This window comes from Magnolia sinica, chromosome 8 (assembly GCF_029962835.1).
Source record: "Magnolia sinica isolate HGM2019 chromosome 8, MsV1, whole genome shotgun sequence".
Classification (NCBI taxonomy): Eukaryota; Viridiplantae; Streptophyta; class Magnoliopsida; order Magnoliales; family Magnoliaceae; genus Magnolia; species Magnolia sinica.
Window position 1 is genome coordinate 2,941,476 of NC_080580.1, and position 72,089 is coordinate 3,013,564.

General features: G+C 39.4%; 2 protein-coding genes and 1 long non-coding RNA gene across 5 annotated transcripts in view; 2 read left to right on the forward strand and 1 right to left on the reverse strand.

Moving 5' to 3' along the window:
• Window positions 1–35,626: 35,626 nt before the first annotated feature.
• LOC131252597 (syntaxin-31) lies at window positions 35,627–52,063 on the reverse strand. Its single transcript, XM_058253216.1, has 6 exons — window positions 51,681–52,063; window positions 50,345–50,595; window positions 50,101–50,246; window positions 39,157–39,195; window positions 37,371–37,568; window positions 35,627–36,040 (listed from the first exon to the last, which is right to left on the reverse strand). Exons 1-6 carry the CDS (start codon window positions 51,907–51,909, stop codon window positions 35,881–35,883), a joined length of 1,023 nt encoding a protein of 340 aa, XP_058109199.1. The 5' UTR covers window positions 51,910–52,063; the 3' UTR covers window positions 35,627–35,880.
• Window positions 52,064–53,652: 1,589 nt separating this feature from the next.
• On the forward strand, window positions 53,653–54,956 carry LOC131253833 (uncharacterized). 3 transcript variants are annotated; one of them, XR_009175300.1, is made up of 4 exons: window positions 53,660–54,057; window positions 54,160–54,228; window positions 54,315–54,520; window positions 54,633–54,956. It is a non-coding gene; the product is annotated as an uncharacterized LOC131253833 (long non-coding RNA). The 3 variants fall into 3 exon arrangements; XR_009175298.1 differs by having other exon boundaries at window positions 53,653–54,057; window positions 54,160–54,520; XR_009175299.1 differs by having other exon boundaries at window positions 53,658–54,057; window positions 54,160–54,436.
• Window positions 54,957–66,308: 11,352 nt separating this feature from the next.
• The window catches only part of LOC131252598 (large ribosomal subunit protein uL10), a 9,721-nt gene continuing 3,940 nt past the window's right edge, over window positions 66,309–72,089 (forward strand). The window contains exons 1-2 of the mRNA XM_058253217.1: window positions 66,309–66,787; window positions 66,889–66,957. Of these exons, the coding sequence (XP_058109200.1) occupies window positions 66,524–66,787; window positions 66,889–66,957 (333 nt within the window). The 5' untranslated portion in view covers window positions 66,309–66,523. The remainder of the gene's footprint in view (window positions 66,788–66,888; window positions 66,958–72,089) is intronic.

Sequence of the window (72,089 nt, forward strand, 5' to 3'; positions counted from 1 at the left end):
AGCTTGATCCAAAACTTTTATGGCCCCCAATGGTCAAAGTTCATTCAACACAGTTTCCTGTAATGTGGTCCAATTGAGATTGGTATATATCTCAGTTTTGTTCTATTACTATAAAATGATCTGAAAAAAATATATGGACGGCATGGATGAAACACATAGATCATAGTGGGGTCCACAGAGCACCGACTATCAGCCATTGGCTGGTGGCAGGGGGAGTAGCCAATCCGTTTCCCATAAGACTGTCCACATTCATCACACTCATTTGGTTATCTAATCAATGAGCAAGTGGGGCCCACTAAATGCAAGGTTGAAATTTCACAAGTGATACGTGGCAATGCAGAGATAGGTGTGGGGCCCACCAAAATGTCCCTTTATTTTATAAAATCTCTTTCTCCTAATCTTTCCATGAAACACCTTATTTAGTGGGAAGGGTAATGATTAATGGCCGGATTTTGACAGCCGACGGCACTTCGGAAAAATTCGGAATATGTTCCTCCCTCCGTCTACAAGGTGGGCCCCACTTTCCCCTTTCTCGGATAAGCGCAAGATAAAGCATCTTCATCTCATCAATGGGGATGGACTACTCTGATAGTTCACCACCATTTTGATGATGCTCGTGACTCTATTACAACCGTTAACATGGCAATCCAGACCCTATGACTCACTGAATCAATGGTGGACGTTGCGTTACCCCAAAATTGCATTTGTAAGATGATCGTAACTATCTGATTTTGGAGTTGGAATTTTGGGCACTTGCTATTAATTTTACTCGTCCATTTGTTAGCTATTAATTGTAGGGGTTGGAATTGCTTGAGATGGATAGTTTTTAGAGATCTGGGCCATCCATAATTTGGCCCACACTTTCAGTGGTCTGGATTTCTCTACACGATTTCCATGTGTGAGCATGATGATATAAGAGTCTACTGCTCATCAACATGAAAAAAAGAAAAAGAAAAAGAGGAAATAAATAAATAAATAAAAGAGGAAAAGGTATATACTCAGCAATTTGCTACCATTTTAAAATGGCTGTGAATGTGCCGCCTCACATATGCACTCGTACAATAAAAAGGGTGAAGAACGGCCATTTTGAAAATGGTGGTGACTGGTCCTCTTCACATATGGCACTCATACATGAAATAGAAAAATAAAAAAAGAAAAAGAAAAAGGAAAAGGGCCAGACTCGTTAGTTTGCCACAATTTAAAATGGTGGTGATTGATCCTGCACGCATATAGCTTTCAGCATGGCTATCCGGACCATTCAAATTGTGGAAAACATTGTAAATAGTTCGTAGATACAAAATGACAGTGATCATGCAATCTTGACTGTTCAATCGAACACTAATGAATGGATGGTTAGAATTAAAACAGTAGGTAATCCAAAAAAAAAAAGAAATTTACAGGCACGATTTCCCTGTATTTTTGGATTATGCACCATCCACACTGGATCTACGATTTGGATGGTTTAGATTGTTGTACGTCTATACCACATGTGTGGTTGGAAGGTCACCATCGTTTTCATAACAGTGGCTAACTATTAGTGGAAACTGCCTCCGGGAAAACATATGAAAATTGACGCGTGCGTCAAATATTTTAATACCCTGACGCCGGCTGGCAGGGTTTTCTTTTGACGCCGTTCGGAATCTTCTTTAGGGTGGGCCCCACATCACACTGAGACGGGAAATACCTTTTGGATGGGGGTGAGAGTGCATTTGATACTCGATGCCCCCACTCACCAACGTCTCTCAAACATCACACCCTCTCTCTCTCTCTCTAAAAAAAAAGAAAAAAAAGAAGGCTACAGATAGCCTTTCTAACCAGTGGACCAATCCACACGTGTATGTTGCACGTGCTACTTCACTTGCATGTTACAATTTTGTGTAGTCAATGATACTCCCAAAAACCTGATTGGGCCCACCCACGTATCTATTGGGCCTTCCCCATTTGAGAAAAAAAAAAAACATTCTTACTCTGGCAGAGTGTGATGGATAATACGCAGGCACTAAGAAAACAAGTAATTTAAGTTAAAACTGTTCAAATCATGGGGTTCAGTTTAGAAGTGTCATGAAATCAAAATAACAATTATCTAATTATCGGACTGGTGAAAGTGCAATTTCTAGGTGCTAGTGTATCAAGCGTCTTACACTACCAGAGTATCAAATAACTCAGAGAACAGTCTGCATCTTTTCATATAAAAGATGTAATGGATTGGTCGGCGCAAATTTTTTTGGGTATGGTATAGATGGTGGGACCTACCAAATTAACGGTCTTGATTATGGTGACTGCATGCGTATGGAGGCCGAGGATAGGTGTCTAATGAGTGGTTTGATGAGGAGGGATAATGGTATGATTTCGTCTTTTGAATAGGAAAAGATGAAAGTGTATGTGCACTCCGATGAAATGATCTCCTAATTAAGTTAATGATAGCTTATAAATACAAAAGTATTTAGATTAATATTATAAAAAAAGACTAGTAATCTTTTTGTTAAGGAGGATTAATTGATACTCTGGTTGTGTGAGATGCTCGATACACAGGCACTCAGGAAACTGCAAATTCGGCATATGTTGATTCAAATCAACCATCCAAATCTTGTGGGTTCTTGTAGATAGGTTGTAACCTCAAAATTAAATCAAATGAACAACTTCAACCTGTGATTTTTGTGGAAATTTGGTTAGACCGTGGTTTGTGGAAATTTGGTTAACAAATTGCTTGTTATGTTTTCAACTTAGGGCCTACATTTTGGACAGTTTAATCTAAATTTCTTGCATTGCATGTGTACAATTCCTAGTTGTTGTAAATAATATCTCACCTCTTCCACTTTATCAAACTTATCTTTTACTTGGTTTTCTATCCAGCTAAATATCATGGAGATAGGAATAATATTATTATTTATTGACGGTCTAAGTCTAACCGGTTGGACTAAAAGTTTTGGTCCACCCAATGCATATTTGCCAACCTATTAAGTGCATGCAACATCTAACCCTTCCCATAGGTTAGCCCCACCACAAGGATCACCTGGTGCAAAAATGCATCCCATCTATTGCTTAGGGAAGCCACATTATAAGAAAGGATATCTAGCCATTGATACATATAAAAATATAATTGTTGCGCACTCATATGTGCATGATTTTTACAAGGGTGAGCCCAATCTGTTAAATAGGTTTTGTCTCATGAACTTGAAAGGTTGGATGCTATCCATTATGTGGGCTTTACTTACTGTCCAACTTATTAACCTTGAGAACACCCCAGATCTCCACCTCCTTTCAACACTTGAGGTCTTGGTATCAATCCCCAGCGGGGGTGGCTAACATGGAGTGTGTGTACTAAACTTATTAGCCTTGAGATCTTCTCTAACAGGGGTTTTAACTCATCGCTTATTAGTAGATAAATTGCATTTCAATATTATGTTCATGGGTTCATATGCTCATGTCCGCTTGGGTAGGCACATGTATGTAAATACATAAATAAATAAAGAAAGATAAATTCTCTACTATTATTGCAACATGAAGGCACCTAAATTGTAATAGTCTTAATTTACAAAGCTTACATCGCAAGGGTCCAATGGTTGCTTGAGAAATAGTTGATTAATTGTTTTCTAACTCTCATTAAGGACCTATTAAATTGCATGGAATGTAAAAATAAATAAATAAAAATAAAATTATTTTCCATTCAAGTCTTGTGTGTTTCACATACTCATGTGTCACACATGCTACCATCCATCTTCTCTTGTGCCTCACGTGTATTGTGCCGTATGTATCACCATTCATTCTCGTACCCTCACACATGCTAACATACAACATGTACTCATTCCACCCTACATGTGCAAATGTGCCATAGATGTACCTTTGCTCACCTTCAGTCACTCCAAATATCCCACATGTGACAATGGTGCAAATGTGTACGGGCATTGCCATCTAGTTTCAAGTGCCCACATGTTAATTGTGTAGCAAGCCTTTTAAAGCATGTGCTACGTACAACTTCACATGTGTTACAATTCAACCTCAAATGCTAAACCTGCCACATTTGCAGCATATAATATTATCTATTTTCAAGCATCCCACATATGCCATTCATCACAAGCTATTAACAATTTAGAATTTTTATTTTTTATTTTTTTTAAAGTTTTGTCAAACAATAATTTATTTTTAAAAAATAAATAAATTAAACTTTTATAAAATCTTAATGAAAAATAAATGAGGAACATAATATTTACTTTCTCAAAATAAGGTCTCCTCAAAACATCATATCCACTTTATGCTTTCCATGAATCCAAACATACCCTAACGTCAGAACAGTGCCCATTATGAGTTGTTTGTTCTATTAAGGGTATCTTTTGAAATCCTTGAAAATGATGTAAATATATTCGGGACAATGCTAGGGTTCTCTGTAAAACCTAGTAAAGTGACATCCAATCTTGCAACACAGCTCACCTTCTCTTGATTCCTCAAAGCTATTCCATTTTGTCACAACAATTACTAATATCACACCATCAAACTCCTATTTTAGATCCTCCCAACAGTTGTACTAGCTAGTTGTGAAGATCGTTGACAAATTTCAAATAGTTTCAGATAGAGGCATGGCCTAAGCTGTTAGTGGATTGACCTCACTTTCATGGGTGTTTGTGAAAGTTACAATGAGAATATGGAACATTTCTCGTTCATTAGAAGCCACCGGCTTATTCATCTCTTTCTTGGATTTTATGAAATTGAGTATCATGCAACTTGGCAAATTTTTATGGCCCTACCTTGATGTATATGTTTCATATCTACACCATTCATTCATTTTGTTAGATAATTTTAGAGCAAGAGCCCAAAAAATGTGGTAGATCTAAAGCTCAAGTGATCCACAATGGGAATAATAATGTCCACTGTGAACCCATTATTTTATGTGGTGTGGTCCACTTGAGCGCCTCATTTTTTGAAAAATAAAAATAAAAATGAATGAGTAGAGTGGATATAACATATATATCATGTTGGGGCTCACAAGTTTTGACTTGGTAGGAGCTTTGAAATTTACAAGGTTTCCAAAGTAAAAAATTCCACCCCTAATTAGCTGTTTTTGTTAATTATCAAACTGGCCCTCTTAGAATTGTAAGTGATATTGCTCCTGGTTGCATTTGGACTACTTAGAAAGTCCAATCCAATGATCTAGTCTGTTCATTAGACACCGTGGTTGTTATGAATTGCTTATTATTCTAACCGAAATTGTAGCCATCTCCTTAAGTAGAAGATGGTTATAATAAATAAGGCCAAATCAAAGATGGATTGGATGGATCTAATGGATGGTACATATTGATGTATTAAACTATTCAAGTTGAGCCGATACAACTAAAATCATTAAGGTGTCGTTCGGATGGTAGTAAATGGAGTAAGTAATAAATGAATTACTAACAAATCATTTACTACTTGTGTTAGGATGTTTTAATTTGCTAGTGAATCATTTATTACTTGTAAATAATTTATTAGAAAAATCCCCTTCTTATTTACCGGTAAAAAGGCAAGTTTTCATTTACTAATAAGTGAGAAGGTGGCAACAACTTTTTATTTTATTTTATTTTAATTATTAATAAAAGCTTATAAATCAGATTTCATTTACCATTTTTAGACCATCTAAACACAGTAAATTATTTACTACTAAATCATTTACAACTTAAAGTCAAACAAACAAGCTGTAAAACTTATAAATAGTTCTAGAGCATTCCCTTTTCTTTAAGCACACCTATTTTTACTACAAAACTTCTTGAGAACTCTCACTCTACCAAACAATAAATTGACCTTTTAAATGAAGAAGCCGTGAAAACGAAATGTCTAAAATTCCATTCTCCTTTATTTTTCTTTAAAAAGTAGTCATGGGGCCCACATGGTATTTATACCATCGAACACATCCAAATGGTCCATACTACCTTGATGACCATGTGAACCAATAATTAGGCTGATCTAATCATTGATTGAGACATGAATTTGAGGTGTATATTGTTTTTTTACTGTGTGGCCCACCTGATGGTTTACCCGGCCAGATTTTTTGTACATCTGATCAGCATGATGGCATACACCTGTTGGACAGTTTGGATGATATCCTCATACCTTATGCCCATAATGTCATGTATACACGAGTCGGTGGTTGGGATTGTTCAAACGGTCTAGACGGTAATCCGTCCGGGCAGGGCTCTGTGGATCCCACTGTGATGTAGGTGTTTTATCTATGTTGTTCGTAGTTTTTTTTTTTTCAGATCATTTTAATATGTGATCCAAAAAATGAGGTAGGTAAAGGTCTTAAGTGGACCACAAAGTAGGGATTAAACGTCCACCATTAAAAACTTCTTGAGAGCTGGAGAAGTTTTGGATCAAGCTGATATTTGTGTTTTCACTTCATCCAACTCTACATGACCTCATGAATAGGTTGGATGGTAAAAAAACATCACGGTGGCCCGTAGAAAGGTTTCAACTGTGGGTGTCATTATGAATGCATCTTTCTTTGGTGTGGTCCCTTGGTGATGTGGACCTGCTTCATTTTTATAATCATGCCTTAAAATAATATGAGAAAAGCAATGAACAGAATGGATAAAACATATACATCACGGTAGGGTAGGGTCCGTAACTTAGACAGCGGGTTCCATTATTTAGTACATTTAATTTAGATGCCGATACGGTCCATGACTGTGGGGTCCACTGTCAGCTTATTTTATGGTATGAGTCTAAATATGAGGTAGATTCAAATATCGGGTAAAGCACACCACAAAAAATAGTGGTGATTAAACTCCCACTATTAAAAACTTCTTAATTAGGGGCCACATAAGTTTTGGTTCAAGCTTGCATTTGTACTTTTTGCCTCATGTCCCAGGTTAGATGGTAGTTTCAACTGTGGATTTCATTATGCCCACCATTTAGTGGGGTGTGGTCCACCTGACCTTTGGATCTGCTTTATTTTTTAGCTCATGCCTTGAAATGAGCTGTCAAAGCTGATGGACAACGTGTATAAAGACACAAACATCATGGTGGGCCCCGCAGTCACGGACCAAATTCTCAGTTTAATTTGAGTTATATATGTCACATGTACCATTTTTACATTCCAACATATCAAGCCTCGTTAGCAGCTAAAGTATAAAATAACTTCCCTATCTTCAAGCTCGCCTATCAAGCCAGTAAGCTGCCAGAGTATAAAATAACCATCCTATCTTCAAGTAGACGTTATAGGATGGTTGTTAGGTAATTAGAGGACGCAAGAGGCTGTTGATAGGCCTTCTTTCTTTCTTAAGAAAAGGAAACACATCATAGTATTCGTACAACCATTGCAAGTTGTAACATGCAACCGTCCAACTTGCGACTGTAGCTACGTAAATTACACCTTACCATTTTAAAAATCAATGAGAATGATGACATTGATTCTATATTACATTTACTTTACAAAGTATCCTAATCAAGGAATTCTATGATTGTGGGCCTCATATAAGTATATCATTCTAGGTTATTCATTTTTTTGTAATTGGGGTGATTTATTTTTATTTTTTTAATCCAGGCCGTTGATCTAATGGTATTTGTGTTGGATAGTCCATGCAACGGTTTGGATCGACGAAGACGTGCCTCACTTTTTCAAACTCGAGAAGGAGGATGTTACTGTTCATGTCCTCGGGCGGAGGAGGAAGGTCTTGCAATGCCTTTTTATCGCATCTCAAAGCTCAAAATATCGGCCGATAAGCATCATTCTCATTATTTGGTATTTTCGGATACCATCAGACCCGATACCAATACAAAAGCGATACTCATGTAGTCATCTGAGCCGAGCATGACGTAATGGTACCGAATTGATAAAAGGACTGGAAAGAAAAGAGAGATGTTATATAATACTCGGGCTGGGCTGAGTATGATGCTTGATACGCAGCACTAAAAAATTATATAGTTCGCATATATTGACTCAAATAAAACTATTTGGTTGTGCAGAACACTGTTCCAAAGATCAGATTGGTGGAACATTCCTAACCACTGATTCATGGACACTTGTTTGTGGCAAGATGACCGTTGGATTTTTTTACTTTTAACCGTCCAGTAAATTACCACCATCTGATGTTCAGATAATCAAATAAGCATAAATTTTTTAATTCATGGTACATTTATACTGGACCCCATGATTTGGACGGTTTAATTTGACTATTTGTATGCCACGTATGCAATTTTTAAGTGCCTGTGCTATCATACATCATTCTCTGTCAGAGTATGAAAGCTCTTCTTATAAAAAGGCCGATGGAGATGCTTTAGACGATCTCGCGTCCGGAGAGCCACCACCATCACCGGCTGCGGCGCCACCGTTTCTGTCATTTCCGAAAATACCCCTCCTTTCGTGGAGAAGTTGTAGAATACGTCGCCCGAGGATTTGCGTACTCGGGTTCGGGCGCGGATTATAAACTGACAATGTCAGTAGCCAAATCGTTACTGAAGTGACGTCACCAAGCTCTGTGGACCCACCATGATTCATGTGTATCCATACCGTCCAACCATTTGTAGAGATCGTTTTATGGCATGAGAAAAAGAATGAGATAGATCTAAAATTCAAGTGGACCCACTACAGAAAACCGTGGGATCAGTCACACTCACCGTTGAAACATTTATAAGGCCCACCATGATGTATTTTTTCGATCCAACCTATTCATAAGTTAAAATAGAGATAGATGAAGTGAAAAGAAAAACATAAGCTTGATCAGAAATTTCTGTGGCCCCTAATAAGTTTTGAACGGTGGATGTCACTTTTCCCACTATTTTCTATGGTGGGGTCCACTTAAAATTTAGATCTATCTCATAAATTTTCTCATGTCATAAAATGATCTCTCCAAATGGATGGACGGTATGGATGCAACACACGCATTATGGTGGGGTCCACAGAGCTTGGTGACGTCACTTCAGTAGCGATTTGGCTACTGACCGTATCAGTATCTAATCTACGACCGGAATGGAATTATGACAAGTTGGGACCATGGATTTGTAATCCAAATCATTAATTTCTTGTCTCCTGCTCCGGAGGGAGCGGATTAGGTATTGCCCTCATCGTGGGGCCCACCTTGATGTATGTGTTGTCAGTCCAAATCGATTTTCCAACTATTTCATAGCATGAGCCCAAAAATGAAACAGATCTAATTCTCAGTTGGACCATATCATAGGAAACAATGTTGATTGAACGGCTACAATTAAAACTTAGTAAGACCCACCTTAGACGTTTTAGGCAGGATGACTTTCCACGGTGTGGATTACCTCTTCTATTTTTTTTCATGTTTTTGGGCACCAATGAGAACACAAGAAAGGCAACATGATGGACGGATTGGATGTCATAAATACATCACGATGGGCCTCACATGTCCTTATTCTAGGTTAAGCTTAACCCACCACTCTTCTTAGTGGATCTGGGCCTTTTCTTCTGAGTCTTTTCTTCGCTGTATAGCTATTTTCAACTCCCACAGGTACGGCCGTGCTCCATAATGCAAGACCATTATTCAGCTAGACTCTGTACAAAATTCAGGAGCCAATTAGACCATATGAATGTGGACCGCCGTGTTTTTTTTTTTTTCCGACCATTCATTTGTGGACTATAGATCCAAATTCTAAAATGGTTTTATTGAACCATTCTTAGAAATGGTCCATCCACAGCATGAAACAACAAACCCATGGTTTGGATAGGTTCCAAACCATGGGTTTCACAAATCCAATATTTGTGGTGGAAGTTTGATGATAGAACATGATCCGACCCTTCTCTATCTGAGATAGAGACTATAGATAAGAGTGCAAAACTCTTCACCATCAGCCTTTAAAATTGAAAATTTGTGTGTGCAGTGCAAAACCTGAGTGTGGGAAGTTCAAACCCAATAGTTATGAACTGATTTGGGTCTAGATGGGGACACGTCTATACTATTTTAATCCAAATCAACAATCCCATCAACTTCAAAAGCATCTAGTGGGCCATTCGTGATGGCTCCTACATATGCTGTCCTGATCTATACTATTTTAATACCAATAAAAAATCCCATCAAACTTTAATAAGCATCTAGTGGGCCATTGATGATGGGTCCCACCTATGCTCGTATAAATTAAAATGTACACAGCCTATGATGTTGTTACATAAACCAGACAGGTCGTATATATAATCAACCAAACGCATAATGTCATTTTCTACCAATTAACTTGAATGGATGGGTCACCTACATACATGATGTCCTTACTCCTCTACGGCAAAACATACAGATTCGATACCATACAGATTGATGAATTTCATCACAGGATTTGATCAAATACGACATTTATGATGCAACCATTTTTTCTTGCCAGCATGTCTCATGTGTCAAATTAAAATGATCTAATTCGCCACAAAGGCAGTTCACGACATGATGGTGTAAGATTTTGCAAGGTGAGCCTTATTGATCAATGGTCTGAATTGTCTAAAGGGTTGGATAATATGATTGACAATAACAATGGATCCCACTTAGTTGTGATACATCTAATATCATATAAGGGATGGTCACACACAGCATTCAAGTTGAATTAGGATTGCCAAAATCGTATAGAGCCTTAGATAGAGAACTTTTGATGGCTTTCAAACTCTTCCACCTCTAAATTATATAAACAAGGCTAGTCCCCAAGCTTACATACAACTGACATACAACTGAAGATTCATTTTCATTTCAGTGCTTCTCTAAGTGTGTAAGGTATGGAATACTTGCAGCATCAAACCTATAGCACCTATAGCAATGACGTCCCAATCCCAATCAGGTATATCCATATTTGATGCGTAACATGGTCCTTTGCAATTCCACATTTAAATTTATAGATGGTAGATGAAAATAGGATGACCTTTTCAATGATCAGGTCAACATAAAAAATCATGGACGACACTAATGGTATAAATCATTGTCTTGTTGTGGCCCACTAGATGATGGATTGACCTAAATTTTCTATTAGTGGATGATCATCATCGTGCTGCTCACATTTTGTGCAAATTAAATATTCTAAATATGTGAATGATGGTGGGAAAAAAAATGATTCTATTAAGCTTTCAATAGAGTTGTCGTAGCTTACGGTACAACTATTGTATGTGATTATTTCTCTTTTAACCACTCAATGAATTAGTTAATGCATGGAAGTAACTTGAAAACTAGAAGTAGGCAAAATTCCTATGTAAGCACTCTTTCGTAAGCTAGGAGCGTTTGGTTGAGCAAAATTAAGCTAATTAATCATGAAATATCATGATATTTGTACAACTAAAAGCACTTTAGCAAAGTAGCTTTGAAAATGAGCAAAATTATAACTCTATTGAGGATGGAATTTCGGTTTGGGGCCCGTACCGCTACAAATGGAGCTGTTATTGGCTGAAATAATGGCCTATTGTTAATCGATGGACCGATCCGAATTGGGCCACACATACCATTTCGGCTGATGCTTCATGGACCGAAATTTAGAGATGAAAAGTGGGAATTTTGATTATTTAATAGGCTTTTGTTTTCAAAATGTATTTAAAGGTTCAAGAACCTAGTGTGAAATCAAATGCCGATTTGGTGTCCTACCAAACGCACCCATATGTGAGAAGGAAGCACAAGGGAAAATGACCACGGGAAATTGAAATTGTCAAGTACTCAATTTCTCACGAGAAAAATGAGAGGGAGAAATTGGATATGTATCGTGGTCACGTAAAAAACGCACCCATAACAAACGCTGACTACCGTCCGTTACACTTGAAAAATGAGAATCGATCACCTGCTTCTCGAGGCACGGGATTTTCGTAACACAAAATTGGCACACGTGTAGACGATCTGATCCGTACATCATGTGGATTAGGCCTTTGATTGATGGTTGGTATATTATTCTTTGAATATATTATTTTGAGAAACTAATAAATTTTATTTCTCTTACCAAATAGAAACCGTTGCCTGGTTTTTATCTTTTACTGTCCAATGCGTGCCACCAAATATAGGGCTGAAAGTGTCGAAAGCGTTCGATATTTTTAGCATGGCCCAATCTATTTGAAACAGGAAATGAACGGCTTCGATCATGTCTCCCACGTTTTCAGAATGACAAGGTAACATGATAAATGCCAAGAGAGGGGTCAATGTAACACGCATGGACTTTTCTATCTCGACGGTTTGCTGTTTCATGCCGTTACTCTTCACGTGCTTGTCTTGCGTCCGTCGGGACTGAGAATCCTATCATGTGTCGCTGCAGTGGAGCCCATATGCTGACATGATCCAATGGAAGGAAACCGTTCAATTTCTGGATTTCATTCATAAACAGACACTATGAGAGAATTCTACAGATGGGATGGCGTAGATGAACTTAGGACATTGAAAAGAATTTTCAGTGGCTCACATTCAGCTCCAAAAATCAAAGGCCAGGACCATTGTTGTTGGCTTATCTATGAGAGTGCCAAGAACATGGGCGGCTCAAATCTTTGGACCATCTCAGCATATTGGCTCCAATGGGACGACACCTGCTGGTTTGCAACCAATTCAGATTTCAGAGAGAGAGAGAGAGAGAGAGAGGTTGAGACGTTTTCTACAGTAATATGCGGATTAGCGTGGATGATGGCGATGTTAGATGCTTGGCTTTATGGGTACATAGTCACGTGAGTGAGATGACTCTCTCTCTCTCTCTCTCTCTCTCTCTCTCTCCCATTCTTTGCATTCGGTTTGGTTAATCACGTGTGACCTGTGCCACCTGTGCAGGTATATTAGAACTGATTGGGCAGATTGATTCAAATAGAACAACTTGACCCCAGGCCCTAAGAACGAGCTAATGTTATTTAGACTTGAGAAGACCGGTCATCTATTTAACTTCTCGTAATATGGTTGTAAAATAATTAGGTGACCATTGGAAGGTAAGTTTCTTACTTTAAAGATGAGTTACACTTTTACTTCCGCATTAAAGTACTTTTGTAAATAGAAATATTCAAATAAAATGAAAATATTTACTATCAATTGAAGGGAGCAACAATAAAATATTTAATTATATTTATATTGGGAATAGTTCAATATAAAATTATAAACTTGAATTACAACTAAAGATTTTTGCTACTAGATTATGATTAAGGATTACCGCTACTTTTAAAATAACCCTAAAATATGATAAGAAAAAATAATTTGATTTGTTTGTTAAATTAGAAAGAGATGAATTGCTTTGCTGAATTTATTGTTGTTTATAAATCTTTATTTCAAATTTTTTTTTTTAAGCGTGTCTTTTCTTTTCTAAATTGTTATGGCAGCTGAAGCTGAATCCTTGTTATAAAAATATTGTAATTTAGTTTAAAATATTCTAAATATCTCTAAATATCTTTTGCATGATATTTTTTTCCTACAGTAACATGTGCCTTTGCGGGGGATAAAAAAAAAAAGAAAAAGGTTAGAACACATAGATACATTGTATATGTATTGTTTGTGATTGGTGCACGTTCAATGGATCCACACAGTTAAATTGCTGGGGAATCTCTTTGATTGGCCATATTCAAATATCCGACCGTACTATCTGTCATTTTTGGATGGTCAATGAAAGTTTTGATCAACGGCTCATCATTTTAGACTCTCTCTGTCTCTCTCTCTCTCCGTGCACACGCAGACATCAGACAAGCATTCATTCATACACGTCGACATGCGCTGTATGTGATTGGTGCACTTTCGATGAATCCTAACAGTTGGGTGAGTGGGCCAACATAGCGCAATATCTGACACAACCATCAATCATTTTGGATTATCTAATCAATGACCTCATATTGAATGCTGCTCACTCCGCATTTCATCCACCTTCTACTTCTGGTTTTAAGGGCAAATATCCCCGAGATTTTGAAAATATCGCCAAGATACAGGTGCGTTTGGTTGTAACACTAACAAATAGAGTGAAATGTCACGATTAATCACTTTATTTTAGTGTGAAATATCATCAAATTTCACTGCAATCAGTCGCAGCCTACACCAGTATAGATGATATTTTTATAAATATGAGCGGATTTTAAAATATTACCAATTTTTTTAAAAAGGATTTGTGCATATATATAAATTTTTGTTTATTTATTAAATTTGAATAATATTTTAAAAAAATATTTTTGGTGAGATTTTTCCGATAATATATCTAGTGGTATATATGGCCTACTAGAGCGTTGGATCCGCCTCATTTTTGGGCCCATACGTTGACATGATATGAGAAAAGGAATGGACGGCGTGGATAAACAGATACATAAGAATAGGCTCCCATGCAGATCTGGTCGTACGTTGCTACGCAGTCCGCTTCCCCTAAAATTCAAGTCGGAGATGTCTTCTGTTTGTCACGACTCAAGACTTAGAATTTAGCTTGTGTCGCTACCCACTGGGCCCCACATGGTGAGTAGTCCAATGACAGAAACCATCCATATTTTAGACTTTATAGCATACGAGCCATGATGAGAAACTTACCTTGAACAGATGATTGTGGCCATCTCTATCTACGGATGGATTTAGAACAATGAAAGAAAATTTTCGATGGCCCACATTCACCTCTAAAACTTAAAGGTCAGGATCATCAGTAAGCTTGATTTTACGAAATATATAGCTTATTTATGATATTAACAAGAATATAGACGGTTCAAATCATCCGAACATCTCATCATGTGGTCCACGGTGGGCGCAACATACGTTGGATCACGAGTCGCAACAGAGGGAAAGAGAACTCTTCATGTTGTGTGGGGGGTTCCACATACAATATACAGAGATATGTACACATGTATAATACATAAGGCTGTATTTTGGAGTGTAATCCTACGGTAGAATGGGAAGCCTGATTGGTGGGGCCCACAATGTAAAAGAATTAGGGTTTGGTAGAGGTGTAGTTAGGTAGAATCATGGAGGAGATTAGGAGAAGGGGCAGCAGTGCATTGAATGGTTAAGGAGAATATGACATTTCAATCGCTGTCATGCCATGAATTCAGTTGTCCACAAAACGCGTTGCCGATTTGATAGAACTAACTTAACGGAGATCAAATGGTGGGCCAATGTAAACCCATGCTACCAAAGTTTGTAATGTCTCCCCAAAAGCTGCCATGTGATTTAGATTGCGTTTGGATGTGCTACTTGAGAAATAAAATGGTTTTGATTTTCCATTGCGTTTTACTACAGACTAACATCCAAGCTGTGCGAAAAGTCGACCGTCTCGTAAATTTAATATGGGGATGAAAATCAGGATGGTCGATTCATCAGGTGGGATACACTGTTCAAATTAGTCATCTGATTCAACTTATGTGTGTGGCCTACCAGATGAGTGGTTGTTCTGATTTTCACTTTTGGTGATCTTCATGGTATGGCCTGTTATACCTTATTTTTTAATTGTTTTTGAAAAATTCAATTGAAAGGTCACGTGTTATAGTAAGGGAAAGACATGATATTCTAGAGATTTTTAAGAATGTTTAGAATGTTTTTTACGAAATCACAACTAAGATGATGAAAAGATAAAGAGTAGTTGAATGGAATTCAACAGCAAATTAAGCAGCTGATAGTCATCCAAGAGGACAACCAAGTGACTGATAGTTATATAGAAGGTCGATCGAGTTATCAATAATTATACAAGAGGTTAATCAAGCAGCCAATGATCGTTCATGAAGTCAATTAAGCAACCGATAGTTATCCATAAATTCGACCAAGCAGCTGATAGTCATCTAGAAGGTCAATTAAGTGGCTGATAATTATCAAGGATAGGTCAATAGCGCTGAAACTGTTATAACAATTGTCAATATATGAAAAGAATTAAGAAGTCAAGTAGTACTGAATGGTCATAGCAATCGTTAGAATATGAAAAGTATCTAGATAGTCGAATTAAGGTTATAAATAGTAAATGAATTCATCAAATCAAATTGTCTCATACAAACTCATTCAAACCAAATTTATATTTCAATTATCCTTTTAATTATATGTCATTTAAATTTCTTAGTATAAACCTTTTACTTTCTGTCGCGTCCATTACAGTCCATAGTGTAATACTTTACTTTTTGCCTACTGTTTACATTCCTTAACGTAATCTATAGTATTAATCAGGTAGCTACTAACCTTACCCGTAATTTGGATTTATGCTCATACGTTGGATTCAACTCGAGTATCAATCAAAGTTTTCCATCTAAGAAGGTGTTTTGTAGCTACTCTCTGTGAATGACCGTAAAATTTTCTTTATTGTTCTTTTATCTATATTGAAAAGTTTTTTTATATGGAAAATAAATGTGTAACCCATTATCAAAGGACAAACTCTAACCTTTAACTATTGCCGGATCATTTTAGTATACTGTTCGAGTGGCTGAATAGGTGATCGATCTTAGTCTATCTCAGTCACATACCACATATATGCCTATATCGGCACTTGGGGTCATAGTTATCCGGTTTGAATTGAGTCGCACATTAATTCTGGCATGCCCACACTTGTAATATGGAAAAAAAAAAAAACTGTTAATCGAACCACAGCATGGTCCACCCATTTAACAGCTCAGATACTCCGTTGAAACGACTAAAAAGAAACAGAAAAATAAACATGGTTTGTTGAGTTATATGTGATCATTTTTCTCATTTCAATTTGGTTTTGCATCCAAACGTACGCACCATTAATGCATGAACCTCTTACATGTCAATAAAATCCAGTACAAACCAGATAATGATGCATAAATCTGTTACATGTCATTCAAACTGCATATCAACTCATTTATCAGTGATTCCACACGTGTAAGTGGCTTAATCATCAGATGGGTAAAACAATCCAACACTCAAGAGAAATCAACTAACGATCTAAGTTCATTCTCCACATGTTAACCCACCAAATGCATGATCAGATCAACCTGATTTTCAGACCAATCTAGGCAATCAGCATAGCCAGATGATGAGCTCTGATCTCTCACGTGTGTGCCTTGTGGACACACATGAGGCTAGCAGAAAAGTAACTCAGCAGTCATCACATCTACAGGTATGTTCCTAAAACTTCATTTTTAACTAATTTCTGACAAATGATCACACACCTTGGTCTCATGGACTGGTCTAATCTGCAGGGTGACCACCCAATTGCTGGGTCCCACAAAACATGGTCATTACGTGCTGAAAACTTCATTTCTAACTCTCTTTTTTTTTATTTTCACAAGTGATTACACTCAATGCCTTCATGCACAAACGCTGGGCCCCAAAAAATAATAAATAAATAAAATAAAATAAAAAGATTACACACGATGGTTTCATGCACAAACGTAAGTAGTCTAATCTCCAGAGTGACCACACAATCGGTGGGCCCCACAAATGACATGGTCGTAGCTATGTGCTGAAAACTTCATTTTTAACTCTCTCTCTCTCTCTCTCTCTCTCTCTCTCTCTCTCTCTCTCTCTCTTATTTGTTGGAGAAGTGATTAGACACCATGGTTTGATGCAGAAATCTAAGGGGTCTAATCTCGAAGATGATGACCACTAAATTGTTGGGCCCCACAAAGACATGATGATGGGCCCATTGAAAGCAACTCCATCCACCATTTGCACTGTCAAGCCCATCCATCCCTTCTCTCATTCGATCCCTTCTCAGGCCTTGTCTCTCAGTTGTCTGCTGAGAGGGGGATTGAATGTACATTGTCTCTGTATCAACTTCAAGTGGTGTAAGTCATTGAGTGATGAATCTCCAGCCTCAATGGGAAAAATACCCAGATATCCATTCCATCAATCTTTTCAATGTGGAACCTTCTAGCATCTGATGATGAAAATGAGGACTAGATAGTGTGGAATCATGTTGCCATTAGAACCCCATTGCATACATGGGTCCTTCATCACTGTGTGTGTTTCTACCATTTCATAGATAAGTAGTCGCTTCTCTATAGTACAGTCGGATGATGAATCTGTCGATCCAGATCGTCAAGATCATGTGCCTGATCATAGAAGGTAACTACAAAAATCACGTGGATTGGATGATCCTACGTATCTAATTGATTGCCAATGAATGGATGGCTAAGATTGTCCAATCAGTGTGATTTTGGGAGGATGATCTATCCATAATGGGCCATGATTTGGATAGTCCGGATTAATTTCTATGTATGCAGTATGCCAAAAGCCTAATGAGTTGCCATCAGTTAAACAGTGGAAAACTCACAGTGGTCTAGCCACCTCAGCCGTCCATAGATAGAAGGATATGGGACCCCACCCTACCCAAAGGACAGTGCAGATAGGGGGACCACATAGATTTGAAAGATAAGGGCCATTCTGGAGTTAATGCTTGCCCACTTCTCTCTCTCTCTCTCTCTCTCTCTCTCTCTCTCACTCTCATATCCTGAGCCAAGGGTTTGGTCGTTGCTAGCTGTGATAAGAAGGCCCCACACTGACCTTCGTGTTCTCATCACCATATGATCATGTACCTATATTTACCATAATGCCACTAAGTTTGTAGAAAACCACCACATTGCCAACTGCCAAGAACTCAGTTTCTCTACTACTAGTGTAAGTTATTCCAGAATTTTGTGTGTGGCCCCCACTAATGTATGCATGAAATCCACCCATCCATCACGTTCGCTAACTCATGTTCTCTTTGAAACCAAAATTAGGCCCATCCAAATCTCAGGTGGGCCACACTTGAGTTTTCAATTGATCTTATTTTTTGGGAGCTCATTAATCATAGTGGGCCGTATCTTGAATGGATTGGATTGGGTATCAGAAAACATGGTGGCCCCCTCACACAATCTAAAAGGTTTTGGATAGCCTCGATCGAAGTAGAAAAGGGGGATGAACACATGCTCGATGGAGTGGATATCAGATACTTGTCTCAGAAATATTGTTAATCTCTTTTGTTTCACATTCATGCATGTTTGGAAGTAGATCAGATTTTCTTATCACCACCATGCATAAATTCATTTACACGTCATGATAGTTACACTGTTGAATTGTAGGATAAGCTTATTCTACAGCAGTTGTAGGCAAACCAGCTTCCATGGCCAATACAATCACTCAAACTTCTTCTACATGTTCAAGACCTCAAATCTACAGTATAAGAGTGGGCCCCATCACCTCACACATGTCTACATGTACATGTGTACAACATCCATGGCCAGTCTGCTCATACGTGAGCCTGCTGGGTAAATACCTGGTACAAAAAAAATCACACGCGTGCAATCAAGGAATACACGAGCAAGATCGGAGCTGCTTGATTGATAGACAATGGCATCTACCCCATAGGACCACTCGATCAACGGTTGGATCTGTGCAATCAAGGAATACACGAGCAAGATCAGAGCTGCTCATCAAGCAATATCAGGTGGCATGGCGTCTGCAAAATATAAGACACATGATCAACAGATGGGCCACACGTTTAAAACAAATTAGATGAGCAGTTAAGAGAAATTGCCCCAAGGTCTAAATGCTATGCACACGTTTAAACCACATGATTATCAGGTTGGTTTGATATTTCAGACATGGAAGCTGTATAGTAGAGATGATCACGGGATGAGCTGCTCCTATCTTTCACACATGTTCCTTGCTTTGCTCCCGAGAGGCACTCGAGCAAGTACCTATGATTTTACTTACTATCAAGAGAAATAAGATGACCGACTATGATAACGAGTACACGCGCCCAGTAACAATACACATGTTGCATACAGTTACTTCAATCCAAATCGTCCAAATCACTGGACCATCATAGGTAGAGCACTTACAATATAATGAGATTGATTAGATTATGCTAACCACTGATTAATGGGCCTCTGTTTCCTTTGGTGTGGGCCACTTGAGTGTTGGGTCTGCCTCTTTTTAGCTCATGCCTCAAAATGTTACGCTAACATAGATGGACGCTAACATAGATGGACGGCGAAGATACTTCATATATATCATGGAGGGGCTCAAAATTTTAAACCAATCCTTTTGGACAGGTTTTCCTAGCAAAAATACAAATGCATTTTCAAAATGGGTAGAGGAGAAATAATTACCTATTTGCAGGGCATTTACATTGGATTTGGAAAATCAGAAGGACCATTTGATGGAATGAAGGTAAAGTAGGGAAATGCAAAATGTAAGGGAAAAACAAAAATGTAACACGATTGTGAAGTAGACCGACATCCGTGCTAGGAAAGCAAACCCTTTGATTTTGTTTATCTTCTTTTATTATTATTATTATTTTGAATGAGGGCAAGGTCTCCCTATCCTTTTGTAGATGCATATAATCACCCACAGACGCGTGCATCAGATAATGTTGAAGGTCGCCTGGCACCTTTTTTGTTGAGTCTCAAAAAATGTTTTCTTTTTTACTATGCATTTATAAGTGTTTGTGATAATTCCTACAAATGGAAAGTTTTTTAATCTAAAATTGAGGTTTGGTAGGTGACATTAAAATCAAATTCTTTTCCCTCATTTAAAAAATAAAATAAAATAAAAAATGTTGTAAACTCTTCTTGAAAATGTCTTGTGGACCAGTTCGCATTATATCCAAAGAGGCTCTCGGCAATTAATTTCACAACATTCGATTGATCATCCATCGAAGTTATTTTACTTCAAAACTTGGGTTATGACTCTTAATGGACCCCATGATTTGGGTGGTTTGGATTGGAGTACAAATAAGATGCATAGTGATCCGTAGTGGAACAAATTGCATGATGATCCCAACACTAGGTATATTGCCGGTGATGGGACTTTGTGGGCCCTACCATGATGTATGTGTTTTATCCGCATTGTCCTTCTGCTTTTCAGGCTCATTTTAGGGCATGAGCTCAAAATTGAAGCATATACAAAGCTCAAGTGGACAACACTTTAAAAAATAGTGGGGATTGAATGCCTACCATTGAAAACTTCTCAAGGGCCCTTTTGAATCAAGTCAATATTAGTGCTTTCCTTTCATTTAGGTTTGTAAGATCTCACGAATCCATTAGATGGCAAATAAACATCACAGTAAGCCCCTTGGAAGATTTCTATGGTGGACGTCATTATCTTCGCTATTTCCTGTGCTGTAATCTACTTGAACATTGAATATGGTTCAATTTTGGGCTAATGCCCTAAAATTATTAGCTGGAAAAACAGATGAACAATGTGGAGAAAAGGCATGCATCAGAGTGGGCCATACATGTCTGGTCACCAGGGATATATGTTGGGTTGAGGTCACCACACTAATTGGCTTCCTAGAGAGTGATCATATGTATGGGTGCTGATGGTCATGCTCTTCCTTAACGTTATATGTGCTCCATCACTGATTGATGGTCAAGATCATCCCACTAGTATGATATGTAGGCCATAACCTGGCCCATTAAATGAATTGTTCGGCTTATGTGGTATGAAGTCTGGGGCCACTAGAGTACATCCCACTGCATCTAATACACTCGTGTGGGAGCTGTACATATCCACGCAATATGATGTGATCACGTGTGGCGGATCTAAGCTTTCCTTGAAGTGATCTACACCGTTTAGATATTTTAACACAAAAATCTAGCCATTTCACACTTAAGGTGGGCCACAACATTCCAAAATAAATTAATGGCTATTTTTTTTTAACGCCTTCAGTTTACTTGTGTGGCCCACCTACAAAGTGAAATTATCTTATTTTCTAGGTAAAGATTTACGCATTATTTATGACCATCCGTGAAGCTCAAAGCTCACGTGCCTCCATGTGGACCTCAGCTAAGACCTTACTTCATGCTAACAAGCTAACTTTAGAGCCTATTTAGATGCTCGAAAATTTATCAATCACACTAATTGTCTTGAATTAGCAATTTTAGTCTTGGATTAGTGCATTGTTTTGTATCTGTACATATGATGAGCTTAAAATAATTGGTGGCACATGTAATTAATATTTAAAGTCCATATATACACTAACATATGCAACAGGTGTGAAATACTTTAAAGGTTGATCATGCCATGAAAGGATTTTTTGTGTTTTTTCACACACACCCATGCATTCACACCACAGTGATTTTTTATTTTTTATTCTTCCCACACAACAGAACATGCATTCATGCGACTGTGGTTTTTCACATTATAGGTACTAGAACTCATGACCTCCTAGTGAAATTCTTGTGAGTCCACCACTAAGACGTGAGTAAGGCCCACTAAGGGGTTGCATGTAACAATATTAGTTACAAAAAAACCCAAGAAATACAAAAGTCCACAAGAGGCTGTAAGAATATTTTAACAATGGGGGTTCAATCACCACCATTCCTTGAGGTGTGGCCTGCTTAAGTTTTAGATTTGCATCATTTTTTACATGACTTCCTAATGTAAGCTATAGGAATTGATAGATAAAATGGACATCACACAAGCATCATAATAGGCTTCAGATAGGGTTTTTCTTCTTCTTTTTTTTTAAAAATTTTTTTTTTTTTTTTACATATGTGGCTTAGCAAACACAAATAATTATGTATGTGGAACATTTGACAAATGTGATAATCTCTTCAAACACACGATATATGTGATGTAGCAATCTTGTCCTATATATATACGGAGCAATGAATAAGCTATGTGATAGACTATATGTTGATGCAGAAATCCGACTAGCCCTCTGGTGCTCTCTGATCGACTCTCTCTGGACCGGTGGACTGGCAAAAGGAATGGATAAAGAAGATCCTGGCTAGAGCAGGGATCCCTCGATACCTAAGTCAGAAAGGAATTTGGGTCTATTTGATTATTAAGAGTTTTGGGCTAAAGATTTTGCATACCTCCCTTTTCCGAAAGTGCCCTTATTTATAAGTGGGAGGGGCGGTGGTGTAGAGGGTCCTCGTCCCTGCTAAACAGAGAGACTTATGGTAGGAAATTGATTCTTCGGATGATGGATCTTTCTAGATCTTTGGCATAGAATCTCAGGGAAACCGTGTTGGCGTCGGTTTCCATGACCTTCAGTATAAATCATGGGCGGACTGGATATTGATCAGGTCAGGCTTGGCCGACTGGAGGTGGTCCGACCTAGTTCTCTTGAGGTCACATCATTATTGGGAGTGGCGAGCCTGGTCCACCCGAGATGGGTGACCTCTTTTAAATGGTCCTTTGGCTGGTTGAGATCGAGCTCGGCGTATTTGCTGAGTACAGTCTCGTCCTAATTCACCTTGGTGGGTTGAGCTCGACATGATGCTGAATGGTCGAGCTTTGTCTTCCTAGTTGGCCGAGTGGACCATTGGGTCGCGCCTGCTGCTGTATGAATACTTGATCTAGCCTATTAAGGGTAGGATGTTTTATTTTTCCCATTTCGATTGAACCATATAATGATTTTCCCATGAGTACATGACTTTGTGAGCATCCAAAACGGTCCATTTTCAGTTTGAGAAGGGGATGGTATCTCTGCAATTTGCTACAAAATCAGGGTCATTTATGACATCAATGCCCCCGGCGATTAAGGTGGGCGTGGCGTGATTCGATCTGAGCGCGTGGAGGAGGTGGCTGGGCATCGTGGGAATTTCCTCATCTTGTGGTCGTCCAAGACAGACATTCGAGAGGACCCTCGTGCTCATCACGTGCTCCCCTCCCTAGACAAAAGACAGCTGCCTAACAAAGCCTTTTTCCATACTCCATGTGATCTCGCCACGTGTCCACGCAGAGAGATCGCCGTACACACCCCACACGTGTTGTCACCATCACTGAAAACCAAGCAAAATAAAGTGGATATTGGTGGACCCGACCCGGAAGCACTCCCACTGGCGACCGCACATGATTTTGGCTGATCTGTCTACACGTGCCATATAGGACAAGTGTGCAATATCAGAGCCGCTGATCACTTCGTGCTCGTCTGATCTCATTCGTAAAAGACAAACGCGGTCAAAAAGAACTGACCAACGTCCACATTCAGTGGATAGGCATGGCCCACAAGATAAGTGACTGCCTTCCCTTTTGCTCTCGGAGTCTTATTACAGCTCGGATCCCATATACATGAATTTGGCACGTGTGAGCTCAAGTACTATGAATCATCTCCAAGATCTGCCTGATTGTTGCTAATTCCATACGTGTATAAAGCCACACGTAGGCACGTGTGCGAATTTGAGATGGTAAGATCATAGCTTATAATCAGGTTGAAAATAATGCTTAAATCTCTTAAAAGTCAAGTAATTTGACTTTAAGTAGGCCTCAGTGCACTAAGTAAATTGACGGTTATTTTTTTTCAACGGTTCATTTATTTAGATAAGATGGGACACCTAATATATAAAACAGCTCGATTTTTCTAACATGAGGTCTGAAAATGTCTGATGATTAGATAAAGCTTGCATCTCATACACATAGGTCTAGCATGTGCAAGCTTATAAATCAGCTTATATTTGATGAGATAGGCTTAAATATAAAATTATTAATAATTTTGAATTAAGTTCTTGCTTTTCTAATTTTGACCATGTTTAGCTCAAGCTCTCTCTCTCTCTCTCTCACGCACGCACATGTGTGCACACGATGTCCTTGGACACCGGTAACATCTCTTAGGAGTTGTTTGGCACCGTGGATTTGGGGGATTTGAGGGGATTTCAATTTCTCTAGTATTTTTGACACTATATGGCAATTGAGTGTTTCAAATAGCTTCAAAGAGTGGTTTGAAATAAGGTGAAAACTTAAATTACATCTAAAATCCTTCAAAAAGTTGCATGTGTCTCACTTGGTTATTAGTCTATTTGGCACATGGTTCACCGGTGATATCCCAAAATGGTCAAATCATCAATTGCATCATTATAATTACTTTAAAACAATGATTTGCGTCGTCCAAACATTGTTCATGTAAATCAATGGTTTAAAATCGTTGGTTCGCAACTCAGATGTGATCTTGTGCTTGTGGCCCATTCGAGACTTGGAATTTTATCATTTTTGGTTAAAATATATATTTCAACGGGCTTATTATAACCATTGTGTCAAACATTATATACAGCCACTGATTAAAGATATTATGCATAGCTATTTTTGGATTACAAGGATTTTGAATCCAGTATGCCAAACATAATGGGAAGATTTTAAATATAGAGAGTTTCAAATCTAGGGGGTTCTGAATTGAGGGTGATCCAAATCCATGCTCCCAAACATGCCCTCATACTTTTAAATGACTTATAAGATGCCCAATCATCATCAATTGAGATGGTTCATTCACTGCCGTGCAAAAATGTTATGGGCAAAAATGAACGGACTAAATTAACCTATATGAGAGAAAACAAAAGGCATGGAAGAGAAAATCAGCTCAACCACTACTGTCAAGCACTATTTCCATGGCCAGCCCGAGGGCCGACCACAAAATGTGACCTTGACTCTAGATAACATCCTACTATTGTGACCAACGAACAGTTAAATACCAACTTGGCCACGAGGTGGATGCCGACTACAACCAATGATTCCACTCAGTCCGTAGGACTTCAACCAATTTGACCTTGAGGTCAGCCTCAGTCAATCAAGGTCGGCAACAGACCTCGATCACCTCGCTTATGAGGTTATACTCAGTCATCAACCGCAGGCCTCTCGGGGGCCAACCACTTGGAAATTTTATTATTAAGATCAAATCTTTCTTGAATCATCATCGGAGTTCTCGGAAAGAAAATGGCGACATATGCGAAATAAGATCCCTTCCATGATATGCGCCTACCAAGTAAGAAAGATACCATTTACGTAACTGGTACCATGCAACTATAAATTAAAAAAAAAAAAAAACCCACCAATAGGGAAAGGTACGCACGAAACCCTAACCCTACTGGACCCAAAGTGCCTTATCTAACTTTGGTATCGGAGGGTCCCTGTCACATACCAGGATCCATTCTCGTTCCGTTTTTGCAAGTAGACGGCGTTCTTAAAGAGACGACCAAAAACCAGCATCAACATCACACACGTGTGGAATTAGCAAACCTCGTGTAGACTATATCTTGGCCGCAAGTGAAAGCTTCGAGATGGCCGCATTGAAATTTCTTTTAATCACATGCGTTAGAAAATTGGACGGTTGTGGTTAGTGGGCCTCACCTGATTCTGCAATTTCGTAAAATAAAACGAGGCTTCTAACCAGAATCGTATCTTGACGATGGTACAACGATAAGATCCAAAACACACAAGGATAAACGCATATGAGTTTCCTCAAGGTGGGACCCATGATCCAGTACTCCACACGAGCGGGATCACGCTAGAAAAAAATCTCGTAGATTTTCCTTCTGCTTTTCAGTTCGAAAAGTACGGTTGAACAGTAGCTGCACTTTCTTCTCAGCCGTCCATCTGCAATCCATTTAGATCCAATGGACAGAAACGCCCAGACGTGAAAGCGGAAAATCAAAGTCATGATAGCGAGTCCTTTTCTAACACCACACAAGTTCGCGTGTGGGAGCTTTCTTTCTCGTCTTCTTTCTTTTGTAATCTCTCACACACTCTCTGTCTGTGGGGATTGGGTGAGAAACAGGTGGTGGCAGACAACAGGAAAAGCTTATATGGAAATGGAGAAATGGAAAGTAGGTTCTAACCCAAAGTCAACAACTACTATTACTCCACTTTTACTAATTTTGATTCTCTGTCCAAACGTGATGGTTCATACTCAGACATTTTTCAAGTAGGGGTGCAACTCCAGCCTGTTGGATTGTGGGTTAGGTTCAACCTCAACCCACAATCTGATCTGACCGGAAATTTCAATCCAAACCATCTAAAAAATTCAAACCTCGTTGGTGTTTTTCAACCCTAACTTCACTTGGGGAACTTGACAACCCTATCTAATCTTGTGTGGGGTTAAGTTGACCCAAACTCAAATTGAAAGCTAATGATCAGTTTGAAAACTTGTATTTGGAAAGCATTGGATTCTAAATTGCTGAGGTTGTAATTGAAATGCATTGGAATCCAAAAATAGGAACACAATGAAATTTTATCATATTTTATAAGAATTGAAATTTGATAATTAAATTGATTTTAATATCTCTATTAGTAGACATGTATGGCTCGAGATTCTATGGGGGGTAGGGAGTGCATGATGAACTGATCAACACATATAAGAAGATATATGTCTCAAAAAACCAAGCTTTTAAAGTAAATGGCCGTTAAGCTTTTAGAGTAAATGGCTGTTTGACATGGTGTCAGATAGGTAGGTCTTATGCCTTGCTAATATATTATTATGTTAAAATATAAGGTCTGTAAAATAAAATGAACGGGTGACTTCTTACCATCACTATGTATATATGAATTTAGAATATTGTAATATATATTTTGCCAAAAAATGACAAAATTTTTAGTCTTAGATATGCTAAAAGCATAAGACTCCGAATAAGTAACTCGCTAATGCTTTTCATATGATGATTTATCTATTTGAATTGTTCATATCATTATATTAATGTAATTTTATCGATGCAACTAAATTATTTTAAGATACCAACAACGTACCATATGTATAATGGATTAGTAGTCAAACGACACTCTTGTTACAAATGCAATGGGAAATTTCAAAACATAACAATACTTTTGTCACAAATGCAATGGGACATTTCAGAACATAACAGTATTGTGTATTTTAAATTCCTCCGTTTCAAAACTACTTGTTACCAAATGACTTTTGAATTCCAAATGCATTCAAATACACTTAATTAAATCGATCCATGCTGCCAAACTACCGTATACTTTGAAGTTACAGGCATGAATACAAAATTAAATTATATGAATTGTATTTCTCAATTTTAAAATGTCTCATGAACCTATACTCGTTTGATTATTTGACCGTTGGACTCACTGGAAGATAAAAATGAAAGTATCTAATAATCTTATTTCAACAAACAAGTATATCTGGAATCATAAGTTAGGATGGTCCAACCAGTATAATCTTGGAATTGTGACTTAGCAAAAGAGGGTTCTGATGATTAGCACATTTACTTTAAGTTAATGGATGCCACGTGTGCAATTTTAGATTACCTGCGTATCTAGAGTAGTGAGCTGGCAGAGTATCATATATAACATGCCTACTCCACTAAGTAGTGAAAGGTCAACTCCGATGGATTTCTAGACCAGAATCTCGGACGTCCATTGGTTGCAGTTACCCAGTGTATCTTTCTCATGCGTGTGGATGTGCGAGATCCAAGCCGTTCATCTGATGTGTGAGATCCAAGCTGCTCGTCCAATGGGTCTAGATGTGTAGATTCCCGCCGCGGAAATCTCCACCGTTCATCAATTTTCTTTTAACCATTCATTTCATTTTTGTACTGTGAGGCCCTTCTGATGAGGGGACCAGCTTGATTGAGAATTTAAAAGGTGGTGCACTAGTAAGTGCCCCCATGTGAGGTGCACTGATCAAGGGATCTCTTTTACATTATCAAAGAAAATTGGGAAAAGGTAAAAATGTGGCAACCACGCACATGCACGGCTTACGTGTCATCAATTGAACGGATACATGGATGGGACCCACATCTGCCTGACCATTGAATGGTTGGCAGGCAGCTTGGGCCATGCACGGCCTTTGCCTCCCACGAAGGGACCCACAAAGGAGATTGGAATCAAACGGTGTAGCAAACGCGGTATGGGTAGGCATTAAATGGACAGACTGACATTAACAACACATTCTCTCACCCACATACTATCACCTATCAACCATTTATGGCCGTTTATCGTAAACTGTTGGTATTATTCATTGCAGACAAAATTCGAATATAAATAACAGCGACGTGTCTCTTAAAAGCTCGACTCGACTCGATGGCTCAACCGAGTTTTTTTTTATTATTTATAACTCGATGGTCTAAGTTGAGGCTTACACTGGTTAAAGAATTGATTGACCAGGTGAGTGACTCGGATTGAGTCATCGTAAGTTGCATCGAATCAACTGAGTCAGTTGGTGGACGCGGCAAGTCTGGACCAATTCATTCTTAGAATCTAGTTTTCGCATGGCTCGGATTGAATTGCGTTGGGTCAGTGAGTTTTTGAACTATGGTCATTGGTGAGAACTTTCTAACATCGTGTTATTGATTTGATTGACCAGACCAGTGAACTCAATCTGAATCATTGCAAAGCCAACCGAGCCGAGTCTTGTCAGGTCTAGACCAAGTGTTTCTTAGGAGTGAGTTATGTAGTGACTCGGTCCAAATATAGCTGAGTTTCAAGGCAACTCAAAGTTTTAGAACTATGGTTGTTGGCTATGAGTAGAAGAGGAAAGATAGAGATGCTATTCATGGTACGTGAAGCACACAATCTACAGAATCTAGCTCCAGTGCATATGCACCACGAGGACAAAGATCAAGTTCATTCAATCTCACCCAGTTGAGTTGACTCAGCCAAGTACAGAGTTTTAGAGCTACAATGGTTAGTTGAACATAAGTAGAAGAGAAATACTAGTGATACTCTTTCATGATCCATAGAGCACACTATCTGCAACATAGATCCCATGCATCCAGATCTAGCTGAGTTGAATTGACATGGTCGAGTTTTGATCCAAATCATTCATTGGCCAAAAGTAACAATGGACTACTAGGATGATAATTTAGCCATATCGGTTAATTTGGAGGTAAATTGATATGTAATGTAAAAATGAACTATATCGACACTATTATAAGATTCATAAGTTATTACAGGCCGATACAACCATAAAAGTCTTGTTTTAAAATGTTTTATTTTAAAAATTTTACTACTTTATTCATTTCAAAAATGAAAGAAGTATAAAAACTAATAATTGTAAATTAAATATAAGCTTATTTTTAGAGTTGAAGGACAAAATTTAAAAGGAATATAATGAACTAAAGTGGAGTGGACCATTTTGGAATTGTCATCTAATTTTTGAAATTTTTTCATAAAGGAAAAAAATCCAGATGTCACAGGACCACCGATCAATACGGCCCATATCATATCAATAGTTATCAAATGCCCAAAATGCTCTTTAGTGGTCCACGAAGCACGCACACCTTCGATAACCTCTCGATTATTTATAAATCAAATGCATTCAAGTTCTAGCCAAAAGTAAGAGAGTTTTGTAACTACCTAAGAATGTTATAGACGCTATTTAATGGTCCGCGAAGCACGTCATCTACAACATCTCAAAAGCTGACACAATGCGTACACTCAAATGAAGTGCATTAATTTCATGCGTCGTCGCATGGTTGTCTTGCTATAGAAAAGGCAAGCCAAGTAGAATATTATAGCCATGATTTATAAATGGGTAGTAAGCAAATAATCAAGAAGTGTCCACATTCAATCAGCTGGATATGACTGTCCAGTCACTAGATTTTTCTTTTATGGACCACATAAAATACCTTTCCCCCATTGTCCACATTCAATCAACTGGCATTGACCTCCAATCATTTCACCGATGGCCTTAATTCCTGCGAACATGAATGAAGTACCATGTCTCCAAGTCATCATTTTAAAATTTGATGAGCTCAACCTAGCTCGGTCGAGTCATAGATTTTATTAGGACTCGAGAAAAGATAGATTGGACATGACTCAATTAAGCTTTGTAAAAAATGGCTTGATTAGGCTAAATACGGGAAATTCTGGGGGTGTTGGGCATATCTGCTAATAAATGCTCATTTGCTTATTTCTAAAAAGATTTCTATTTTCAAAATGGATAGTTTAGTAGTGGTGTAATTTAAATTGATTAATTTTAGACAAGATTTTACATCTTAATTGGTTCAGAGTAGGCAGTGTAAGATCTTGATGCGGAATGACAGAAAGATCTAATGTGCATTGGATATGAACGATAGATAAAGAAGAGTCCTTACCTATTTATGCAGCCATTGCTGTGAAACTGAAGCTACGAGATCTAACTTTCCTTACACCCTTTAGATAAAAAGTGATGGGGCTCTAGATCCTGCCAATGGTGTTGGATTGGGTAGAGAAGTTTGAAACCCATCAAAACTCCTCTGCTCCAGACGAAACAGAGTATCCCAATTCCCTCATGAAACCGTGTACGTGTCACAGTAGTAGCAGACCACCCCTTATGAATTTCTAGATGTATGACAACTTAGTGGGGCCCATCAGTGCACCCGATCACACTGTCCAATCTTTAGGTTAATTTAGACCATTGATCAACAAGGCCCACCTTATAGGATTCTTATAGAGAGAGCTTATATGTTTTTAAGAGTTAATTTTATTAGAGCAAGTAGACATTTTCAGCTAAATTTGAAAATTTTTTGTCTAAAGTAATTCTCGTCTTGTCTTCTTCTCTCTCATGTAGTTAAAGGTAGGGGCCCACATTATGATGACCGACATGAGGAATAAGGAAGTAAATTGCATGGTGTGCTTGGTGGTGTGTTAACGTCACCAAGTTCTGTGGGACCTGCTATGATGTATGTGTTAAATTGCATGGTGTGCTTGGTGGTGTGTTAACGTCCATCCATGAGCCCCAAAATGAGGTAGATATAAAGCTTAAGTGGACCACACCACATAAAGCAGCAGGGATTGAGCTCCTAAGATTGAAAGCTTCTTAGGACCCAGGGAAGTTTTGGATCAAGCTGATATTTGTGTTTTCCCTTCATCGACCTAATGAACAGGTGAGATGTCAAATAAACACCACAGTTGGCTTTGGGAAGGTTTCAACAGTAGGCGTCACTGTCCCCACTTCTTTTTACAGTGTGGTCCACTTAAACTTTAGATATACCTTATTTTTTAGGGTATCCGCTAGCAAAATAAATAGATGGTGTAAATATAACACATACATCATGTTAGGGCCCACAAAACTTGGTGACATCAACACACCACCAAGGTGGCACACCACACAAACTGCTTCCAAGGAACAACCCCTACTGAAGGTGGGCCCACGTAATGAATGGTCCACATCAAGGTGGGACAACATAATGGATGGTTAGCATGAAAGGTGGGTCCCACAAGATGGATGGCCCACATCAAAGTGTGGTCCCGCATGATAAACAATCCACACCAAGTGGGCCTCAGCTGATGGACAGTCCACATCAAAGGCCGGACCACATGATGCATGGTGGACATCGAAGGTAAGCCCACATCATGGATGGTGGACATTGAAAGTGGGCCGTGAGTTGAAGAGGAAAGCCAGTGATGCTATTGATGGTCCCCAAAGCACACCATCTACATCATCTCCAATGTATATACACCATGAGTGCAAAGAGCAAGCTTATTCAATCTTGTCAATTGAGTTAACTCAGCCAAGTTAGAGAGTTGACTCAACCAAGTTGGACATAAGTAGTAAGAAATGCTAATAATATTCTTAATGATCCACAGAGCACACCACACATTTCCACTGCAGATGCAGCATTTGCATAGAGAGATCACATGTATCCAGTTGCTAGTAATGTTCTTTAGTGGTCCACTGAAACACACCATCAAGAGTCTGAGAGTTTTAAAAGTGCTGAGGAATGTTAGAGATGCTCTTTAGTGGTCTACCAAGCATATCATCTACAACATCTCCAAAGCAGACACAGCACATCGGCTCAGATCAAGTGCATTAATTTCATACGTCGTCACATGGTCGTCTTAGTCTAGAAAAGGCATGCCAGGTAGACTATGATAGCTACTATTTATAAATGGGTTGTAAGCAAATAATCAACAGGTGTCCGCATTCAATCAGCTGGCTATGGCCGTCCAATCACTAGATTTTTCTTTTATGGACCACGTAAAACCCCCTCCCCCTACTGTCCACATTCAGTCAGCTGGCAATGACCTCCAATCATTATGTGGATGGCCTTAATTCCAGCGAACATGAATGAAGTACCATATCTCCTAGCCATCGACTTAAAGCTTGAAGAACTCGACATGGCTCAGTGATCGGGTCATAGATTTCATTAGGACTGAAGAAAAACTAAGTTGGACATGATTCAATTAAGCCTCAAGAGAAAAAGAAAAAAAAGAAAAAAAAGAACTGAAATGTCTCATTTGCTTATTTGTAAAGAAATGTCTGTCTCCAAAATTGATTGTTTGATAATGATGTGTTTACATTGATTTATTTTAGACATAAGAAGTTCTATATCTTTTTTTTTAAAGAATAAAGAGTTTATTTTTCTTATATATATATATATATATATATATATATATAGAGAGAGAGAGAGAGAGAGAGAGAGAGAGAGAGAGAGAGAGATTTTTTGGCTAATTTTGGGACAAATTTGTCCATAAATTTATTTAGTAATTGTCCCTAAATTTTTTAGTAATTTTCATCTTGCCTTCTCTCTTTCATGTAACTGACGTGACGAAACAACCCATATTGAAGAACAACGCATATTGAAGGTGGGCTCCACACGATGAATGGTCCACATCAAGGTGGGACAATGTAATGGACAATTAACGTCAAAGGTGGGCCCCACAAGTTGGATGGCTCACATGAAAGTGTGGCCCCGCATTATAGATGATCCACATCAAATGGGCTCCACCTGATGGACAGTCCAGATCAAAGGCGGGACCAAATGATGGATGGTGGACATTGAAGGTGGGCCATGAGTAGAAAAGGAAAGCTGATGATGCTATTGATGGTCCACGAAGTACATCATGACAGCAAGAGCAAGTGCATTCAATCTTACCCAATTGAGTTGACTTAGACAAGGCACTGAGTTTTAGAGACAAATGGTCGTTGGACATAAGTAGAAAGAAATGCTAATAATACTCTTTAATGATACACAGAGCACACCACACAAAGATCACATACACCCGGATCTAGCCAAGTTGAGTTGACTCAGCCGAGTTTTGATCCAAATCAAAGAGTGTTTTAACAAATATTGCTAGCATGGTATTAGAAAGTGGTTATCTCATGTAAACAAAACGGTCACCCCTGTTCTTCAATGTGGAGGAGAATCCATCTATTTGATGAACTGAAGTGAAGCAGACCATTTCCGAATTCACATTTTTTGTTAAAACTTAATAATTTTTATAGATTTTTTCAAAACAAAAAAGATTAGCCCTCAAAGGGCTTCATTGATCGACATGGCCCATATCTTATCAACCATTACGAAATACTAGTAATGCTTTTTAGTGGTCCACAAAAGCACACCATCGAAAGTTAAAAGGTCTTAGAACTAACGAGGAATGTTAGAGACGATCTTAAGTGGTCCACCAAGAACATCATCTACAACAGCTCCAAACCAAACACAGCAGAATGTTAGAGACAATCTTTAGTGGTACACCAAGAACATCATCTACAACAGCTCCAAACCAAACACAGCAGATGCACTCGAATCAAGTGCATTAATTTCGTTCTTCGTCACACAGTATCTTGGTTTAATAAAGGTAAGCCAAGTAGAGTATGATAGCCACGATTTATAAATGGGTTGTAAGCTTCAGATAATCAGTAAGTGTCCACATACAATCAGCTGGCTATGACCATCCAGTCACTAGATTTTTCTTTTATGGACCACACAAAACCCCCTCCCCTCACCGTCCACATTCAATCGTGTTATGCGGATGGCCTTAACTCCGAGCCTCCGACAAACATGAATGAAGTACCATGTCTCCTAGCCATCATTTTAAAACTGGAAGAACTTGACCCGGACATCTTAATTTTTTAGGGACAAGTGTTTACTTCTTCTTCTTCTTCTTCTTCTTTTTAAGCTGAACAGGCAGACATTTTTTAATTTTTTATTTTTGGCTAATTTTGAGACAATTGTCCCTAAACTTTTTATATAATTCTACCTTGCCTTCTCTCTCTCATGCTGGTTAACATGATCAACAACCTATATTGAAGGTGAGGCCTCATCTGATGAATGGTCCACATTAAGGTGGGACGGCATAATGGACCTTAACATCAAAGGTGGGCCCCCTAAGATGGGAAGCCTAAATCAAAGGGGCCAAGCCTAAATCAAAGTGTGGCCCCTTGTGATGGAAGATCCACATCAAGTGAACCCCACCTATGATCCACATCAAATGTGGAACCCACATGATGGATGGTAGACATTGAAGGTGAGCCCACATGATGAATTACCCATATTGAAGGAGGGGCCCACATGATGAATGGTCTACATCAAGGTGGGACCACAAAAAAACATAGTGGGCCTCATATGATAGACGGTCCACAATAAGTTGGCTCCGCCTAATGGGCAATCCACATCCAAGGTTTAGCATGATGGACAGCCCGGGTCCAAAGTGGCCCATCATGATGGGTGATCCACATAGAAGGTACGTCCCCACAATGGATGGTGGAGATCAAATGTGAGCCCCACACGATGGATAACCCACATCAAAGTGTGGCCTTGCATTATGGACAATTCGAATCAAGCAGGCCTCACAGATGGATTACCCACATCAAGGCGAGCCTCGCATACAAGATAGTCCACATCAAAGGTCGGCTTCTAATGATGAATAACTCACATCCAAGGCAGCCCGGTATAATGGAAAACCCAATTTAACCGTGGCGCCCACATGATGGGCACATCAAATGTGAGTTCCATGTGATGGGTGGCAAACATTGAAGGGCGCCACATGAAGGACAATTAACATTGATGGTGGGCCCAATATGATGGATGACTTGCTCACATTCAGTGTCCGACATGATGGACAGCTAACATCTTATGCAGGAGGCATGAAGGAGTTGTTTGAGATGGAGTTGTTGCAATTTAAAAAATGAACGCAGCTATCCCATAAAAGCACTTATTCGAATGTTTTACCACACATGCTTATTTCACTAAACAAGCATTATTATAAAACCAGTCTTAAATCTCTAATTTTTATTAGAGTAGCACTTACTGGATTAGATAAATGTGCCAAATGGGCCCTAAATGAAACTCATAATGCTCAATGCAACACGCCAAGACTCGAAAAGAGTTACAAATTAATAAATTATAAAAATTAAATATTGTGAAAAAAACAAGAAAACAATGGTGTGAGTTCTTAAACTCAGGCTCAAACGCCCTCCGACTGGGGTTGAGTTTTCAAGTCTTGAATGCCTAAACCATGCTCTAAATGGTAACCTGAGTTTCATTCTGGCTACAACCATATAAAGAATCTCAGATAAAGACATATACATAAAAGGGGAGCATGGGACTGCAACAACAACCTAAAAATTCAATCTCAACTATCCAATTATAAATCAGTAAGAGAATATATTGAGCATTCAAGCCTTCCTGGCAAATATGTATTAAAGCACAAACATGACAAACACCAAGAGGAAGAGAATGAGAATGGCGAATATCTTGATTAATAGCCACCTGTTTGAAGAAATTTTGGTCAGATGTTTTAGAAGAGCTCCACGAGCGCCTTCCACATTAACCAATGATTCATCCATGTTATCATCAATCCTGCACACATCCAGGTCAGACATCTTCTAAGATTTTCGGGAGCCTTTGCTCTGGAAAAACAGAAGTGGGTCTGCAAATACAGATAAAATAGCATCCCAGATTGAATCGACCCTCATAAATAAAGTCAGAATTGAATCGAGCCAGGCTGGAACTGAGAGGAGCAACTAGATCGGATCGGCCTGCAGGTAGACTAACATGTCCTTCTTTTGAGATGGTTCGGGCAACGCTAAGTGGGAAGTGACTTGGGCTCGGGCTAAGATTATGACCCATTTAGTCAGGCTTGGGTTAAAACCCTACCCGACCCACACATATAGGTCATCAATGGGTTGGGCCAGATGACCTCACCCAAACTACAACCCGGAACAAAATAGAGGAGAGATGTAAGTGCGTGCATGTGTGTAGCGGCTGTAGCCTAAGTGGCTTAAACTTAAGTTGGGTCTGGTGGGTTGGGCTGGGTCAGTTGATCCCGACCCATCTACAACTAAATGGGTTGGGTCAGGTCAGGTCGGGCTTCATGAATTTTTTAACTGGGTCGGGTTGGATCAAAGGGTAGTGGATTGTAGGTCGAGTTTGGGCAATAGTTCTTGACCCCGACCCATTGCCACCCCTAACACAGCATGCCTCATGCTTGTCCAAGTCCATCTGGTGAGTTAAGGGCCTGGGCTCCAGATCAGCCTGGGCAAATTCTTAAGAAAACAGGACCAAGCCTTGCCAAACCTACTAGCTGAGTACTCATTCTTACAAAGAAGTAAGAAAGGGATCAGCTTGCTTGTCTGTTCTCCAAGTCAAATTCAGACCAAGGTACAGCTCAAATAATCATGAGGCCTGACTGCTCAGCCCTGTACCTGGCCCATCTAATATGCTATATACCAATTGACCCATATGCCAAGTAACGGATGATATTTAGATGACAGGCTCTACCCTTTTCAGGTGACTGAGGTATGTGGGCTGGGTGAGTCCCACCCATGATTACCAAGCAGCTAGAAGGGAAAACAAGCACAGGAGTAGTGGCCATGGTAAAAGCTAGAAAATAAGCTGTTATGTCACTTGAAGCATATAAGAATCATCATACTCCGAAGTGAGAGTGGCACCACAGGTAGAACATCCATGCAAATGCTGCTAAAAGATGTCGAACCTCTAATGCTGATGGCCTTGGTGGGAATTAGTTTATGATAAAACTAGATTCCATCCTAGATGATGCAAAACCATGCACTTGTCCTTCCATGATTTGGTTTCAGAAATGGACCACATTCAACTGATGTTTTCTTGGGTTTCAAAAGGGAAAAGAAACCAATGCAACTTAACTGAAATAATAGAAGTGGATGATAACCTGATAGCCAATTCCCCTTGTTGTGCCACCATCGATGCCAACTGTGTGAAGATCCCTCCAAGCTCAGAGATTGTTGATTCTACATTTTGAAGAGCGACTGACCGGCTCTGCGTATAGTTCTCTTGGCGTGGAGCGACCTGTTGTAACATGGAAACTTCCATATGGTGTGTTGGCGTGCTGTCTACAGCCAATCTCCGTCTGACTTGGCAAAGTTCAACACATGTTGTCATCATTGTATTATAGTATATCCAAATAAAGGTTGTTAGATGGACTAAGATAGTAACACTCACATTACCAAACTAAGACTACTATCTCAACTTCATTCAGATATAAGTAACCACTTGGGCACTATCATTATTAAAGAGATTTCCATGAAACGACAATGGAAGGGAGACTTGGGAGGACAAGATAATAAGCATTGACAAACATTTGGTGAATTCCCCCGAACATTCATGGGACAACATAATATGACTGAGGTATTACAATGTAGGCCTAGAGTTTGTACAGTACATTTAGGATTTCAGTCTGTACCAGTGGAGACCATGGTTAAATGATACAAAGTTGAAATGATGGACCTCATCATGGATATCCCATGCACCAAAAATCCCCAGAATGGAAGATCCCAGCCAGCAATGGAATATTTGGTCTTTTTGTAAGAATCTGAACCATTACTGTATTTTCTTTCTCAACCTTCATTATATAGCCCACCTATTGAAAACTATAGATTCTTCCAACCCATGGATTTTTGGTGCACAGACAACCCCCGGAGGGGACCAACATCATCATGATCATCTAAGCTTTATCCCAATTAATTGAGGTCAGCTACATGAATCATGTTTCGCCATTCCACTCTATCAAGGGCCCATAACTTCGGTTAGACTATAGGTCATCAAGTCTTTTTAATGTAGTAGCACATGCTTGTGATGTCATATTGTTCTAACATGATGGAAGTTATGCCATAAGTTTGACGCCGGCTGCCAACCTGATGCAACCCTCCTGTATCTGGGTTTGTGACTGGCAATAAGAGCACAAAGCTCCCACGAGAACAATGTAATACTCTGTTACATAGGTTGACTACAATCAAGTGTTATCTAATAGTTCATTACGTAGGTTAATTACAATCAACAAGTCATGGTGGGGACCATGAAATCAGCAAATTTGGATGACTGATCCATGGACCACACTAGTACAAACTGAAAGGCCAGTCAGTATTTTACAAATTGTATATTTAACTAAGATTCCCCCCATGTACCATCAGGAATGAAAGAAAAGTAGAACCAACACTACAAAAATGACCGAAATCTATTTCAAACTTGCTGCAGAAGATTTTCTGAAATCAAATTGCATTTCCAAAATTATATGAGAGCTCAGGTCATTGAAGTTATCTTGTCCATCTAGCAAAACTCACTTGACTGTATTTCCACATTTAACTTAGATGCTTTTGGTTGTCCATATGTGCTCTATTCATGTGGGTTCAACCATGCTCTTGCATGCCCAATTCTAAATATCAAAGATGCATCTTCAGGCCCATGCAAGCATATCAACATCTCATGGACAAGATTACAATTAGACCTTCCATGTGAGGGACCAATAGATCAAGAGCGGGAATATTTTAATGAGACCTCTATGCATACCCTATTCAGACCATTGAGCTTGAGTGAAGTATTCGGGGTAATCTAATAGTATAGATTCACAATTCGTACTTGCTTTTCTTTGATCAATGTTTACAATTACAGTTCATGTACTTAAACTATGACATGGCACAAAAACAAAGAAACGGACATACCTTAATATGTTGCTATTTTGAACTCCATTTGAGGGCATTCTGATAATCAATCCAATTAAAAAGATCAGGCTGATGACTTCAACTAAAAAAAATAATCCAAACATTACTGATGGAAGGCCTAAAATCTGGAGAACTGGAAAATAGAACAAGTCAACAGAGTTTTTTCACCAACCCAGGAAAGATGCTAGTAATGGATATGGAAACAGAAGTTCATATCAAATAAATAAACAAGGGAAGTACACTAATGCAGAAGTGCTTACAAGAATAGATCTGAATAAATTAAATTCAAAGAAAAGAAAATATTTGCAATATGAAAAGCCAAGTACCAGATTTTGATGCACAAGATAAACAGAAGGATAATTTTGTGGAATCACTTACACACAAAGCCAGGAGGAGTTGCATTGATGTTTTCTAGCGCATTGCACCTCTAGAGGAAAAATCCCATTACAGGGAAAGGAAAAAAAAAACATCTTCTTTCATAAAATCATAAAATCTAGTTCATATGCAGGAGTTTCCAGGATGTTTTCTAGTGCATTGCACCTCTAGAGGAAAAATCCTATTACAGGCAAAGAAAAAAAAAAAAAAAAAATCTTCTTTAATAAAATCACAGAATCTAATTCATATGCAGGAATTACTAGCCTATTCATAGGTCGAAGCATGTAGTGATGCGGACACCAGACCATTCAAAGTATATCAACGCAAGAGGCGTGCGTTACCCGTGTCAATGTGGTTAGCTGACGGATACGGGTCGGATCTCTAGAGTTTGAAGACCTTACACATGTGTAAGTTACTTAGAGGAGACATTTGGACCATTGGATCGCGAGGATGGTGTGATCGGACCGTTGGATCGTCATGGCCCACCATCATTACACCACCTTCACGGCACTATCATCGGGGCCCATCGGGCATCTTAAATTTACATTTAGTTTATGAACATTTGAATTAATTAAGTTTTGAGACAGTTTATGTATAATTTTGTGCGAATTTCTTTTTTTTGAAACTTTTTTTTAGTAGGGGTATTTTGGTAATTTCATGTAATTACAAATTTATAAGGGTTGCCCTAAACCCATAGCACAGGTGTTATGTTCATGAAAAGAAAAAAAAAAGAGTTTTTTTTGCTTCTGACGACCTCGTCTTCGACTTCCAGTGATTGGAAGAGGGCATGAGGCCCAGGTAAATGATTTCTCATCCTCTACTTCTTTCTCCTTCTCTTTTTTCTCAAGGTACTCTTTTCTTTGACTCTAGTCTCTTCCTTTTCTCCTAAAATCTTTAGATCTAGAAGCCAAATCTTGTTTCTTTTTATCTAAATCATTAGATCTCAAAAGATTTTCATCCCCCAATAAAACCCATCACCCAAATCTAAATTTGAAGAACCACCAATTTTTTTTTCTGAATTTTCCAGATTTCCCAATCTAGGATATTTCTATTTTTCTGGATTAGAAAATCCACTTGGATCGTTAGACGGACCTGTTGCAAGACGAAAGTTCTATCTTTCGCCGGATCCAACTAAATTCAGATTTTAAGATTCAATACTTCGTGTTTGTGATGGATGGCCCTAATCAATGCTAAATTAACCTTATTTCTTTCTTGTGTTTATGATGTATAAGGCAGGCTGATATTTTATTTGTTTGTTAAGATTGCATGAATCTGCCCCTTTCATATACCATGCTCATTTAAGGTTGGATTAGGCCGTCCTACATCAATTTTGGTATCAAAGCTTAGGTTCTTGCATTGGGTCGTCTTAGATCGAGTTATCAAGAGTCTAGATTTTTATTTTATTTTTTTCCTACGGTTTCATGCATCGCATATAGAGTCTAGATCTGAAATTTTCAGATTTGCATTTAAAAAAAAAAAAAAAAAACAAAGGGTCTAGATCTGAATTTTTCCACATTTGCATCATTCTTAAGGTTAGGATCATTGGTGTCCATAGTCTTGTGTCAAAATAATCTCTTAGAATTGTGTTTTAGGAAACCTAAGTTGAGTCTTATTGTGTATGCCCACTCGGACTGGTAGAGGATTTGGTCTACACCCGATTTTCAATATGGAATAGTTGACTGAGATGATGAACACGATCAACCAACGTTTGGCCGCCATTGAGGCACAATCTAGGAACACGAATACCCGTATGGATCAGATAGAAGCATCCCTAAGAGAAATCTCCGACATTGGAGGGGATGAACAGTCTCACGTAGGGGGAGTAGTTGAGGAACGGGTAGGAAATCGTGGTAGAGGTCGTGGAGCACGTGGCCGAGGGGTAGGACGTGGAGGGGCGCGAAATCCGCAGCCCGCTGTCGAGTATCAAGACCGTTATGATGTCGATGAGAGGGTCTTAAAGAGTGTTAAAGTAGATGCTCCTAGTTTTGATGGGCGTCTTGACCTAAAAGCATTCCTTGATTGGTTAGCGGATGTGGACCATTATTTCGAATGGTATGAGATGTCTCAAAACCGACAGGTGCGATTTGCGCGAATGAAACTTGTGGGTCAAGCTAAATTGTTTTGGACAAATACGGAGCGTAGGATCGAGAAATCAGGAGGTGTCCCAGTTGCACGTTAGGTAGAGATGAAGAAATTATTAAAGGAAAAATATCTTCCTTTCTCTTACCCTCAAAAGCTCCTAGATCAATGGCAAGCATTACACTAAGGATCTATGTCAGTTGCAAATTACATCACAAAATTTGAGGAGTATATGATGCGGTGTGATATTCAGGAGGATCCCTTAGTGACGCTGGCGCGTTTCAAGGTGGGTCTTCGCATGGATCTGCAGCGTGAGCTTATGACCCATGCAGTGAGTGACTTGGATCAGGCTTACCAAGTTGTACAGGAGTTAGAGCTTTACCTAAAGTCTCCTGTCACGAGGCGCTTTGAGTCCCGAGACTCTACTGTTAGATCTGGTTTTCAGGGAACCAAACCTAACATTGGAAGTCAGCCTAGGGCGCAGGCTAGTGCACCGCCTAAGCCTAAGGATGATAAGGGCAAAGGTGTCCTTGGTGCCAATCCTGGCAGTGGTAGTCACTTGAGATGTTATGAGTGCGGAGGTACAGGTCATTTCGCATACCAGTGCACGGCAAAGACTCGCGGGAAAGCCTTAGTCATAGACGAGTCAAATGAAAATGCGGATGACATGGGTGATTATGAAGTTGAGGAATATCACCCAGAGATAGGTGCTAGTGATTATGAAGAAGAAGAACCAGAGACTGCACCACTAGCTGTAGTTAGATGTGCTTTAGCGCAGGCCAAAGAGAGTGATGATTAGCGCAGAAGCACAATTTTCTACACGTTTATCAAGAGCGATGACAAAAATTGTAAAGTCATCGTGGATAGTGGTAGTTGCACCAACGTAGTTTTAGCTAGCACAGTAGCTCGTTTGGGTTTGAAGCCCATCCCTCACCCTCAACCCTACTAGGTTTCTTAGGTTGACACGTCTTCTATGCATGTGTCCCAGCAGTGTTTAGTCCCCATCCAAATCGGTTCATATAAAGACATGTTGTGGTGTGATGTTTTACCTATGGATGTAGGTCACATCATTCTAGGGAGGCCGTGGTTATACGATAGAAATGTCACGATTTTTTGTCGCTCGAACGTGTGTACATTCACGCATGAGAGCAAGGAAATCAAGATTATTCCGTTGCCACCCAAGAGCCACACGGACAAGGCTAGGGATGTGAAAACGAGTGAGTCAAGGAAAGATGTGAGGAAATCTATTCCGAAGTGTCTACATATCATAAATGCAAAAAAGTTTGAGAAAGAGACAGAGGATGATTCGACAGTGTACGCCCTAAAGGCTAGGGAAGTTACACCCGAGGTTCATGTAGAGTTACCCCCTGAGGTGACTTTGGTTCTTGAGGAGTACAGTGATGTATTCCTTGAGGATTTAGCGGATGCGCTTCCACCTATGCGGGACATCCAGCATGCCATTGATTTCGTCCCGGGGTCTACTAAACCTTCCTCATTACAGGATGAATCCTGCAGAGCATGCAGAGTTACATAGACAGGCAAATGAGCTTCTGCAAAAAAGTTTCATCCGTGAGAGCATGAGTCCGTGTGCCATACCAGCGCTATTAACGCCAAAGAAAGATGGTACGTGGCGGATGTGTGTGGACAGTTGGGCCATTAATAAGATCACGATCAAGTATCGGTTTCCAATACCGACGCTTGATGATATGTTAGATATGATGGCCAGATCCACCATTTTTTCAAGATAGACCTTAAAAGCTGGTATCACCAGATACGCATACGCCCTGGAGATGAGTGGAAGACAGCCTTCAAGATGAAGGATGGGTTGTACGAGTGGTTGGTCATGCCCTTTGGCTTGACTAATGCACCCAGTACTTTTATGCGTGTGATGACCTAGGTTTTGAGACCCTTTATAGGGAAGTTCTTAGTGGTTTATTTTGATGACATACTCATATATAGTACCACTAAAGAGCTGCATCTCGACCACTTGAGGCAGGTCTGTAGTGTCCTAAGGGCGGAGAGGTTATGTGCGAACCTTAAGAAATGTTCGTTCCTGTCTGATAAGGTTATCTTCTTAGGGTTCATAGTGTTGTCTGTAGAGATGCGAGCAGATCTAGAAAAAGTCAAGGCCATAGTTGACTGGCCTGAACCGTGGAACAAACATGAAATGAGAAGCTTTCATGGCTTAGCCACATTTTATCGTTGATTCATTCGAGGGTTTAGCACTATTATGGCTCCAATTACTGATTGCATTAAAAAGGGAGAGTTCATATGGTCTAAGGCCGCAGCTAAGGCATTCAAAGATATTAAGGGTAAGATGATAGAGGCTCTCATCATGTGTCTTCCAGATTTTTCTCAAGTCTTTGAAGTAGCGTGTGATGCTTCAAGCATAGGTATAGGAGGAGTACTAAGCCAAGAAGGTCATCCAGTTGCCTATTTCAGTGATAAGCTGAATGAGGTAAAACAAAAGTATTTCACTTATGACAAAGAATTTTATGCGGTTGTGCAGTCGCTATGTCATTGGCGTCATTATCTTCTACAGCAAGAATTTGTCTTGTTTTCTGATCACGAGGCTTTGAGGTATTTGAATTCCCAAAAGAAGCTTAACCCAAGGCATGCCAAGTGGGCAGCGTTTCTTCAGGAATATTCATTTGTCCTGAAACATAAAGCCGGGATCGAGAACAAACCAGCCGATGCCCTTAGTAGGAGAGTGACATTGCTCAACTCCTTGAGTGTAGAAGTTGTCGGGTTTGAGCAATTGAAAGATGAGTATCCCATATGTCCAGATTTTGGGGGAACATACGTGTCACTCTTAGGTGCCCAGCATAGTTCGGGTGAGTTCGTGCTGAAAGATGGTTTCCTTTTCAAAGGAGACCGACTTTGTATTCCCCGCACTTCCCTCCGGGATTTCCTTGTTTGGGAGCTTCATGCTGGAGGTATTGCTGGCCATTTTGGTCGAGATAAGACCATTGCCCTAGTGGAGGATCGATTTTATTGGCCAAGTCTCAAGCGAGACGTAGCCAAAATTTTAGGGCAATGTCGAACATGTCAACTGGCAAAACAGAAGAAGCAGAATACTGGATTGTACACGCCATTGCCAGTGCCACACGCACCGTGGCAAGACATCAGTATGGATTTCGTGCTTGGACTTCCCAAGACAATTAAAAAGCACGATTCCATTTTTGTGGTCGTGGACCGTTTCTCAAAAATGGCCCACTTTCTCCCTTGTTCTAAAACCTCAGATGCGTCCAACATAGCTAAGATCTTCTTTGAGGGGGTGGTTCGATTACATGGTTTGCCTAAGACCATAGTGTCTGACAGGGATGTCCGGTTTACTAGTTATTTTTGGAAGACATTATGGCATATGATGGGTACGAGACTCCAGTTCTCGTCTGCCTACCATCCTCAAACTGATGGCCAAACTGAGGTTGTGAATCGAAGTCTCGGAAATCTACTACGATGTTTGGTGGGTGAACATATTAAAACTTGGAATTTAGTCTTGCCAATCGCTGAGTTTACATATAACAATTTAGTTAATAAGTCTATGGGTATGAGTCCATTCGAGATTGTTAGTGGTTATAAACCTAGACTACCCATAGATATGTTACCTATGTCAGTCACTTAGATGACCTCAGAGTCAGCCGATGCATTTTCCCATTATATTCATGAGTTGCATGCAGAGATTAGGAGGCAGATAAATGCTAGTAATGAACAATATAAAATTTTAGCTGACTTACATCGTAGAATTCAAGAATTTAATGAAGGTGATTATATAGTGGTTAGAATAAGGTCAGAACGGTTCCCACAAGGTACCATTAAGAAGTTACACGCACGCAGTGCTGGACCATTTAAAATTTTGAAAAATATTGGGTCCAATGCGTATATGATAGATCTTCCACCTCGCATGGGGATTAGTTCAACATTCAATGTGGAGGATCTAATGTCTTATTCAAGTCATCCCATAGACCCTAATTTTGTTCCAAACCATTGACCAATTTCTAAATTTTCTTCCCAACCTACACCACCTATGCCTACTATACCTAAGATAAGAGAAGAAATTGAAGGAATTATGGATGAGCAAATTGTTTCTACTCGAGACGGTAGATTTCAGAGGTACTTAGTGGAGTGGAAGAATATACCATCATCCGACTGTACACGGTTGACAGAAGCAGAGATGCAGCGACTAGATCCAGATTTGTTAGAAAAGCACAAGAGTTTTATCTCGCTGGAGTCGAGATCTTCTCAGCCGAGGGGAGTTGATGAGGACACTAGGTCATTCAAAGTATATCAACGCAGGAGGCGTATGTTACCCGTGTTAATGTGGTTAGATGACGAATACGGGTCGGATCTCTAGAGGTTGAAGACCTTACACATGTGTAAGTTGCTTAGAGGAGACATTTGGACCATTGGATCGTGAGGATGGTGTGATCGGACCGTTGGATCATTACAACCCACCTTCCTTACACCACCTTTACGGCACTATCATCGGAGCTCATCGGGCATCTTAAATTTACATTTAGTTTATGAACATTTGAATTAATTAAGTTTTGAGACAGTTTATGCATAATTTTGTGCGAATTTCTTTTTTTTGAAACTTTTTTTAGTAGTGGTATTTTGGTAATTTCATGTAATTATGAATTTATAAGGGTTGCCCTAAACATATAGCATGGATTTTGTGTTCATGAAAAAAAAACAGAGAGCTTTTTTGCTTCTGACGATCTCGTCTTCGACTTCCAGTGATTGGAAGAGGGCGTGAGGCCCAGATAAACGATTTCTCATCCTCTACTTCTTTCTCCTTCTCTCTTTTCTCAAGGTACTCTTTTCTTTAACCCCAGTCTCTTCCTTTTCTCCTAGAATCTTTAGATCTAGAAGCCAAATCTTGTTTCTTTTTATCTAGATTATTAGATCTCAAAAGATTTTCATCCCCCATAAAACCCATCACCCAAATCTAAATTTGAAGAACCACCATTTTTATTTTTATTTTTCTAAATTTTCCAGATTTCCCAATCTAAGAAATTCCTATTTTTCTAGATTAGAAAATCCACTTGGATCATTAGACGGACCTATTGCAAGACGAAAGTTCTATCTTTTGCCGGATCCAACTAAATTCAGATTTTAAGATTCAATACTTTGTGTTTGTGATGGATGGCCCTAATCAATGCTAAATTAACCTTATTTCTTTCTTGTGTTTATGATGTATAAGGCAGGCTGATATTTTATTTGTTTGTTAAGATTGCATGAATCTGCCCCTTTCATATACCATGCTCATTTAAGGTTGGATTAGGCTGTCCTACATCATGTAGGCTTCCAAGTGAGACTTGAACCATTCCTAATTGGTGAAAACACCTCATTGTAAACACTCTAATCATATCCAAGTACTAATAACATACAGTTTTCTTGAAGAAAATAGAAAACCAATTGATATTTGATACTAAGACTCCAAACTAAACTAGGACTCAATAAAGGCCCTGCTCATATCACTATAGCAGCCTGTAGAGTTATTGTAGTACATAACTGTATCAGTGCTGCAGAACACTACTGTATCTGCACCATAGCACACTGTGAAAGGCCTATCCCTGCAGTTGCAACAGGGCACTTAGCCAATGTCCTTCATGCCCAAATTATGTTAGAATGGATATATCAAACTGATAAATAGTTAGTATTTAAACTGGCCAAAGTTGACATCATTAAGTTCAAAAGCATTAGAACAGGCACCAAAATGCCCATCCTAAAGGCCTTTAGCCCTATTTTCAAACTTGAACTCTAAATAAAGGAACTTTGATGCCTATTCTTGAGATGTATAGCACTCTTTTCAGGTTAAAATTATTAAAAAGGGCACTTGGAAGCCTATAATTAAGGTAATTGGCCTCTTTTCAGGATAAAACTCTATGACAAGGCGCCAAAATGACTATCCTAAAGGTATTTAGCCCTATTTTCAAAGTGAAGCGGTAGGTTAAGACGTTTAGACACCAATCCTTGAGAGTGTATCCTACTTTTCATGTTCAATTCAGGATAACACCAAAATGCTATCCTCAAGGCATTTATTCCTCTTTTTATGTAAAAAATAATAATATAGGAAATGGGACCTAAGTGCCCATCCTAAAGACATTTAGTTGTATTTCCAAGTTGAAACTGTAGGTAAATGCACCAAGACGCTTGTACTCGAGGCGTGCGGCCTTCTTTTTGAAATTGTGGTCCAAGTTCAATTACCACTACGATAGGAGCTAGAAACTATGGCTAAGTCCTAGAGGGGAGGTGAATAGGACCCTTTTCAATTTTCAATTTAAACTACTCTAAGTCACTAACACAAATTTGAAGTGCCTACAATGAATAGACTAATCGAGATACACAAACATGCTCAAGTATATATAGGCCAAGAGGATAGCATTCTTGGGGGCAATGAACCAAACATGTAAGCTCCATTTTTATCTAAGCATTCATAAAATTCAACTCATAAGTACAAGCATATACAAAATTCATTCAACTCATAGCACACGATATATAGTGGTTTGTCTACTCCACTCTCAGTTTCCACACTCAAACTCAAGTGTGCCGAATTCAATATCACTTATGGTTTTAAAACAGGTTCACCATAAACCTTTACATCCTAGACAAGGATCTATACGTATACACTTGCCAATGGCCGACACAAGGTCTTTCGGAGTTTGGATCTCAAACTCCTTACTAGTCCTACACAAGAACTAGCTATGTTTACTCCCGCCGGAGGCCCCCACAAAGGCTTACAATGTGAGTTTAGGTTACAAACTCTGAACCCAAATCTCCATAAGAAATGGTTCAATATTTTGGACTCGAACACTAAGACTTACCTAGTTGGATGAGCCCCACGGTAGCACAATGACGGGATGCCTCTTCTTGCATGAATCGGCTCCTCTTCAGCTCCCACAAACAATACCTTGCTTGAATCTTCCAATGTGATGCCAAGGTTAGGGAGAAGGGGTTGGAGAATCTTTCTACAAGGTGGGGCTTTTGTAGGGTAAGAAGGGGATTCAACTAGGCTTGCATTAATCAAGTCAGGGCCATTAATGAGTGCTAGAGATCATCATTCAATCCGAGCTTTGAATGCTCATTAATGATCTTAAATCATAATGACTGAAGAATGATATCCTTGGGAATGAGGCTATGGATGGATGATATGAAGGAGGAAACGCCTAGCCAATGCTCTATTCGATTCCCATCAAGTTGCAAGGAAACCCTGGCAAAGGGTTAAATAAGTTCAGTTTGCAACAGTCAAACAACGGGTAGAAAATGGCATATGTGATAGGATTGAGGGGTCCGTCGATAGGATCGAGAAAATCAAAGATTTAACAGTTTACACGCTGGACTGTTTTCTGTCCATGTTTGATCCTATCAAATGGCCTCGATGGTATCAAGAAAATAAGAATTATACTAGTTTACTTGTTAGACTGTTTTTGCCCATTTTTCGATTCTATCGAGGGGGGGTCTTCGATCCTATCGAGTCCCATCGATAGACTGTAGATAGGATCGAGATCCACTCAATCTGAGCTGATTTCATGATCCATCTTTCCAGGCTCTTTTCTCATATTTTCGCCGAGTCCAATCTGATCAAATGGATGCCTACTCTAGGCAATAAGGGCTTAAGGTATTCCTATCAAGGTGGGACCTTCTGGAGGATGGTGTTTTGGGTTCTAAGAGTGTCATGATTACCAAGGCATGTGCTTCATGTACTTGAATCTTCAAGTCTTTGATTGCCGTAGGTCTTCAATTCTTCAAGTCTTTTAGCTTCCATAGGGCTCGTCAGACTTGGCAGCACCATACACACACCAATTGACAAATAATTGCACTTACACTTTTCATATTAAGACTCTAGGAAAGTACCTAAATGCCTATCCTAAAGGCATTTAGATCTATTTTGAAAATGAAATATTAGGAAAAGGCATCTAAACACATATCCTTAAGATATGCAGACTTCTTTTTAGATGCAAAATGCTTATCCTTAAAGCATTTAACCCTCTTTCCTTGTTAAAACCAGTATATAATGAAACTGGAAAGTCAGTGTCAATGAAAAGCCTTGATGAGCAATGCCAATAAAAAAAAAGCATTTGGAATTTATGCTATTCAATGTCGAGCAAAAAATTCAAGTGTAATGCTTCACTTGTTAGATACTATTTCACACATATTTTAGATTCAAGAAAATAAGTGATAATTCTATGTGACACCATGTAATGAGAACTGTCTAGCTTTTCTGCACTATAAAACCAGCTTTCTACCCTAGTATTCTTTAGAAGCTTATTGCTAATAATATCCAAGGAATGGGTAATGGTAACAAACGAATATCGCACATGAATGAGAACTGCATGGTATATGCCATTCATCAGCAAACATTTTACTGGATCCTCCATTTATAAGCTCCATTCTCATGGATTGAGACTTGAGAAATATACCAAATGTCACAAGGAGAAAGAGAGCGGAGTGGTCTGCATAATAGAATATGCAACAAAAGAAACTTACACTGAGGGTGGAAAATTGCCAGATGCATTAACTGTATTTGACCACGGAGGTGGTTCAGTAACAGCCTCTGATTGATGCAGAAAGGTGTTCTCTCTTGATGTGTTTGTGGAGAAGATCTGTCTCCTGTTTTCATGAGCCTTGAGGTTCTGCAGAAAGGGTATTTTAAAAAAAATGAAAAATAGAAATAAAGAAATCTATATGCAGTACTGAACCAGCATTCAGTATTCCAGAAAGGATTTGTAACCTCTGTCCTTGTAGTCAACACATCCTTAAACTGTTTTGTAGTTCCCATAAGTTTGTTCTTTAAATCATCACAAATAGTTGTTGCATGAACGACCCTATCCTTGGAACAGTTCCCATCAGCTACTTCAAGGTTTTGAAGGGTTTGCATATCTGAAACTGCTGCATTAAGTGCCGTAATGTCATTTTTTATCAAGGCAGTAAGTTCCTGTATTTCCATGACAGGATCATCGAACATAGATGACCTTTTCGCCACTGCAAAGTTGATGTTAACAAAGAGAAAGAAAAAGAAAGAATGAGAAAAGATGAAGAACCAGAATAAAACAGAAAAGAAAAATAAAACTTAATTCCTTCCAAGTCAGCACCAATATGAATACCATATTATACTGGCAGGATGAGCTTTCATCTTTCTAAGATGAAGCGCCCAATAAAGAAAAATGCAGAAAAAGAAGAAGAAGAAGAAGAAGAAGAAAAGAATTGCCTGCAGCTCCATCCAACATTATGTTGGAAATTACATTAACAAATGCAATTTTCTTAGGTACCACAAAACATCTCACCCTAATTAAAGGACATTTCTTCAGGGCCAGCAATATGACTAGGTGGGACCCATCGTTCAGCAATCCAGATCACTCATCAGGTGTTCCCACTGTGGATGGGTGATGGACTGAAAATATCCTCCATTGAACAATCCTAGTCATCTAAGCAGTACACCTTTCCCCACTGCATACAGACCCTTAGTTATATTTTCTTTCAATTCTTGTGCCGGTTATCAGATTGCTAGGATAGATAGTGATGTTCTTTACAGCAATATCGGCCCCAGGAATGGTATAAATTGCAGGAAGGTGGGCGCCACTTCAACAAAATGAAGTTCCAGATGAAAAAGCCAGTGATGGGGCTGAGCTTAGCATCACATATGTGAGGTGCACTCCAGTAATACCAGTACTACTGCAAGCTTACGGTGGTAGCCGGTAGATGTGGAGTCTACGTGGTGTATGTTTCACATCCAACACGTCCATCAGATGCGTCCACTGAGGTCACCCCCAGATCCCGAAAATCAGCCCAAAAGGAAACTCAGGTGGGCCACAAAACAGGGGAGAAGGAGAGGGAGCATAACGTGAGGCAGTGCATCAAGTGAATGGTTTGGATGTCGTCAATACATCATGTGGGGTTCCACTTCTGCCCGACACCATGGAGGACACCCATACATATATTCAAACATTCGGTACTTCATACAGATTTAGACTATCGAAATTCTGAAAAGAAAGAAAAAATTCAGAGGATCATGAATTTGGGAAATCTATGGAAAAACAAACCCTAAAAGAATCGATAGAGAGAAATACATTTCGCAAGCCTGGAAATCTTTTGACATGTCTCGTGAATTCCTAATCCGATTCTCGACGCCTTCTTGTTGAACTCGGATCGAGCGAATGCCTCTGATGCCGTCGACATCTCCCGATCACTTCCCGGCCCGATTCTGGCATCGATCCCTTCTACTTTCTTCAATCTTTCTGATAGAGAACGAAATTCCGATGTCCGATCCCGATACGAAGAGACGCTGGAGGAAGACATTGAAAGAGAAGAAATGGAGGGGAAAAAACCGTAGAAATCTGTGTCTGAGAGAGCGAAATGAGACTTGGGAAGGAGAGAAACGATCTTTTCGAATTTGGTGGGATTTCGCGATTGAGCTGTTTCGTTGAAATGACCGACGATGCCCTTCGGTTCGCGGGAATGGGTTGGTTTAGTGGGGGGGCGTTTGGTCACTGAGAAATCAAAGGGAGTTTACCGTTTCACCCAGCACACGATAGGCTGTCAGCGCGTCGGGTTCGGGTCGCGTCCTGAAGCACCGGTACTGGTAAGGGCGCGGATCGGGTGTGACCGGAGTAACAGCTTACCGGCTGAGTCTGGTTGAGTCCCTGACCGTGGGGCCCACATAGATATATATGCTATATATCCACACCGTCCATCCATTTTTTCACCTCATTTTAGTGTATGGTTCCAAAAATGAAATATATAAAAATCTCAGGTGGACTAATCCGCAGGAAACAGTGGTAAATGACCGTTAAAAACTTTTTGTGGATCACAAAAGCTTTGGATCAAGCTTCCTTCATCCAGTTCTCTATGACCTTATCAACGATCTGGAAGGAAAATAAGAACTTCGGTGGCCCCTAGGAAGGTTTCAATGGTGAGTGTCATTATCCCCACTGTTTCTTGTGGTGTGGTCCCGCTTAGGTTTTGGTCCTATGTCCTAAATTGAACTGCTAAGACGGATTGGACGGCGTGGATATAAAACACATACATCACTATGGACCCCACCGTGCACCACCTAGCTGGGCGGTGTTGGGTCACCACCCATTCTACTCTCCTTTTTTTCGGACGCGGATTGGCCAGTCCCCCCACCAGTAGCTCCTGGGCTGGTGCTCATAGCTGGCTCCTTACCCACCCTAACGCATGAATCGAAGCCCAGCCTAATCTATACTTGGTAAGGAGCAAGGAGTCTACAAGCACTGGGGATGCATGGTTCGACTTCACATTCATATTCGACGAATAATGGAGGGCTCAGCCGAACATAGATTACAATCTATTTAGAGACTACATTCATTGTTAGACTTGAATATGTTTGAAAACTAGCCCACCCTTTTGGTGACGAAAAGCCAACTTTTCAAAGTTTTTTTATTGGTGCAATTCCATGAGCAGAGGATCTACTAAGAATGTCTTGAAAGCTAAAAATTCAAGTGCATCAGACTCTTGAAATAGCTACCAAGTCCAGCAAGTTTTTGATGGGCCTGTTTGAATGACTTTTGGTTGGCAAAAGGGGCACGACGTGTTTCCACCCAAATCAGCAGCTATACTGCATTGATTCTTTGGAAATAATCACCATCAGTACTGTCTTCATCATAATCATAGCCTTTTCCCAGCGGGTCGGAGTTGCTGTGAAAATTTATAATGTGCGTACAAATATAGAAGTAGAAAAATTGGAGAACCGTAGGGAGAACTCCAAAGCTTGTTGTATCCTCTAACCAAGTTCCACATTGTAACACTAACAAATTGAGGTTCGGAATGTTTCATTTTACCCTCCATCATTGTTGATTTGTGTTAACATGATTTGAAAACTAGTTTTCCCTTGTCGACACAGACAATGTATGCATGTCAGTTGAGCTGCTAGTGAATCTCCCTTCTAGTGGGGCAACCTGGGCTTGACTCCCACTGATGTACTAGTTTTAGTGCTCCCTGAACTAATCATGAAATCCAGGTTGAATGAAAGGAAAAAAAAAAAAAACTGCCTGGAAAGATTAGGTTGGGTTTGATATGGTATTGATGGTAATTACACAAGCCTATAAGAAGCCCGGTAGGCTTCTTAGCAGCAGATTTTTCCATGATAACTAGTTCAGGTATGTAGACTTGCAGCTAGGCTATCAACAGGGATGCAGATTGCGTACTGAGTTACTCAGTGAGCCCACCGTTATGTCTTCTTGACTTATCATGAAGTATGTAACATACAAGGGTGACTCTTTGTGCATGCATGTACACCTCGCAGATTTTTTTTAAAGGCTTTTGCAAGCTTGAAATTTTAAATGCTCAAAGAGGACTGCTGTGATAAGAGCATCTGATGATTTTTGGCCGAGAGTCCCAGCGTCACATACAATCTATATTGCATCTGTTGCCTACAACACCTTTTTCCTTGGAGAATTCATGCAGCCTGATTGGGATATGTTTCATGTAAGCTACCATAATCCTGTTTCCTGATAGCTTTATCTTTCAACATTTACTGAGTTTTTGGGAATCATGATTGGTTATTTGGTGATTGATGTCATTCCTTAGAGCGTTCACCCGATGGCTGAATACCATGGAGCAGCTCGTGCGGTCGGAGGAATTTTGCATAAAGCTATGGTAACTCTTTTACAGCTCATGATTAGTTTTCTATAAAGCGGAAATTTTGCATAAAGCTATGGTAACTTTATTTGCAATGTTTCCAGTTTATGATGTAGTAAGACGAGACACATTTACAAATCTTGCGGATATAAGGGCTAAGGAAATCGATCTCTACTCAACTAATCAAGATTGCATCAAGATGCTTGATGGAAACAAAGTTGATAAGGTAATTCCTACAAAGGTTTACAACAACTATACCTCCATTCTCAGAGGACTTTTCAATGCAGGGTGGCCTCAGAACTTCTATGCTGTAAACGTGGTTTAAGTGCACTTCCAATTACAGCCTTATTCTTTTGAATTATATATCATAAGATTTCCACAGTTGAAATACAAGATATGCATCTTGATGTTTAATTTTGCAGGAAAGTGGAAGGGTTGTCACGAAGAAAGAGGGAATTGATTTTGCTCGGGAGTATGGATGTCTTTTCCTTGAATGTTGTGCAAAAACTCGAATTAATGTATAACAATGTTTTAAAGAGCTTGTTTTAAAGGTGCATGCTCTGTCAACATTTATTTTTATTTTATTTCAGGATGATCATGTGGACATGGAAAAAGTTGTCCTTGGCATTTGTGATGGAAGAGTGGTCTGACGGATCGATTTCTGTCAGAAAAACCGCATAAAACAGATAGTCCACTCGTTTCAACTCATAGTAGAAACCGAGTAGAAATGAGTGGAGTCTGTTATTTCAGGCCGTTCAGCAAGAAATAGAGAGCCTAGTACTTGGCTTGTCATTACTGCAGCATATATATCAGTTTTATTTATTCAATCAATCAATCATGTTCTTCTTTCTTGCAGTGAATTTTGGGTTAGACTGATTTTTAAGATCCAGGTGAAAATATGGTGACACATCTAATGGATGAGTGGACTGGATGAAATTCTCCACCATGCAGCTATATGCTTAACTATTTTTGTTAGTTCCTTACTTAAATTCTCGTATGTATGTGTGGAAGCTGCTTTAGTGCTGGATTCTTTTTTTTCTTGTTTGATATACATGATGGAAATATATTGGTAGGATCATCCAATCAGTCCTACCAAAAAAAAAAGTGTGATTTTGCATTGTGGGAATGAAAAGTTGGTGGTCCACATCAGTTGATTTGTATGTCCAGAGGTTTCTAAAAGCTAGCATGGCATAGGGAGCTTCCCTACCCCTCTTGCATAAAAGATCCATCATCATAGTATGTAGAATGTACATGCCTGCTTGCATAATGCTACCACCAGTATGATTTTCTTGAACCGTAAACTCCAGGATGCAGGAAATTGTCTTCTCCAAAGGGAGAATTTTCATCTTCACTCCCTGTCCAAGGCTCCTGTTGGCAAAAAGAAATTTGATTTGTTTTGTATACTTCCTTATCCAATCATTTTCATGATGGATTTCATTTTTTTAATTCCGGCACTTTTCGGAAGTATCTTTTCATGCAGTGTGATTTTTTTTCTTCTTGTTTGATAGATGATGAAATTAGGGGTGCACAATCAATTGGTTTTTTGCAGGAATTGTAATTAGATTCTTCTCAACATGTTCACGCTGCTTCCTCCAAGGCTACTCTGAATCAACCAACAATCAGAGTTGTAGCTATAATAGCTGAAGGTTGTAGAGAAGCCTCCACCTACTCTAATGGAGAACACATAATCAAAAGTGAAGAATAAGCAAGAGGAGCCCAAAGCTAGTGAGATGAAAGCGGCTGGGGTTGGACTAAAAGTTAGTTGGAAATTTGGTCAAAATGCAACCCTATAGGCCAATCTTTCTGCACAAGAGAGCAGTAATGGTATGGCCTTTCAGATGATTTTATAGGCTAGAACATTGGTTTGCTATGTTCCACTGTGGATGGACTCTGACATGCTCCAAAAATATATTCAGCCGGATAATCTTAAAGTTTTTATTCAGGAGAATCTTGACCAGAAGGTTTCACATGTAAACTCCTAGAAGCCAAATCCTATTTTTTAGTATCTAAAACTTCCCTGCCATTATTTCAAATCACAGGTGATGGACCACAATTTGTGGGCTTGATGTTTGTAATCTAGATGTAAAATACCTTTGTTATGAGTGGTCTAGATGTTGCACAAGTTGATACTGGTTTGTGTACTGCAAATTGCCTCTTCAATCTCTCCTCATGCCACTTAACCTAGCATTTCTCATCGAGCTATTTTCAGAAATTGACCCTTTTTTTTGAAGATTTCTTTGTTTGGATTTTATTTTTTTTTTCAATTTAAGGAATTGCAGGGAGTTGTGAAAAACCATGGTGGATCTGTTCTTATTAGATGCTTGTTTTGGTCTTTTGGATATGCATGTATTGAATTTTTGTAACAAAAACATGATCTTTACACTAACAATAACATGCTTTATAACTTGGCTATGGAACAAACTTTTTGGGAACAAAATTATTGGAACTTAGTGTTCTATGTTTTGGGAACAAAAACTATTTGGCTCAACATTATAAATCCTACTCAGCCAGAAAAATCGAAACAATGGAGCTTTACAAATCATTTTCCACCAGAAAGATTCGGAAAGAGAATCTCACTTCAGTGGTGAGATGACATGGCAAGATTTGATTGATAGGGTCGCATGCTTATAGATACCCAACAGTGTAAGGTCCACCGATCAAATCTTTCCACATCATCTCACCACCCAATTTAGGTATTACCTCAGAAAATATCTAATCCATGACTATGTGTATGAGACCATAGATGATGAAATTAGTTGAATGCCACACAACATGGATACCATTTGATATTGAATTTGGACCATCAATAATTTTTTCATGATTGCTCATTTATTTTGTCCTTGTGTGGCGCAACATGTTTTTTCTGAAAATTTGTTTGTGGGAATGCTATTTGGAGCATTAACTCAGTTTTGAGTTTGTTGTTTATTTCATGTAGGAACCTGCATCAGAGATACAGGACAAGATTTTATTTATGATTAATAATATTTCAGCTTCAAATATGGATGTGAAAGCAAAAGAATTTACTAATGTCCTGAAAGAGCAGTACTATCCATGGTTTGCTCAGTATATGGTGATGAAAAGGTAAGAAAAGTCTTTTGAATAACCTTTTAGTTTCATCAGCTGAGTTTTACTTTACTGGGACATTATATTTGACAGAGCAAGCATTGAGCCAAATTTTCATGAGCTGTACTTGAAGTTCTTGGAGAAAGTTAATTCAAGAATGCTGAATAAGGAGATTGTAAAAGCTATTTATGAGAATTGCAAGGTGCCTTAGCAAAACTTTTTTGTTACCCCTGGTTGTCATTGTCACCATACACTTTTTCCAATCTCCCATAGACACGGACGAATGAGGTCCAGCCAGAGCTTCTACAATGGATTTTCAAGTGCTTGGAATGCAGTTTTGTCATCAGGAACGTCGAACAACAATTCAAATACACTGAGGTGTTAGATTTTATACAGATTAATATATTTCTGTATAATGTGGAAACCGAAAAGTGCAAAATAATTAGAAATCAGGACAGGCTGAAGCACGTCTGAAACGCTGTCCTTAAAGCGTTATTTGCCCCTACTCAAGTGAATTGAGCATGCTGGTAGGTTACAGGTAAATAGCTTTTAGGATACGACGAGCCTTGTGTGGGTCTGCGTTCAGTAAATACGAAGGCCCACCAAATGGAACTCAATTACACACTTTCTGGCAATATTACAGTATAAAGGAAAAAAATCCCAAAAGAAGAAGAAAAGCAGAGAAAAACTTCTGCACAGGTCAGTTCAAATCTTCAGCTACTGGTTCAGTTGAAACGTTCTAGACCACACCGCTGGTCTGTTCTTCAAGCTAAGGTATAAGCCTTGCTATGTTGTTGGAAACACTAGAATATATGAGTGGAGAGGGGCTGACTGTCTCAATTCGTATGGATTTGCTAAAGTGAGTTGAGATGGTTTGGAAACCCTTCCAGGTCCTCCTTTTATAGGCTATGGTGGCTAGGGAGTTATGGTCCAGAGACTTAAATTCCATTAAGCTATTTCTGGCTGTTGGAAAACTAGCCGTTTTATGGCCATTTTCTGACTATTGTGCATGAACCATCAACCTGCTGCATGCTGACTGTTGTGAGACAACAGCTAGCTGTTTTCTAGCTGTTGGGCTAGCCATGCAGCAGTTACAGCTGGACCCTGCACTAATGGCTCAACTGTTACAGTTTCTGCTGCAACAGCTCTTTTCAGTCCCTCTATTTATACTGAGAGATCTCTCTCTCAGTCCTTTAGTATCTCTACTAACTAGTCACCCGCCATAGCCCCTTAGTCGCACTGCGACTCGCACATGTCTCGCTCCGGTTCGCTCAAGGTCGCGAAGGAGCGACCCTCTGCAACACGATGCGCCTCTACCGCCACACTGCCTCACATGCTCACGCCCTCGCACCGAGCCCGAGCTCGTGACCGAGACCGAGACCGAGACCGAGTCCGAGTCCGAGTCCGAGACCGAGACCGAGCCCGAGCCCGTGCCCGTGCCCGAGCATGAGCCCGAGCACAAGCACGCACGCGGGTGTTCCAGTGCTACGTACTCGAACACATAAAGGTCCATGGTCTACGGACTAGGTAGGTAAATATTATAATACTCCACATCTTTCATATAAACCACATGTTTTTCTCTTCTCTTTTCCATGTGGGACTATTCCCAAAAAACCCGTAGAAAAGTATTTTTTCAAAACAACTTTTTATATTATATTTTATTTTATTATTAAAATATTTTTTATTAAAATCAATATTTTTGCAACAATCCCCCACTTGATTTTTATAAAAATATTTTCTCGGTTAAACAATACTGCCAGAATAATTTGCTTATATGCATAAAGAAAGATATCTTTCGATTTTAATCTTTCCTTAGTGTAAGTATTTCAAAACTCTGTCGAAATGACTGGTAGCTGCAGCTTTGAACCAGTTATTCCTAGATAAAAGAATTGGAAATATCACACACATATTCGCTATGTGTTTGTTAGAGTTCCTACAATCTTGCTCAGCACAATTAATGACCATGTGCTTATCTTAATTCATGAACGATTCCGAGGAGAAAAACTCCTAACTCTCATGAGAGACGGCACCATCTCTACGTTCATATAGGTGAAATCCTTCCAGTATCTCCGTTACTATGAGATACTTGTCCTTATAGACTGGATTTCATTTAGAGTTCTAAGACTCAACCCTCTATCGTAATGCTCAACACTTATCTATTATGAATGAGGTTTTATAATTTTAGTGCTGAAAAACTTTCCACATATCAGTGACTTGTTCTTACCCATTAAACCCAAAATTAGAGATTTTCTGACTTTAGGTTGGGTTACCATCACTGGTGGAACTTTTGTTGAAGAGTTTCAACCCTATCCCTCTAAATGTAGCCTTTATTACCTCTCTCGGTAGAGGTTTAGTGAAAGAATCTGCCAGGTTATTGCTTGATTTCACATAAGAAATAACAATGATTCCATCTCGAATCAATTGTCTGACATAATCATGTCGAAGACTAATATGTCTAGACTTACCATTATAAGTCCTGGTATAGGCTCTAGCTAATGTGGCTTCACTATCACAATGTAGTGACACAACCGATATAGGCTTTACACAGCAAGGAATTTCTAAGAGAAGATCTCTTAGCCACTCAGCCTCTTTGCCTGTTGCAGCCAGGGCTATAAATTCAGACTCCATAGTCGAATGCGTTATGCAAGTCTGTTTCTTGGATCCCCAAGATACAGCTACACCTCTTAGGGTGAATACCCATCCTGCAGTAGACTTGTTATCCCCTGCACTCGATATCCAGCTCACATCAGTATATCCTTCCAATACGGCAGGAAACTCTGAATAGAATAGTCCTAAGTCTTTGGTTGCTTTTAAGTAACTAATGACTCTACTTATTGCATTCCAGTGTTCAATACTGGGGTTACTAGTAAACCTATTAGGTTTACTCACAGCATATGCGATATCAGGTCTAGTGCATTGCATAGCATGCATAAGACTCCCTATAGCACTCGCATATTCTAATTGTGCAACTATTCTTACAGTATTTTCTTTTAGCTTGATACTTGAATTAAATGAGGTATTTGCTTCTTTTATATTTAGATGGTTAAACTTGTTTAGTATCTTCTCAATATAATGAGATTGATATAAACATAACCCCCACAATATTTTTTAACTTTGATACCAAGAATGGTATCAACTTGTCCAAGATCCTTCATTTTAAATATGGAAGATAGAAATCTTTTTGTTTCAGTTACACCTTCCATTTTATTACTTATTATTAACATGTCATCAACATACAGACAAATAATAATGATGTAACTACCATCTACTTTAGAATATATGCATTTGTCAGCTACATTATGCATGAAACCATGAGAAAGTATTTTGGAATCAAACTTCTCATGCCACTGTTTTGGTGCTTATTTTAATCCATACAATGATTTGACTAATCTACATACTTTATTTTCATTTCCTGGTAGAATGAATTCTTAAGGTTGTTCCATGTATACCTCCTCGTTGAGGTCACCATTCAGGAATGCAGTCTTTACATCCATTTGGTGGATGTGAAGATGATGTATGGAAGCTAACGCAAATAATATCCTAATAGATGTTATCCTAGCTATAGGAGAGTATGTGTCAAAGTAATCTATCCATTCTTTTTGTCTAAAACCCTTAGCTACTAGTTGAGCTTTAAAGGTTTGGATAGTCCCAACAGTGTGATATTTATTCCTAAATACCCACTTACAACCTATGGGTCTAGAACCTGGAGGTAAGTTAACTAGTTCCCATGTTTGATTTGATAGTATAGATTCCATTTTATCGTTTATAGCTTCTTTCCAGAAAGCTGAGTCTCTAGAGGATATGGCCTCTTTATATGTTTTAAGATCATCTTCTATAGTCATTACTATAAGTATTTTTTTTATAACATTTTTTCTATCTCCTTCTACAAGATGGAAAATGATACGTTGTGAGTCTATATAGTCATCTCATAGACTCTTCTCTATTCTTGTCTTTTGACTTTTACGAGGCTCAATTGGAGCTTCCACCATCTGTGGAGCTGTGCTATCTGGTTCTCTATTAGGAGTTTAGATTTCGTTATCCTTTGACTCCAAGGATAGTGAGTTTTTAAAGAACTCAACATCTCTTGATTCTATTATTGCATTAGACTCTATGTCTAGAAGTCTATAAGCTTTACTATTTTATGCATACCCTACGAAGGCGCACTTAATAGCTCTTGGTCCTAACTTAGTTCTTTTTGAATCAGGGGTTCTGCAATATGCAAGACACCCCCACACTTTTAGATATCCTATGTTAGGTTTTCTACCTCTCCATGTTTCATATGGAGATATTTTATATTTTTTAGATGGAATTTTGTTTATTATATGGCATGCTGCAAGCAGTGCCTCTCCCCATAGACTTAGTGGCAACTTTGCTCTTATCAGCATTGAGTTGACCATTTCTACTAATATTATATTCTTCCTTTCAGCTATACCATTTTGTTGATGTGTGTATGGCGCTGTACATTGATGTATTAGTCCATGTTCTTCACAGAAGTTATCGAATTCATTGGAGAAGTATTCTCCTCCTCTATCGCTACGGAGAATTTTTATTTTCTTATTCAGTTGATTCTCTACTTCTGCTTTATATATTTTAAACATGTTTAATGCTTCATCTTTACTTTTTAATAGGTATACATACACATACCTAGAGCAATCATCTATAAAGGTTATGAAGTACCGTTTACCTCCACGAGTAAGAATGCCGTTTAACTCACAGATATCACTATGCACAAGATCCAATATTTGAGACGATTTTTCAAAACTTAGAAAAAGGTTTCTTTGTCATTTTGGATCTTATGCATACTTCACATTTTCCGGTTTCATTATCTGTGTATGAGATTAAACCATTCTTAGCCATGAACTTCAACGTATTATACCCTATATGGGCTAGTCTATCATGCCATAGTCCAGCGGATTCAACCATATACGCAAGTGCTACTTTCATTCAGAGAAAACTTAACCATTCCGTTATAAGCATATCCATTTTCGACAAAATTCTCATTTTTGGATAGAATTAGTTTATCTGACTCATACACCACCCGCATGCCTAGTTTTCCCAGAAGATTCCCAAAAACTAAGTTTTGCCTCATGTCTGGGACGTGCAGTACATTAGTTAGAATCACTTTCTTTCCAGATGTGAATATCAGTTCGACAGTTCCTTTGCCGACGACCTTCGATCAGACTTCATTACCCATTTGGACTTCTTGACCATCGGTGAATTCCTCATAGGTTTTGAAGGTTGATTTGTTGTAGAACACGTGTACAGTAGCGGCAGTATCATACCACCAACCTGGAACTTTGCCTTGGATGGTATTCACCTCAGTGATCATAGCCACGATATCGCCTTCTTCTACTGCACTTGCCTCTTTTTTAGATTTGCGATAGTAGCATACTCGAGTATAGTGCCCGATTTTTCCACAGACATGACATGGGCCCTTGAACTTTTCATTTTTCTTTTGGGTATTCTTCTTGAATTTTTCTTTATTAGGTTTCAGGGAATCGTCCTTCTCGGGATATTTGTTATTAGTGTTTTCTATAACATGTACCTTAGACGAGGTATTCCCGTTATCATTTTTTCTATCGTGGTTACGGGATTCTTCCTCAATCCTGAGGTGTTTCTGGATTTGTTCCAGTGTATAGTCCTCGATTTTATGCAGCAATTTCTTTCTATAGTCTTTCCACATCGGTGGCAATTTGGTGATTTTAGCCCCGACTTGAAATGATTTAGGAAGATCGGTTTTTATCGCTTTGATTTTGTTTACTATTAGCTGCAATTATTGGATTTGGGGTAGCAATGGTTTATTATCTACCATGCTGAAGTGAAAATACTTGGCGATGAGAAACTTGTTGGTACCTTCTTCTTCAGCCTTGTATTTGAATTCCAGAGCGGCCCAGATCTCCTTTCCTGATGATGTCTGTTGGTACAGATCGTACATGTGGCCGGAGAGAGCATTCAGAATGTGTCCTCGACATAAGAGTTCGTCTTTGACTCTTTTGGTGCGGGCAGCTACTTGTTCAGGTGTGTCGTTATCAGATGCTTCAGGTAGTGTTTGTAAATTTGGATCTAATATGTAATAGATCTTCAGCTTTGTTAGGAGAAATTTCAGCTTATCTTGCCATCTTGTAAAATTGGTTCCATCGAACCGATCAAGACGTATCAAGTCTTGATTCATCAACTTGATGGATGAAACACTATCGGCTTCTATCAGTAAAATAACGCTTTACGATTGTTAGATTTTATACAGATTAATGTATTTCTGTATAATGTGGAAACCGAAAAATGCAAAATAATCAGAAATCAGGACAGGCTGAAGCACGTCTGAAACGCTCTCCTGAAAGCATTATTTGCCCCTACTCAAGTGAATTGAGTAAGCTGGTAGGTTACGGGCAAATAGCTTCGAGGATACGACGAGCCTAGTGTGGGTCTGCATTCAGCAAACACGAAGGGCCACCAAATGGAACTCAATTACGCACTTTCTGGCAGTATTACAGTATAAAGGAAAAAATCCAAAAAGAAGAAGAAAAGAAGAGAAAAACTTTTGCACATGTCAGTTCAAATCTTCAGCTACTGGTTCAGTTGAAACATTCTAGACCACACCGCTGGTCAGTTCTTCAAGCTAAGATTTAAGCCTTACTATGTTGCTGGAAACACTAGAATATATGAGTGGAGAGGGGCCGGCTGTCTCAGTTCGTATGAGTTTGCTGGAGTGAGTTGAGATGGTTTGGAAACCCATCCAGGTCCTCCTTTTATAGGCTATGGTGGCTAGGGGGTTATGGTCCAGAGACTTAAATTCCATTAAGCCATTTCTGGCTGTTGGAAAACTAGCCGTTTTATGGCCGTTTTCTGACTGTTGTGCATGGACCATCAAGCTGCTGCATGCTGACTGTTGTGAGACAACAGCTAGCCGTTTTCTAGCTGTTGGGCTAGCCATGCAGCAGTTACAGCTGGACCCTGCACTAATGGCTCAGCTGTTATAGTTTCTGCTGCAACAGCTCTTTTCAGTCCCTCTATTTATACTGAGAGATCTCTCTCTCAGTCCTTTAGTCTCTCTACCACTAACGCCTCTACAGCCACACTGCCTCACATGCCCACGCCCTCGCACCGAGCCCGAGCCCGAGACTGCGCCCAAGTCCGAGTCCAAGTCCGAGACCGAGCCCGAGCCCAAGCCCGAGCCCGAGCCCGAGCGCGCGCGCGTACGCACTGGAACACGCAAGGTCCATAGTCCACGGACTAGGTAGGTAAATATTATAATACTCCACATCCTTCATATAAACAACAGGTTTTTCTCCTCTTTTTCATGTGGGACTATTCCCAAAAAACCCATAGAAAAGTGTTTTTTCAAAACAACTTTTTATATTATATTATATTTTATTATTAAAATATTTTTTATTAAAATCAATATTTTTGCAACATGAGGTGCTTTCGACTCCTTTAAAAACCAACCATCCACTCTTTTTTTTCAACTTCCACAAAAAGAAGTGTGGCTGTAAGCACGCCAATGACTACTAAATATTTTTGCAGGTAGTTCATCACGTGGGCCACCTTTAATTTCCCATCTTTCTCAAGCAACGGTTGGATTGGGTGATCTTAATGATGTGATCAATGGCTAAAGAAATAGACGATGCATATTGATTATCCTAGAACATGCCCCATGAATCATTTCGTTGTAAGATACGTGCCGCACATTGACACGATGACTCGTCCTAGTCACCAGGCTAGCCATGGGGCGTGGATTTCCTGCGAAAGCCTTTGGCAGAAAGTACCTGCGCAAGGATGCTGGGTAGGGCCCACCACCATGTTTGTGGGAAATATACTCTGTTGATCCGTTTGGCAAGCTCATTTTAGGACAAGCGACCAAAAACGAGTTGGATCCAAAACTAAAGTGGACCACACCAGAGGGAAAATTGGGAACAGAAATACCTACTGTTGAAACCTTCCTGGGCTCCACCTTGATATTTATATGTCATCCAAACCCTTTATAAGGTCATTACCACAGGGATGAAGTGAATTTATTTATTTTTAAATAGCATGAAACAAAGCTTTTATGGTCATAAGAATGTTTCAACAGTTCTCACTGAATCCCCACGGTTTCCTCTTGTGTGGCCCACTTGAGTCTTGTATCCACCTCTTTGTTGGTCTTGTCCTAGGATGAGCTCGCCAAATGGATAAATCGCACTATATTTCCCAAAAACATGGTGGTGGGCCCCACCCAGCATCCTTGCGAAATCCGCGTCCCTAGCCATGCGTATGCACTGAAATTTTCTGGCCGTCCATTTTTCTCATATAATTGGCTCCTCTGATGAATGGTGGGACCCAAATCTCGGGTCCCAGTTCTGACATGTGTACAGCGAGCACTTCTCTCACCATTGTCTAGTGAGCCTCCAAGCTACCAGCCGGTCCGTTACTCTATTGGGCCTAGAATGTTGGAATCCAGCCCAGTAATACCCATCCCAAGCTGACACGAATTTCCCACACGAGCCAGCGCAACAAAAAGCTCCGTGGGGCCCACTTTAATGTGTGTGTAAAATCCACTCCGTCCATCATTTGTGGCAGATCGTGTTGGTTTGAATTGCCAAGAACCCATTCAGATCAACAACTCAAAAGGGCCACACCACAGGGAAACATGGCAATGGAGACACCCACCATTGAAACTTTCTGGCGCCCACCGTGATGTTTTAAAACCATCCAAACCGTTCACAAGGCGAGTCCAAAGGAAGAAAAGGAAATTCTAGCTCGATCCAAAACTTCGGTGGGCGCGTAGAAGCTTCTAATGGCACCGTTTTCCGTGATGTGGCCCACCTGAGTTTTTGATAGGCCTTAGGCTCAGTAGATAAAATGTCCTAATTGAGCCGGCGAAAACTATGAACGGCGTGGATGTCACGTACATATCACCGTGGCTGCAGAGAACTTAAATTTGGGTTGATCCGAATAGGCAAAATCCCAGCCGTTCAAACGTAAACCCTAAAACGTGCTACCACCCACCTTCGACTATAAAAGCCATGTCTCTGCGCCTTTATCAGTATACGCCATCTAGGGTTAGGGTTTTACCTTCTCCACAAAGGAAGAGACCATACACATCTGAGGTTAAAGAGACAGCAGCCGCAGCTGTCCGCCTTGACCGAGCGCCCTGCTTCGTCTTGGCCCTCTCAGTTTTACGATTTTCTCCCATTTCTACGATTTTCTCCTATTTCTAGGGTTAGGGTTAGGGTTTTTCTTTCGAATTTCATCAGAGTAAGAGAGAGAGGTAGAGATGGCGGTGAAGGCCAAGGCATCGAAAATGAACAAGAAGGAATTGTACAATGTGAAGCTCTGCCAGCTCTTGGATCAGTACAGTCAGGTACTGATCGTCGCGTCCGACAACGTGGGGTCCAATCAGCTCCAGAACATCAGAAAGGGTTTACGTGGTGATTCAATCGTTTTGATGGGGAAGAACACGATGATGAAGCGGTCCATCAAGTTGCATTCCGATAAGACCGGGAACAAGGCCTATCTTAATCTCCTACCGTTGCTCGTGGTGCGTGATTTCTGTTCTTGGTTATGAGTATTTTCGTCTTTTGATTCTATTGTCTGGATCATGATTTTTTTTTTTTTGGTTTGGTTTGATTGTAAATGCAGGGCAACGTGGGGCTGATTTTCACAAAGGGTGATTTGAAGGAAGTAAGCGAAGAGGTTGCTAAATACAAGGTATGGATTGTTTTTTTTCTCATTTTCTTAGAAGTTGCTGATGCACTTTTCAAAGTCAGTTGTAGTTTTCAATTCATATTGTACCCCTGTTTGTATGGATCCATTAATTTCTTCTAACAATATCTGTTGGTTTTCATTAGCGGGGCCCTTTGTTTGGGGATCTAGACCATTGATATGTCTGGGGATGGACCATGTCCCCCAAATCTCCTAGATTGGAAAATACCCAATGACCAATATTTGAAAATTTTAAATTTAATGTGGACTACTGTAGTATTTCTTATTGTTCTATGTGGGACACATGACACAAACTTAAAATTTTCCAATTCACGAGCTTTTTTTGTGTGAAATTCCACCCATGTCCAGATGAAGAAAAGGAATGGCATGATGGAACTGAATTGAAATAGTAGATCCTTGATTCTGACGCATATCTTTTTCTTGAAGATCAGGCCATCAAATTTCTCCATGGATGCAATGAAAAAATCAGTATAAAATGGTTGTGGCTCAAGGTTTCAAGTATTGTCTGAAACTTGTACATGTCTGTATGTGTGTTGGTATTGTCCAAGAGGGATATGGTTGTATCATCTTGTAAACCATGCGTCATGCCAAAGCATGTTTCTAATCCTTGTTGTGGATTGGTATCAAACAACCTAATAGCAGCAATGTTAGTAATCACAACATTCCCCCGCTCTTCTCCTCCCATAGGCAATGCATGCCCAATGGGAAGCAATTCATACTGTAAAATGAAGGAAAATGTTTTTTTACTCTTCAAAGTTGCTGAATTTCAGTCATGGTAGACATTGCTGATATCTAGTTGTAGATTAGGGATATGTTGACTGCTGCTCAGTCCTAATATCTTCCTTCTTTTACTGTTACATGAGATCTAATCTTGGTATTACAAGTACTGCTGAATATTGTAAGATCCATAATCAATTCAGCCTTTAAGAGTCTAATTGCATTACCCACTTATCAGGATTGAAAACCTGCCAATAACTTTTGCAACTACACGTGACACATTATATAATTTTTCTTATGAGGATAGGACCTCAACCTTAATTCAGTGTGGTGATTGTTAGGCCTTGAAGTAGTCTATGGATTTATATGCCGGGCCTTGAAATATTGTATGCATTTATACTGTTGTTGCATGTCAAAAGGAATCTAAGCCCAAATTGGGAAACTGGGACCATGTGGATTCTAGCCTATAAGACCTACAGATGCAAACCCTAATGCAAATACCCTTTGCCTGATTTCACTACTGCAACTTAGCTTTGCTCAACCTGAACCCTAATGGTCCAACCTGAACTTTAGGATGTGTTGGGCTGGGCGTGTACTGAAAACTCTTAACCTGACAAAGGCATTCCATAACGGTAATGCCATAATGGTTACCGCTGTTACTGTTACTGTTACTGTTTGGCCGTTATGGCGTCTGTATCGCTCTGTTTTTTTTTTTTTTTTTTGAAAAATCTGTTTTGGGACCATTACAGGGCTGTAATGGGACCATTATGGGTCATTCTTTCTGTAGTGGCCGTTATGCCCATTTCACCCCTGTAACATGTAATGGTAAAACCGTTACTGTTATGTACTTGTTTTGGCATAACATGAACCTGATCCCAACCGACCCAGGTACTTGCACTCTATATATGATGCTATTTTTATGTCAAACGTACATGCTATGAACTTTAAATCATGGCCTGCATGGAAATAAGGTTCATGAGAATTGTGCATGCTGTGTTTATGCTATATAATGTTCATGTTTGGAACTGTCTATGCATGGAAGATAGGGTTCATGATTGGAATTGCCCTGTGGCCTGCATTCTGAGTAGCAAGTAGTCCAGTTTAACTTGAATAGACTCTCTAAACATTAGGAGTTTTATCATCTAATTGTATGGTTTTATTTGTTTATGAGTAGTGATTAAAGATATTTTGCTAATGTTATTTTCACAGTTATTGATGTTATGCTAATGATGCTATTTGATGGTTAGATTTTTTTTTTTCAAATAATTGTGTTAATAGACTAGTTGCAGGTGTTAACCCAACCTAAATTTTGTAAGAGTTGATTATTCAATATCATGGTTGGGTCTGGGTTGGGTTAGGCCTTGGGATGACTCTTGAGCTTGGGTTGGGCTTGATTTGAGTCTCAACCCAACCCGACCTGCCTGAGTTGCACCTCCACCTAATACAAAGCTTAGCTAGGGCACATATCCTTACAGGTAGTGGTAGTTACTAGTCAGATGATAGAAAATATTTACAATTTGTTCCTGTTTTCCATTTTTACAAGTGGTACCCGAGGTTCCACAATCTAGGCCTTTCAAATGTTAAACCAAATAGGCTGAAACTTGACCCTTTCTGATTTTCATTAATAAAATCTATGTTATTTGCTTAACAAAGAAGAAGAAAAAAGCATGTAGTTGGTTGAAAAAGAGACTGCCTCAACATTTAATGATTACTGGCAATGTCTTCAAAACCGTTATGATCGCATATCATATTAAGGGTTGAATTATTTCGAATCTCAAATTGTTTCGTAAATTGTAAGCTTTTGTTTTTTGATTTCTTAAAACAATTGAAAGCACCTGAAAAAATACAAAAAATTCAAAACAAATTAAAACCATCGATAATCCATTTCCCATCAAATATACACCACAAAAAGCAATTGAATATTATGCTATACAGTATGCATATCATGTGTAGAATTGTAAAATTGTAGAAGGGGTAAAAAAGAAGATAAAGTGGATAAAAGAAAGAAGAAAAAATGATAAAGAACAGGGACCGACTTTTTTATATTTTATTAGCAAGATTTTTTTCATCTTTTATTAGCAAAGGGATAAAAAGAAAGAAAAAAAATTGAATAAGAGTAGAGATTTTGATTTTTTTAAATGTAATTTTGGGCCCATTTATGCAATTCTACATTATCGTACAATTTGATAGAATAATCATACGATTATTTAAGATTTGCTATGTGGGTGTACGATTTGATATGACACATTGTCAATCATATGGCACAGACAACACTTACTACTGTACACTGTGGATGGACTGGATCACTAAAACATCAACTCCACTTTTTTTTTTTTTTTGTTTTTTTTGTTTTGAAAGCAACGAGGCAAATTCATTAGAAAAAGAAGAGAATACAAAGAGGGCTGCTGAGATAGCAGCCACTAGGCAAAACTAGAGACCTAAGAAAATAAGATTAAAGTCTTTTTAACCCATAACATACGACACCCATTCAGCAATCAACTTTTTCGCATAGGAACCCACTGATTTAGGCATAGCTTGCAAGTCATTAAAGACTCTATCATTCCTTTCCATCTAAACAGCCCACCAAATGGCAATAATCGCCATTCTCTAGATTCTAGATTTCACTTTGCCTATTTTATGGCCATGCCACGTTGCAAGCAAGGAGGCGACAGTATTAGGACAGTAACTCGTAAAGTTGAACCGGAGCCAGAAGTCCCAGAAAATAAGACTGATAAAGGGGCAATGAACGAAAAGATGATCGACTGTATCTTCACTACGCATGCAACAGCGACAAATATTGACAATCTGCATCCCTCGCTTCCAAAGGTTATCGATCGTAAGGATCCGGTTCATAGCAGCGAGCCAGCCGAAACATATTTCCAGATGAACGGACAGATCTATGAAATGGGAGCAGGAGTGGGGAGTAAAGCCGCATAGAAAGATTTAACAGAAAAGTTGCCGGACCTGTGACGATTCCAAATCAGCTTGTCAGGGGAGGAGATACCCAAAGAAATAGAGGAAAGACTTTGAAGGAGGTCTACATATTCGTCTACCTCCCAGTCCCACAGGTTCCTAACACAGTTAATTTCCTAGCCCCCACTGTTTTTCGAGAAGGAATAGTTGTTGGCAATTGAACTTTCTTTATTTGCCGCAATACAGTAAATGCCTGGAAATCTGCTTCTCAAGGTACTGTCGCCCATCCACTGATCTTCCCAGAACTGGATTCTCAAGCCATTCCCCAGACTGAAACATATGTAAGACTGCACCTTAGCTTTGTGGCGAAGGATGCCTTTCCAGATAAAGGAAGCTTTGTAGGAGGAGGTGTTTTTGTCCACCAGCCAGCTGCATCAAATCCGTATTTCCTTTTGACGATGATATTCCACATAGCTTCAGATTCATTGCCCAAACGCCAAATCCACTTACCTAGAAGAGAGCCGCATTCATAATCTTGAGATTCTTTATGTTAGCACCCCCGTTCCTGAACTGAGAGCAGACTTCCTTCCAGTCCATTAAATGGGATTTCCTGTGGTTATCCTTGCCGCACCAAAGGAAATTCGTCTTGAGCGCATCAATGCGATTCAATACAGCAGCCGGGCATTTGAAAAGGGACATATAATAGAGAAGAAGATTGGACAGTGCCGCTTTAAGTAATGTGATTTGACCTCCTAGCGACAAATATCGACATTGCCACGTTGCTAGTTTGTTGTGAAATTTGGCAACTATTTTATCCCACATCTCCAAGGGAGGGAAACCAAGAGTGAGTGAAAGGCCGACAAACGTGGTAGGGAAGGAGGCCGAAGAGCATCCCAGAGTGACTGCATACTCCGCCAGGGCCTGGTCCGACAAATTGACACCATACAACTTAGATTTGGCGATGTTGATCTTAAGGCTTGAGACTGCCTCAAAGCAACGAAGAGTCGTATGAAGGTTTGAAACAGAAGAGTCGTCAGCCTTGATCATAATTAGGGTGTCATCAGCAAATTGAATGTGAGATATAGGATAGACCGTATCAGCGACGAAAGCACCTCTATACAGCCCCACAGCGTGCTCTCTGAGAATCGTTTGAGATAAAGCCTCTCCAATCAGAAGGAACAGAAGGGGGGAGAGAGGATCCCCTTGGCGAAGACCTCTAGATGCCGGGAAAAAGCCGTGAGGAGTACCATTTAAGAGGATAGAGAAGTGCACAGAGTCGACGCACGAGCTGATCCATCTTCTCCATCTGTCCCCAAATCCCATACGCGTCATCATATACTGCAGGAACTCCCATTCAACATGGTCATATGCCTTTTCGATATCGAGCTTGTGAAAGATAGTATTTCTTCCGGATCTGTGGGAGGAATGCAGGCATTCATTGGCAATCAACGCCCCATCAATAATTTGTCTCCCTTTTATGAATGCAT

What these genes read in the sequence shown, in the direction of transcription:
- LOC131252597 (XM_058253216.1), bottom strand. Translation starts at nt 51,909, where the DNA reads ATGTCTTCCTCCAGCGTCTCTTCGTATCGGGATCGGACATCGGAATTT. An exon ending in TGTTGACTACAAGGACAGAG is followed by an intron (nt 50,247 to 50,344) that starts GTTACAAATCCT and finishes CCCTTTCTGCAG; the next exon opens with AACCTCAAGGCTCATGAAAA. An exon ending in CAAGGGGAATTGGCTATCAG is followed by an intron (nt 36,041 to 37,370) that starts GTTATCATCCAC and finishes GGATGTGTGCAG; the next exon opens with GATTGATGATAACATGGATG.